A 72089-nucleotide genomic window follows, 5' to 3' on the forward strand; every position below is an offset into this window, starting at 1 on the left:
GAATTGAATTAATAACTTGTTGACACAAAATATTTTTTATTATCAAAGTACGTACTATAGCATATATCAATATCCAAAGCATAAATATCAAACCAAACAAACATAAGTACAGATATGTGTATGGCAGCATGAGACGCGTATGGTAAGCAGGTAGGCATGAGACTAGGCCTGTTCAAAAAATCTATAAAACTGTACTGAACTGTATAACAGAACCGTTCTCTATGATTTCTAAAACAAATCACAATTTATCAAACAATTTAATAAGTGAACCGAACCGTTAGCTGAACCAAACATACCGTAATGAACCACAATTTGAAGGAGTGAAAAAAACTTAGAAGGGGGGATTGAATAAGGGTTGTTTCTTTTTGGCAAATAAAAATAATGAACACAATTATTTTTATCCTGGTTCGTTTGAACTCAAACTACCTCCAGTCCACCCTCACAGGTGATTTACCTCCACTGAGGATTTAATCCACTAATCAAAAACTGATTACAATGGTTCTCCACTTAGATCAACCTCTAAGTCTTCTTGAGTCTACAGATCACAACTTGATCACTCAAGATATTTCTTTTACAAAGATATAATCAACAATACAGAGATAATAATGCTTCTAAAAAGTTGTAATCACTAAGTGATTTTTCTCTTAAGTTTATGATCTAAAACTCACTAAATATACAAAAGTATGTGAGCTTGAAGATGAAGATTGCTTGCTTTGCTCAAGAGCTTTTGCGTGAGGAAAATTCAGAGTGTGTTGTAAGTTGTAACGTAAGCTCTAGCATTTTTCTTGGGCTGACAAGTTCCTTTTATAGGCGTGAGAATGTGACCGTTGAACAGTTCTGCATTTAATGCTTTGCGTGTACAGTACATGCTGCATTTAATGTTACATGCTTTTGTCAACTACCTCGAGCCTTGCTTCAACTTCTTTTTCAGACTTTGCCTTGCGTGTACACACAGACTAGCCTTTATAGCTTTTCATCATTTGCTTTCTTCTGGAATCAGAGTTTGTGATTTGCTTTGTTCATCAGAGTTTCCAGCGTTTGGTGCAAGTTAGAACTTCAGCAATTCAGACTATGGAAGTTCCTTAAAGCGTGATACCTTTAGAGCTTCAGAGCTTGCTTCTAATAGTCATGATCTGATAACTTCAAGACCATGTTCTGATGTCTTCATGATCATGTTCTGATGTAGCCATCCAGAAAATCTGGGTCAGAGCATCTGAAAGATAAGATATTGCATACTCTTTTACACTTTTCTTGAAATGGAAAAAGTAACTTATTAGAGTACCACATTGTCTTATACAAAATTCATTTCTAATGTTATTATCAAAACTAGAAAATATGATCAGAACATTTCATGTTCTAACAATCTCACCCTTTTTGATGATGACAAAAACATATAGAATTGATATGAATTTGTATCCAGAATAAAGATGAAAGTGACAGCAAACAGATATAGCAATGCAAACTAATCAGAATGTATAGAATAATCTCCCCCTGAGATTAACACTCTCCCCCTGAAATTAATACCAAATGAATTTAATATAAAAGGACTTCCCTGAGTATTTTCCATTTCAGAAGAGACTTTAAAGTTGAGCTTTATCTGAAGATGATTCAGAGCTTTCTTTCAAAGCTTCCTTTGGACAGCATCAAGGCTTTGAATTTTCTTTAGAGAGCTAGCGTATCAGAGCATCAAATTTTGTTTGCTTCAGATCTTTGAAATTTCATTCATAGATTTTAAGATCTTCAGAGCATCAAAATACGTTTCTCACTTAAGCAAAATAAAATATGTTTCTCCTCTAATTGAGATCTTCAGAGCATTACATTCCTGCAAAAAACTTTCAAATGTAGAACTTTGCAATTTTTGTTAGAACAAAAATGTTTGAGACTTAAGCCTGACAATTGATATAATAAAATCAATTCAGTAATACGTTTCTCCCCCTTTTTGTCAGACATCAAAAAGAATAATAAAGATTCAGATGAAAACAAATAATGAAAGGGAAAGAAGAAATATTTCATTAATGATCAGAGAGAAAAAGAACAAAACATATGCAGAAACAAAAAAATCCTAAAAACAGAAAGACTAGGAAAGCTTGGAGGCTAAGAGGGATAGCATTTGCTTGATCTCAGATGTATCTTCGGCTTGCTTCTTAGAAGTCTCTTCAGACTTCTACATCCAAGTTCTGATCTCTTGATTGGTGTTTTCTTGTTTTGCCAGACGATCAAACACAACTTCCTGATTCCTCTGGAGTTCCTTCAGAGTATTCCACACTTCAGAACTTGAAGGAACTTCAGATGATGAATGGGCTGAGGCTGATAGAGCAGCTGGTGGAGCAACAGGATTAGACTCAAACCAAGATAAGAGAGTTTCCATGTCTCCTGTCAAAAGAACAAAATCCTTAGGAGCAAAAGGATATTGTTTTGGTCTCCACACCACCATAGGCAGAGGCTGATCAATCTCCATCTCATCAGATTCAAAATTCATCTCATCAGCTTCAGAGGATTCTGCCTGCACAGGCTTCCAATTCCAAACATTCTGAAGTTCCATCAAATTACCAAAGTCTAGAGCCAGGCCAGCAGGAGCAGGAGCTTCAGAAACACAAACATTTTGAAGATCCAGAATATCAGCTTGCAGATCTTTGGAGAAAGCGTTCCAGAGCTTTCCAGCAGCCACATGATCTAGCTTATGATCATAGGCAGCCTTCAGATTTTCCAACCAATTTCGTACCCTATAGTTAAGCAACTGAAAACCTGAATCAATAGAGGGTGGGGTTGAGTTGGGTCTGATGATGGTAATGGGGTCTTGGGGGTTAGAAATAAGGTAAGGTGCAGAAGGTCTGTCAGGAAGGAGAAGTGGAGTGGGTGAGATGGGAGAAGATTCTTCTTCATGATCAGAGTATAATACAATGACTGTTGGATCATATGAAGGTGTTGGGTTGCGAGGGTTGTGAAAGAGAGAATCAGAGGATGATGGAGAGGATGGGTCAGAAAAATCACAGAAGACAGGAATGTCTACTGCTGGTTGGGTTTCAGGTGTTTGAGATGTTGGTTGCGGTTGGGGTGCAGAAGATTGAGATTCAGAGGATGGAGGTTATGTAGTGGAGAAAATGTTTTTAGAGAGTAAGGTTGGGAATATGACAGTTAGAGGGGGAGGGTTGAGAATGATGGGTTCAGAAGGTTGAGCATGTTGTTTTCCTTTGGAAGAGGTGGAGGTAAATGATGGAAATTTAGAAGATTGTTTTTGTTTTGGGGGAAGTTCTAGTTCAAGTTCATATTCTAGAATAGAGTCATTTATTGAATCTATATCATCTATCAGTTTCCTAATGGATTGAGATGACCTAGGTAGTTTCAGGGGGTCTGGGTTATCTGTTGCTACAGCTTCAGAAATATTAACAGGTACAGAATTAGTAATAGAAATACCTGAAGTTTTCTTCTTCTTCTTAGTCTTTGTGGAAGGACCTTCTCCTATTGTCTTTCTCTTCTTAGGAGCTTTCTGAACATTCAGAGAAGGAAGATTTCTGCTATGCAACCATGTTGGATCAAACTCTGTATCATCCTTCAAGCAAGACTCCAGATAATAGAGAATGAATTTAGGATGCTCTTCCTTGAAAAGCATCTGGAAGGCATCAACAGGAATTCTTCTATTCATAATTTCATTTACCACTCTGGGCTGAGAGGTAACACTGGTAATCAGCTTCATCTTCTTCAGAGTGTGAGCAGTCAGAGTACTCCCACACGTAGCTGCCAAATCCTGAACTGCTCCAGCTTCTCTCAGATAATCTATCAACGCAGATTCTGTCAGAATATCTGAGATGAGCCTTCCCAGAGGGATGATGTTCCTCTTGATCTTCTGATTTTTCAACTTTACTTGTTCTCGAGAATCCTTCACATGATTCCGCATATACATGAACAGAAGATAAGGTAGATCAATCCTCTGGCCCTTGCCTATGCAGTACAGAAGGTACTGTTGATCCTGGTTGATGTAGGTGGGAGAAACTGTAGCCTTTCTGTGATGAATACACCCCAGAAGAATCTTAGCCCAGATTTTGTAGGGGGCCTTCAGATCCTTAGTGTTGTTTGAACCTTGCCCTGTTGTAAACACTTCAGAGTAAACTGCATCCCAGTCAGTTCTACCAGCAACTGCTCCTGTAGCACCACTCAAACCTTCAAGATTGAGTAACTTCCTTATAAGGTTTTCAGTAATGGAGACTTCTTGACCTAGAACTAAATAGATGATTGCTCTAGGTGTAAGAGTTGCGTGAATCCAGAATTCCTTCACCGAATCTGGGTAGACTGGCCCAATGAGACGATCAAAGAAGATCTCCCAACCTTGAATCAGCATGTTTGATTTCAAATTAAACTCATGTTCCCGGAGATGATCAAAATCCACCATGAGTTCACATAGAACTTCCAGTTTTGCAATAGGGATGGGACATGTTCTTGCAGGAGGAGTGAACTTGAGTGGTTGTTGTTGCTCTTGCTGAGAAGAAGGTTGCTTTGATGATGAGGAAGCCATTGAAGAGGAAGAACTGGGATGTCTTTTAGGTTTAAGGTTTTGGTAGAGACGAAAGAGAGAAGAAAAATGCATAAACGGAGAAGGAGAGAAAAGAGGGAAAATGAAATTGAAACGAAAATATAAAGAGACGGATTTGAAAGAAAATTCAATAGAATTCTGAATGAGGGACAGTTACAGAATATGAATCAATTTCATTAATGATGAATGAAATTAATGGGGAGTAACATAAGATTTGAAAAGATTTTACACAGTTACCTAGGGCGGTGTCTCATCAACTGCACGCATGCTTGTCCCTTCAGATTAGATAAACATGTGGTCATCATCTTGGGGTAATTGGTGACAGCTGTTTTGCTTTAACAGAAGTTTTGAGTCATACTAGGTGTAAGAACAAGCATACACTCACAAATGAGTTTTTGATTCATGGCAAACATCACAAGCAACCAAATACAAAAGCATAAATGAATGACTCAAGACAATGGAAGATTATGAAGCTCAAATCACTCAGAAAATGGTATTGCATCTGTTAGGTCGACCAAGCAAAGCCCTAGGTCGACTCAAAACTAGAGCAAACTCAGCAAAACTGACAAGGTCACTGTTAGGTCGACCTACCCACACTCCTAGGTCGACCTAAACTGAAGGGATTTACAGATGTCACTGTTAGGTCGACCTACCCACACTCCTAGGTCGACCTAAACTGAAGAAAAGTCACAAAAATGCATTTCAACTGACTTTAGGTCGACCTAAACCTTCAAAAGGTCGACCTAACTGGAAACAACTGCATTTAGGTCGACCTAAACCTCCAACAGGTCAACCTAACTGACTTTAGGTCGACCTAAACCTTCAGCAGGTCAACCTAACAGATTTTAGGCCAACCTAACAGGTCAACCTAACTGGGACAATTTCAACTCTGCTTCTGTTAGGTCGACCTAAGCACTAAAGTAGGTCAACCTATTTGCTGAAAACTTCCCAAATTATGTGTTTTCTCTGCTCCAACATACCAGCAACTATATATATATCATTCCATGTTAATTATTCGACAACACCAACGACTGAAAGATACACAAACGCTTCTCATCTTCGTTCTTCATCATCTCCAACACAATTACACATAATCATTCTTGCGTTGCGGGTTAGTGATGAGTTCGATAACGTCCATGGAACGGAATTGAAGATTCCTAGTGGGTGAAGGTTTGTGGGGTTTGTTGGTGAATAAAATCTGCGGGTTTTGTCCTCCACGACGGGTGGTTCTTGGGGGTTTTTATCAAGAGGCGTTCATTGAGGATTCGGCTGAGTGTAACGATTGAGGAACGGGGAGTTCAAGGAATCAAGACACTGCAGAAGGGAATCAAAGTGAAGCTCTTGGATAACCTTGATCTGGCTCAAGATTAAGGGGGAAGAAGATTCAAAGGATCGACATAATTGGTTTATCGTTTATCGTTTTGTTATCTTCTTTGTATATACTACTTTCAACATTAATGAAAGATTACCCAATTTCAATTTGGAATTGGGGGCAGACGTAGTCGTAGCGAGGACGATCGACGAACTGCCTAAACAAATATCGTGTTCTTGTCGCTTTTACTTTCTCTTTTACTTTCTGTTCATAATTGGTTATAAGTGCAAAATTGATCAACGATTCAAGTGTTAAAATTGTGAATTAAAGTTCTGCACAAACATCACAATTCACCACAACTTGAATCACTATCAATTTGAACGTATCACCAAGTGTTTGTGTTTTTGCTTAATCCAATCTTACTGCATTGCAAATCAAAGTTGTCAATCTAGAAGTTAATTGGTTTTCAGTTGTTAAACGTATTGGTTAGCCATCATATTACTTCACCATCAATTCCACTTACTTTTTGGTTTTGAAACACATACGACCTTTGCAATAGCGGTCCGGAATAGACGCAAGTCGATTCAGAACCGCTTTCGCTCGAGTCAGTAGAAAAATTCGTAAAAACTTAGAGAGATCTATTCACCCCCCCCCCTCTAGATCTTTAGGCCAGCGTCTAACAAGTGGCATCAAGAGCTCTGGTTTATTCCGTGCTACGTGAAACACTTATTGGAAAGATGGCTTCCGGACCTAAAGGGGCTCACAATAGAGCTCCAGTTTTCAACGGTGAAAACTATGGCTATTGGAAGGATTGTATGTGTGTCCACATCAATGCAATTGATAGGAACATCTGGACAGCTATTGTCAATGGTCCCTTTCAGATCACCATGACAAATGCAGCTGGTGCAGTTGTTCCAAAACCAGAAAATACTTGGGATGCTGAAGATGAAAAGAGATATGCATACGATTGGAAAGCGAGAAACATTCTAATCTCAGCTCTAGGAGTTGATGAATACTATCGTTTCCCATTGTAGATCCGCTAAAGCTATGTGGGACACATTGCAAGTTGCCCACGAGGGAACGGATGATGTCAAACTAGCTAGAATCAATACGCTAACTCAAGAATTCGAACTCTTCCACATGGAAGATGGTGAATCCATCAAAAACATGCAGAAGAGATTCGTTCACTTGAAAAATCGTTTAAATTCTCTTGATAGACCTGTTTCCAATGCAGTTGCTACTAACAAAATCTTAAGATGTTTGAACAGGGAATGGCAACCCAAGGTTACAGCAATAAAGGAAGCAAATGATCTAAACACCTTAGACATCACCACTCTCTTTGGTAAACTAGAAGAACATGAACAACATCTTAAATGCCTTGACATGCATGAGAAAAGGGCAAAGAAAGAGAAGAACATGGAGAAAGAGGTAGAGAAGAAGTCAATAGCTCTAAAAGCTTCAAGCTCCAAGACCTCAAGACAAGAGCTAGAGGATAGTGATACAAGTGATGATGAAGACTCCGATGATGAGGAAATGAGACTGTTTGTGCGAAGATACAACAAGTACATAAAGAAAAATAGAGCAAAACACTCCGGCAAAAGCTTGATTAATCATAAGAAGCAATTCGACAAGTTCAAACAAGACGATGATAATAAAAGAAAATCTAAAGGTCCTTGTTTCAATTGCGGCAAAGATGGTCATTATAAACCGGATTGTCCATATCTCAATAAAGAGAAAGACAAGAATCAAAGCAAAAGTCACAACAAGTCTAGAAGAGCTTATATAGCATGGGAAAGTGATTCCTCAAGTGAAAACTCATCAAGCGATGAAGAAGAATCAGCAAACTTATGTCTTACGGCTCATCTACACAAGAAAAAGAAACGTGTAAGTCATCTTAAACCTGAACTTGTAGATAAGGAATCTCATGCTCAATTAAAATTAGCTTTTGAAGAACTACATAGAGATGCAATTGAAGCTTTCAAACTTTTGGCCTCAAATAAGAAAGTTTTTTCATATCTTGAATCAAAAGTTGAGAAGACCGAAAAGGACATGGAAGCTTTAAAACAATCTATGCTAGATATTCAAAAGGAAAAAGTTGAGATAGATCCTACATCATGGTTTGGTTGTGAGACATGTCATATTTGGCAAAAAGAAGTAAGAGATCTGAAGGCCAAGTTAGATAAGGCTCTACAACCAAAAGTGACTTTTGCGGTTGATCCAAATAAGTTCAAAAGATCGTATACTCCTTTATATAGTAAATACACTTTTGTACCAAAAGTATCAACTAGCAAAACAGCATATTCTCATCATATTACGTGTCATTATTTTTGCAAAAAGGGACATACCATTGAAAAATGCAAATTTAGGAGAATTTTAGTTCCTAAAGGAGTATTTCAATGGTTGCCTAAGTGCAACAAATTGTGTACTCACCATCCAGGACCCAATGAAGATTGGGGACCTTCCACTCTAAATTAATTTTGCAGGAAAAGTGTCTTGACATTGCCGAAAGGTTGTGGTTCCTTGATAGCGGATGTTCAAGACACATGACGGGAGACATATCACTCTTTGTTGAGTTCCACGCAAAGAAAAAGGGGTATGTCACCTATGGAGACAACAATCGGGGAGCTATACTTGGTAAAGGAAGTGTAGGTAACCCGTCTACCACAACTATAACTGATGTGTTACTAGTAGAAGGTCTTAAACAAAATCTCCTAAGTATTAGTCAATTGTGCGACAAAGACTTCAAAGTAACTTTTACAAATTCTGGCTGCACAATAGAACATATTAAGAAAAGAGATATCATGTTTAATGGCACATGAGTAAACCACATTTATATGCTAAAACTTGGACGAAGGCATATTTTTTTTGATTACTCTCAATCTAGTAAGGCATATAGGCATATAGGTTCTCTCAATTCAGTTACTACTTATTGTTGAAGAGTCAGTTCATGTGTCCTTTTGATAAATCTTATGCAAAATGTGTCGAGAAAGGTATATCTTTTGATAGTGCAGGCCCATCTATTGAAGACATTGTCAAAGATAAGGAGGACGAAAGTGAAAGTATTGCAAAGGAAGATGCTAAGAAAGAGAAAGATGAGTCTCATGACAGTGTTGAAAAAGAAAGCATCTCAAACAATGAAGAACTTCCTAAGGCCAGGACAAATGTAAAAGATCATCCAATCGACAACATAATAGGGGACATCTCAAAGGGCGTGACAACACGCCTCAAGATAAGTAACTTTTGTTATCATTCTGCTTTTGTTTCACAAGTTGAACCGAAAAACGTGAAGGACGCATTACTTGATGAGCATTGGCTAATGGCCATGCAAGAAGAATTAAACCAATTTAAACGGAATGATGTTTGGGACTTTGTCTCTCATCCGGGAGATCATCAAGTAATCGGTACTAGATGGGTTTTTCGTTATCACTAGAAACAAAGCTAGATTAGTTGCTCAAGGTTACAATCAATAGGAAGGTATTGATTATGAAGAGACATACACTCCTTGTAGTACGTCTCGAAGCTATTCGCCTCTTACTTGCCTATGCTTGTTCAAAAGACTTCAAACTATTCCAAATGGATGATATTATATTTGGGTCGACTAATGCAAAACTTGTCAAAGAATTTTCTAAGCTTATGCAGAGTGAATTTGAGATGAGTCTCATGGAGCTGCTCAAAAGATTTGGAATGAGTGAAGCGAAGGAGATTGACACACCTATGGCAACAAATACTAACCTAGACAAAGATGAGAAAGATATCAATCTTGTCCAAAGGAATCTCACTTAAAAGTTGTCAAAAGAATTCTGCTACATCTACGTGGAACTCCTACATATGGCCTATGGTATCCGAAGGGAAATGAGTGTTATTTGGTAGGATTCTCCGACTCAGATTTTGCTGGCTGCAAATCCGATAGAAAGAGCACCAGTGGAACATGTCATCTATTCTCAAATTCATTGATAAGTTGGCATAGCAAGAAACAAGTATCAGTTGCATTATCTACTACTGAGGCAAAATATGTAGCTGTCGGAAGCTGCTGTGCGCAGATATTATGGCTCAAGCAACAACTTCTTGACTTTGGTATTAAGCTTGATCGTATACCTATCATGTGCGACAACACAAGTGCTATAAACTTGAAGAGCAAGAAGCAACTAGCTGACATCTTCACCAAACCTCTTGCAACGGAGCAGTTCTTCAACATTCATAGGGAATTAGGGATATTAGATATCTCTAATTTTGAGCTAAATGCGTTTGTTTTCTTAATTTTATTCCTTTACTTTATATATATTTTGATTATGCTCAAGCTAACATCTCTCTCAGTATGAAGGTAGTTCATCATCAAATCAAGCATCATTCCACATTGACTAGAGGAATATACTTCATTATACGAAATGATGACGAGATACCTACAATTGAGAAAGTGGTAACATGTTTGTTGTTCACTTCCAAAAATATCATTGATGCTATAATATGCTATCAATTAACATGTTTATAGTGACTTCTTATATGCTTCTCCACCTATCTCATTTACATGTATATGTTGTTCATCATTACTCATAACATATCATGTTTGGACATAAAAATAGTAGAATAAGCATACATCTAACATGTTTGGGCAAACGTTAGCGAGTATTGCATTAGTTAATTTCATTGCATTGCATCTCATTTCTGTCATGTTATTATGTCTTTTATTACTTGAACTTAAGCTTGGTTTGTACCTTTAAATATGTTTGGATATTATGCTCTGTTTCTTTACTATTGTGTTATGTAAGACATTGTTTTGTTTAGATTATTTTGTTATTCTCTTCTACTATTCTCCTGGTTTCTTTCTTTTTGATGTTGACAAAGGGGGAGATGAGTTGAGAGTACGGGGGAGCTTAGTACGGGGGAGCTTACGCATACAAGACCGGGGGAGCTTTCGTCATTTAATCAAATGTTTGCCATCATCAAAAAGGGGGAGTTTGTAAGAACAAGCATACACTCACAAATGAGTTTTTGATTCATGGCAAACATCACAAGCAACCAAATACAAAAGCATAAATGAATGACTCAAGACAATGGAAGATTATGAAGCTCAAATCACTCAGAAAATGGTATTGCATCTGTTAGGTCGACCAAGCAAAGCCCTAGGTCGACTCAAAACTAGAGCAAACTCAGCAAAACTGACAAGGTCACTGTTAGGTCGACCTACCCACACTCCTAGGTCGACCTAAACTGAAGGGATTTACAGATGTCACTGTTAGGTCGACCTACCCACACTCCTAGGTCGACCTAAACTGAAGAAAAGTCACAAAAATGCATTTCAATTGACTTTAGGTCGACCTAAACCTTCAACAGGTCGACCTAACTGGAAACAACTGCATTTAGGTCGACCTAAACCTTCAACAGGTCAACCTAACTGACTTTAGGTCGACCTAAACCTTCAGCAGGTCAACCTAACAGATTTTAGGCCAACCTAACAGGTCAACCTAACTGGGACAATTTCAACTCTGCTTCTGTTAGGTCGACCTAAGCACTAAAGTAGGTCAACCTATTTGCTGAAAACTTCCCAAATTATGTGTTTTCTCTGCTCCAACATACCAGCAACTATATATATATCATTCCATGTTAATTATTCGACAACACCAACGACTGAAAGATACACAAACGCTTCTCATCTTCGTTCTTCATCATCTCCAACACAATTACACATAATCATTCTTGCGTTGCGGGTTAGTGATGAGTTCGATAACGTCCATGGAACGGAATTGAAGATTCCTAGTGGGTGAAGGTTTGTGGGGTTTGTTGGTGAATAAAATCTGCGGGTTTTGTCCTCCACGACGGGTGGTTCTTGGGGGTTTTTATCAAGAGGCGTTCATTGAGGATTCGGCTGAGTGTAACGATTGAGGAACGGGGAGTTCAAGGAATCAAGACACTGCAGAAGGGAATCAAAGTGAAGCTCTTGGATAACCTTGATCTGGCTCAAGATTAAGGGGGAAGAAGATTCAAAGGATCGACATAATTGGTTTATCGTTTATCGTTTTGTTATCTTCTTTGTATATACTACTTTCAACATTAATGAAAGATTACCCAATTTCAATTTGGAATTGGGGGCAGACGTAGTCGTAGCGAGGACGATCGACGAACTGCCTAAACAAATATCGTGTTCTTGTCGCTTTTACTTTCTCTTTTACTTTCTGTTCATAATTGGTTATAAGTGCAAAATTGATCAACGATTCAAGTGTTAAAATTGTGAATTAAAGTTCTGCACAAACATCACAATTCACCACAACTTGAATCACTATCAATTTGAACGTATCACCAAGTGTTTGTGTTTTTGCTTAATCCAATCTTACTGCATTGCAAATCAAAGTTGTCAATCTAGAAGTTAATTGGTTTTCAGTTGTTAAACGTATTGGTTAGCCATCATATTACTTCACCATCAATTCCACTTACTTTTTGGTTTTGAAACACATACGACCTTTGCAATAGCGGTCCGGAATAGACGCAAGTCGATTCAGAACCGCTTTCGCTCGAGTCAGTAGAAAAATTCGTAAAAACTTAGAGAGATCTATTCACCCCCCCCCCCTCTAGATCTTTAGGCCAGCGTCTAACACTAGGCACAATAAACGTTAGTGATAATAATTTCAGAGTGTCCTTATGAACAAACACAATCAGAACATCTGATAAGAAGAAAAAATAAATAAGAACATATTCTTCAAACTGAAAACATATCAGAGCTTCACAAGCACTTCATTCTGGGTATAAATCCATACCAATATTCTTCACAATGAATTTAAATCTATCTTCAGCAATGGGTTTTGTAAATATATCATCCCATTGATGGTCTGTATCTATAAAGTTTAAAGAGAGAACACCCTTCTGAATATAGTCCCTAATAAAATGATGCTTAATCTCTACATGCTTAGCTTTAGAATGTAAAATAGGATTTTTAGAAAGACAGATAGCAGAAGTATTATCACAGAATATAGGAATGCTACTCTCATATATTTGATAGTCTTCTAGCTGACTTTTCATCCAGAGCATTTGTGTACTACATCTAGCAGCAGCTACATATTCTGCTTTAGTTGTAGACAATGCAATTGTGGCTTGTTTCTTGCTGTACCAGGAGATCAGATTTCTTCCCAGAAACTGACAGCTTCCAGAAGTACTTTTCCTTTCAACTCTATCTCCAGCATAGTCAGCATCACAATAACCTACTAAGTTGAATTCTTCAGATCTTCTGTAAGACAAACCAACGTTAGTAGTACCTTTCAGATACCTAAGAATTCTCTTAACAGCAGTTAAGTGAGATTCTCTGGGATCTGATTGGAATCTAGCACACAAATAGACACTAAATAAGATGTCAGGCCTAGAAGCAGTCAGATAGAGAAGAGATCCTATCATACCTTTGTAGGTCTTCTGATCTACTTTCTTACTTACCTCATCCTTACCTAAAATTCTAGTTGGATGCATTGGAGTTTTAGCTTCCTTACAGTTTGATAATTTAAACTTCTTCAGAAGTTCCTTGACATACTTCGTCTGATGTATGTAAGTCCCTTCAGAGGTTTGGTTTATTTGAATGCCTAGAAAGTATTTTAGCTCTCCCATCATGCTCATTTCAAATTCTGCCTGCATAGACTTAGCGAAATTCTTTCCAAGAGAGGCATTAGATGTTCCAAAAATAATATCATCAACATAAATTTGAAAAATTAAAATATCCTTTTTAAATGTTTTACATAAGAGAGTTGTGTCTACTTTTCCTCTTGTGAAACCATTATCTATAAGGAAAGAACTTAATCTTTCATACCAAGCTCTGGGAGCTTGCTTCAGACCATATAATGATTTCTTAAGTTTGAAAACATGTTATGGAGACTTAGAGTCTCCAAAACCAGGAGGTTGGTGAACATAAATTTCTTCATCTGTATAAGCATTTAAAAATGCACTCTTAACATCCATCTGATAAAGAGTGATGTTATTTTGAGTGGAAAATGAAATTAATAATCTTATAGACTCTAACCTGGAAACTGGTGCAAAGGTTTCATTATAATTAATACCTTCTTGTTGACTATAACCTTGAGCAACCAGTCTAGCTTTGTTTCTGATTACTTCACCTTTTTCATTTAGCTTGTTTATGAAAACTCACTTTGTTCCAATAATGTTAAATATTTTAGGTCTTGGAACCAGATCCCACACATCATTTCTTGTAAACTGATTTAACTCTTCTTGCATTGCAATAATCCAATCAGCATCTTCCAGAGCTTCATCAACAGATGTTGGCTCAATCAAAGACACTAATCCAAACAGAGACTATGCGTTGTTCTTTAGAAATGATCTTGTTCTGATGGGATCATCTTTCTTTCCAATAATGACATCCTCTGGATGAGCTGAGTTGATTCTTGAAGATCTTCTAACTGCTGGTTCTTTAAATATTCTTAGATTCTCTAAAGAAGCAGCAACTTGATCTTCTGAATCATTCTTTCCTCTGGGATCTTCATGATCTGGATCAAAGATGTCTATATCTGCAAAGCTTACCATCAAATCTGACATTGATTGATTCCTTAACTATCAGAGTTTCAGTATTGTATACTCTGTAGCCTTAGAGCGTTCAGAATATCCAAGAAGAAAACACTTCTGAGCTTTGGAATCAAACTTGTTCAGATGATCCTTAGTATTCAGAATATAACAAATACATCCAAAAGGATGGAAATATGAAATGTTGGGTTTTTTGTTCTTCCACAATTCATAAGGAGTCTTATTTAGAAAAGGTCTTATGGAGATTCTATTCTGAATATAACATGCTGTGTTAATTGCTTCTGCCCATAAATGTTTAGCCATATTAGTCTCATTGATCATGGTTCTGGCCATTTCTTAAAGAGTCCAATTCTTTCGTTCTACAACTCCATTTTGTTGTGGAGTTCTAGGACAAGAGAAATCATGGGCAATACCATTTTCTTTGAAATAAATTTCAAAGAATTTGTTCTCAAATTCGCCACCATGATCACTTCTGACTTTTATGATTTTACACTCTTTTTCAGATTGAATCTGTTTGCAGAAATCAAAGAACACAAAATGTGACTCATCCTTGTGTTTTAAGAACTTTACCCATGTCCATCTGCTGTAATCATCTACAATGACCAATCCATATTTTTTGCCTCTGATTGATGCTGTTTTGATTGGACCAAACAAATCAATATGCAGAAGTTCTAAAGGCCTTGAAGAAGAAACAACATTTTTAGATTTAAAAGCAGATTTTGAAAACTTCCCTTTCTGACATGCTTCACAAAGAGCATCTGATTTATATTTCTGATTAGGGAGACCTCTGATCAGATTGAGTTTGTTAATCTGAGAAATTTTTCTCATGCTAACATGACCCAATCTTCTATGCCAGACCCACTACTCTCCGTTAACAGAAAGAAGGCAAGTAACCTGCTGGTTTTTAAGATCTGAAAGATCAATCTTATAAATGTTGTTCTTTCTTTTGCCTGTAAATAGGATTGAACCATCCTTTTAACTAACAGCTCTACATGACTCTTGATTAAAGATTATGTCATAACCATTGTCAGTTAATTGATTTATGGACAATAAATTATGAGCTAATCCATCAACTAGCAAAACATTAGTTATAAAGGGAGAATTACCAATACCAATGGTTCCAGAGCCTATGATCTTTCCCTTCTGGTTCCCTCCAAACTTTACGTCTCCTCCAAATCTAACTTCCAGACTTTGGAACATAAACCTTTTTCCTGTCATGTGTCGTGAGCATCCAGAGTCCAGGTACCATGACATGTTTGTCCTTTGTGCTGTTAAGGAGATCTGCAAAATGAATTATTTTATCCTTAGATACCCACATTCTCTTGGGTCCTTTGGGGTTAGTTTTTCTCACGTTCTGATTGAACTGAGGTTTTGCATAAGAAGTATCATAATGTGCAACAGAATATTTCCTAGTGTGCGTGACATGGAAATTCCTAGGATGTGATGTGTATTTAATATCATGTGAATGTCCATACTGAAATTGTTAATACAACGGTTTGTATTCAATAACCATCTTGTCAACAGGTTCCAGTTTATGTGGAACATTGCCCTCATATTCTATACCTATTCTTTTATTTCCACTAACACCATATATCATAGAGGCCATCTGACTTCTATCTATACTTCTAGATAGAAATTTCCTGAAACTCAAATCATATTCTTTAAGAATATTGTTAGTGCTTGGAATAGAAGTATCTGGACTAGAAGATGTTTTTAGAGTTTCAACATCTTTTGTTAGTTTTAAAACTTTTTCTTTGAGTCCAGAATTTTCTATCTCAAGTTTCTTAGTTTCAGATGCAAAAGCCTTTTTGAGACTTTTGTATTTGATACTAAGTTTACTTTTCATTTCAAGAAGTTCTGAAAGACTAGAAACAAGTTCTTCTCTAGTTAGATCAGAAAATACCTCTTCAGAATCTGAGTCAGAGGCAGATTCTTCTTCACCATCTACAGTTGCCATGAATGCTATATTTGCTTGATCATCTTCAGAGTCAAACTCTTGATCAGAGGAATCTGAGTCATCCCAAGTAGCCATCATACCTTTCTTCTTCTCAAATCTTTTTCTGGGTTTTCTCTTTGAAGCTTAGGACATTCATTCTTGAAGTGTCCTGGTTCTTTGCATTCATAACATACTATGCTTTTCTTTCCATATCTTTTGTGTCCAGAAGATTCTCCCTTTTCAGGTTTCTTGAAGCTTTTAAATCTTCTTTGCTTGTTTTTCCAGAGTTGATTTACTCTTTTAGAAAGAAGAGATAACTCATCTTCTTCTTCAGACTCTAAGTCATCAGATCTTTCTTCTTTAGCCTGAAAAGCGTTAGTACAATTTTTATTGTTAGATTTTAAAGCAATATATTTACCTTTCCTTTGAGGATCATTTGCGTCAAGTTCAATTTCATGACTCCTTAGAGCGCTTATTAGCTCTTCAAGGGATACTTTGTTCAGATTCTTAGCTATCTTGAAAGCTGTAACCATTGGTCCCCATCTTCTGGGCAAACTTCTGATTATCTTCTTGACATGATCAGCTTTAGTGTATCCTTTGTCTAGAACTCTCAGTCCAGCTGTCAGATTATGGAATCTAGAAAACATTGCTTCAATATTTTCATCATCTTCCATCTTGAAAGCCTCTTATTTCTAGATGAGAGCCAGAGCAGTTTTTCTTGGGCTGACAAGTTCCTTTTATAGGCGCGAGAATGTGACCATTGAACAGTTATGCATTTAATGCTTTGCGTGTACAGTACATGTTGCATTTAATGTTACATGCTTTTGTCAACTACCTTGAGCCTTGCTTCAACTTCTTTTTCTGACTTTGCCTTTTGTAGCCATGCTTGTAACATTCCTTTTGTCAGATACACAGACTAGCCTGTCTAGCTTTTCCTCATTTTCTTTCTTCCGGAATCAGACTTTGTGATTTGCTTTGTTCATCAGAGTTTCCAGCGATTGGTGCAAGTTATAACTTCAGCGCTTCAGACTATGGAAGTTCCTTAGAGCGTGATAATTTTAGAGCTTCAGAGCTTGCTTCTAATGATCATGATCTGATAACTTCAAGACCATGTTCTGATGTCTTCAAGACCATGTTCTGATGTAGCCATCCAGAACATCTGGGTCAGAGCATCTGAAAGATAAGATATTGCATACTCTTTTACACTTTTCCTGAAATGGAAAAAGTAACTTATTAGAGTAACACATTGTCTTATACAAAATTCATTTCTAATGTTATCATCAAAACTAGAAAATATGATCAGAACATTTCATGTTCTAACACTATTAGCTAACCATATTTATTTTTGTGTAAGCAAGATATTATATAAGGGAGAACTAAGGGTTCTCCAACCTGTTTACACGAGGAACGGGCAAAACCCGACAAAAAAGAAAATTACCATCCAATTAAAACTACGAGTGAAATAATAGTGGATCTTTACTAAACTCGTAAAAAGAATAATTAGAATGAGTAATTTTCCCGCAAAAAAGAAATAATAGCTAATCATATTTATGATGTGGTATTCCTTGGTTATGGTTGAATTTTAATTCAAAGATTTTTTTCAAAATTGACTTTTTAATATTAAAAGTTAATTTTTTTAAAAAATAATTTTTTGAGACTAATAATATTTAATATTAATTTTTTTTATGTGTGATAAGTTTGGTAAAATATAAATTGAACGTAAAAAAAATTACTTTTAACGTGAATATTATTGTTGAATAAATCATCATGTTATCAAAATTACTTTTTAACGTGAATATTACTGTCGAATAGATCATCATGTTATGTTTAGAAAAACATCACAACGATTTGTTTTTATAATCATTAAAAATAATAAAACAAAAGGAGTACTTTAGCAAGTTTGCCAAGTGTCACTCCCTTATGCTTTCTAACAATTTCTTTCCATTCTATTTATAGTAACTTCTAATTACTTCTTTATATTTTAAATTTTTATTTTTTATATTATTAGTTATATTTATTTGTATGATTATTCTGTTTTGGGAATCTAAACTTTAGTTATTATGATACACGAGAAGTATTTACTGCTTGGACAATTGGGAAGCTCAAACGGCAGTTTCATCTCCCCTTCACCCAGAAATAAACTTTCTGTTGGAATCTTTTATTTCTTTTTATACACAAAATTAATTCAGACCTTTGTTTCTTTTTATACACAAAATTAATGTAATTGCTACTCAAGTATATTACCAAGGCTACTACTATCATTAATAATTTACCATCAACTTTTCATATTCTAAAATCTACAAATAGTGTGAAACCTCTAAATCAAAACTAATCTCCCATCGATCTCCAAGCGACTCTCTCTCTCTCTCTCACTCACTCTTTCATTTCCTTTTTCTCTGCTTCACTTTTGCAACAAAAAAAAACAAAACAAAAAACAGAACCATCGATCTCCCATCCCTCTCTCTCGATTTAGTTTTTCAAAGACACATTAACACAATCAAACACCAACAAACACACATACAAAACCAATACCCTCACCCCCACAAACCCAATAATCCCCCATTTCTCATTGTTTTTCAGAGGCTTTACAGAGTACAAGATTTCAAAATGGAAATTGTGAAATATTTGATTACTATATCACAAATGCGAGACGAAATAAGCCTAGGTATGTTTACTTCTGATTCTGCTTCTTCCTCTTCTTATGATCTTCTGCGTTGTAGGTCAGTTGTGTTTTGTGTTGGTGTATGCGTGAGATGTAGGATTCAAATGGCGTGGTTGTATGAATCTGTGCGGTAGTGAGGGTGAAATGTGAGGGGCTTCGTAAAATATGTTGGCTTGAAGTTGTCCTGTGGTTTGTGAGATTTTTGTTTTTTTTTTTATTTTTCACCCGAGGTTTGTATGTATATAAGTATGATAATGCGAGAGGCTTTGAATTGTACGGTGGCTACAAGTTATTTTATGGTTTGTGAGATTTTCATTTTTGTATTTTTCACCTGAAATTTGTATATATTTATTAGTTACAGATTCAAATTTAGCTTCTTTTATTTGGAATTGTTACTCTTTTATATGATTGAGTTGAATTCACATCGTGTAGCATACGAAGATTTAATTGAAATGCAGGGTATGATGTTTTGAGCAATGGTGGTATTAGGACATAAAGTAACTCATTTGGCTTTGAGAGCACTTGGAATCAATCAAGTGGTTTAATCTATTTTGCTTGAAGATGACTTGATCTATAATATTTATTTATGAATTTTTTTTCCAGCACAAAAGTATGTACAATGTGATGGCTATTAATGTGGTTTGTATTGATTTAGTTGTATTTATTTTATTGATTGAGTTTAAGTGGTTGATTGGTTAAGAAAGGAAGCTTATTGTGTTTAGTTGGTTTATTAAAGATTTGATTTTTCTTAGAAAAATCAAGAATTGTAATGTTTATGGCTGATTGTCTCGATGGATTTCATATAATGGATTCCAAAACAAATGTCTTTGTTGTAATTTATTTTTTTCTCATGCCATATCATATAATTCAGTTCATTAAATTTAATCAATTATTATCAATTTTAGTTTTGTTCTTAAATCATTTACATTTAATGTAATTATAGTATGTTATATTTTCTAATTTTTGTTAATAAATTAAACAATTAATTTTAATTTCAATATTATATGATTTTTGTAAATTTATTAATTTTACAAAACTGTGATTTTAATAATTGTCACCTTAACAATTCTTATTTAGAAGTGATTATTTAATTGAAATATTAGGTATACAATTATTTTTTTTGTATTTATAACAAATGTTTTGTTTTAAATTTTAAATTTAGATCAATTCTAATTTTTTTATAACTCATTACAATACATCATATATCTAAGTCATATATTTTTTTTAATTTCAACATAAAGAAAAACCCAAAGACACGTGCATACATATCAAAATTTATTAACATTTTACAAAAGAAAATATTAACATTAAAACAAAAAAATAATAACAAAAATATAATTTTTCAAGATCTTGCAAAGAAAATTTATTAATTTTAAAAACTATTGTGTATTTCTCATTTTACTTATGGTGTATTTCATGTTGTCTGAATTAGAAGAACTCAAATATTTCAAATATGTTGTTTGTGTTGTTTTTTATTTTCTCTTTTTTCTGATTTTTTCTATTAAATCCTCTTGGAATAAGAGGAAATAATTTAAATAAATGAATTAGAAAGTATTTTTTTAACATACAAAATTTTAACTCGTGCCACGCACGGGTATACACACTAGTGCTATCATACAATAGAAAAAGTAAGATGAGTACTTTGGCAAGTTTGCCACTTGGCATTCTCTCATGCTTTCTTCTATATTTTATTATTTTTATAAAAGGAAAGTTTGAATTAATTAAATATTATTATTTAATTAATTATTTTACTATTTTGTTAATACTAATAATAACCAGATTCACCTAGGACAATTCAATAGTCATATTTGAGAGATTTTTATATCGAGAAGCAAATTAACTTGGGAGAAGCAAATAAAAACCGAATAATTAACGTGGGAGAAGCAAATAAATGGTTCAGTTTTTTTTTTGTTATCTATACAATTACAATGGATCAAGACCATTCATGCTTCAGACCATTCATTTCTTCATGCCTCTTCTCTCTTATTTCTTCAGACCACACAATTTTAGAACTCTTTATCTTCCTTAAAACCCTTTCATAATAAAATTTGTGTATTTTGATTACTCGATCTCGCTAGGGAATATGGTGATTTTTTACCTTCTTCTTCCCCCTCCACCAACAACCGCGACACTCCTTCCGCTGTCGTAGAAGTAAAGTAGATGACAAAAGGGTTTCTACACCGGTGAGATTGTTTCCCGCAGATTCCGAGAAAATCATTTGCAATCTAACATCGTGATGACATTCAATGGTTTCTGATCTAAAATGATTTTCGGCAATATCTCTTTTTTATTCAATTTTTTTCCAGATTATGATGTAATTGAATATAATACTGAATGGAAAAACTTGACAGGTAAAAAATTTCTCCTAATTTGTTTGTTTAAACATCAAACAATGGTTTTATATTTTGTAATTTTGTTTCTCTGGTATTTGAGATTTAGGGCCTTTGTATACACGATCCGGTTTCAGTTTTGGATTTTTACTCTTACGAGTTCCAATAGCCAAGGAATACAACTTTCCTCTTTGTTAATCAAATCAAATTCATCCTCCTCGTTGATCCTTGAGTTGTCATTTACTATTTTTTTATAGGAATTTTTAGAATGCTTTTGAAAATATACTTGGTGAAATAACTAATGTATATTTTGTGATAAGCTGCAGATGGTGTGCGTGTAGGATTCAAGGCAATTGGTATATGATGTGTGGTTGTCTACTGTAAATAGTAACTTCTTATATCCTTAACAATTTCTATCTTGTTTTGAAATGTTTTTGTCTATTTTTAATGTTGCAAATTTCACATATGGTTGTAGTTCGTATGATTGCTGTTGCAGTTGTTGCATTACAACCATTGCGGTTACGGCATTATAAGCATTGTGGTTACGACATTAGAATTGTGTTTGCTTATGTTGCAGTGTTTCAATTGGCTCATTTCACTTCTGCAGTAACATCAAAAGCAATTCTATTTATACATCATAGTTTATTTGATGTTATTTGTACAAATTCGGTTTCATTCTCACTTCATATTATGCCTAATATTATGTTTTGTATTTATCATGTTTTTTGTCAACATATAGACTATAGTTCTTAACTGCTTAATATGATCTCTTTGTACGGGTGTTTTTTTCTTCGAATAATATTTGATCTCTTTGTACAGGTGCTTTTTTGATTGGCTCATTTCACTTCTGCAGTAACATCAAAAGCAATTCTATTTGTACATCATAGTTTATTTGATGTTATTTGTACAAATTCGGTTTCATTCTCACTTCATGTTATGCCTAATATTATGTTTTGTTTTTATCATGTTTTTTGTCAACATATAGACTATAGTTCTTAACTGCTTAATATGATCTCTTTGTACGAGTGTTTTTTTCTTCGAATAATATTTGATCTCTTTGTACAGGTGCTTTTTTGAATGCACATCCAAAGTCACGCAACCTATAAATTTCAAAGATGATGAATTGCGCCTAGATCTCTATAGCGGGTTGTCATTAGTGTCGATTACGCAAGTTTGGTGAATTAATCGGTTTGGGTTGTTGTGGAGTTTCACCATCAACTGTTGTAATTTTGTTACTGGTTATATGTTTCAACCGCTATTTGTTTCAAGGATGTTTGTTAAATATATATGATGCAATACTGCTACTGAGAGTAATCGATGGGTTTTGCAAGTCCGATAAGGTCGGTAAAGCATACAAACTCTTAGAGGAAATGAAGACAAAGAGTCTACAACCCACTGTTGTAAATTATGGTTCTATTGTTGATGGACTAGCTAAAATTGAAAGGTTGAGGAAGCATACATGTTGTTTGAAGAAGCAAAATTAATAGGTGTTGATTTAATTGTAGTTCTCTACACTAGTCTTATTAATGGAAAATTTAGACAATTACAACAAATAAAATGTTTGTGTCATAAATTTGCTTCTACATCCCTAGAATATGGTCTTTGCCCATAGCACATATAGTTCAAGCAATACATAAAGCAATAAAGTTGTGATATGCTTTCTAATTTTGACAAATGAATTGTTTGTGCAAGGCTGGTTTTATATATATATATATATATATATATATATATATATATATATATATATATATATATATATATGGAGACAAGGACTTAACAGAGAAAAGGTATTGATTTTTCATTTTATAAGCAATTTGCAGGTAATTAAATGACCTCTTTCTTATCATCTTTTTGGTCCAGCAAACCATTTTTACTTCCTTGATTTTGTAAATGATACTATAAAAATTATATTGATATTTTTATAATTTTTGACTTTGTGTTTGTTTGGTAGTATTAATTTAAGTTTTGTAGATGTCAGATAATGAATGTATAACAAATAATAAACATTGTGAAGAATAACTCTGGGGGAACATAAAACTTTTATTTTGGTGTTCATGCACTTAACATGTGTGTCTTACAAATTCTACAGCAAGTAAGTGGGATTTTCAGCAGAAATAAATTGACTCATACTCTTCGTGCCAACATAGAATCATTCTAATTATAATGTTCTTACAAACTACTCCTATTAGCAATGTTTGTTTTCATTCCACATTGTATAAATATTACATTTTAAAGATTCATTTGCATAACTTTGTATTTAATACTTGGGTTAATAAACTTTTTGGTCCCTCAAAATATTGCAGATTTCGTTTTTAGTCCCTCCAAAATTTTCTTTTAAGAAATCGTCCCTTCAAAATTTTTCGTCTAAACTATTGGTCCCTAACGTCAAATTTGCTAGAGATTAGCTACGACTTTAGCCACTGATTAGCTACGAATTTTGACGTTAGGGACCAATAGTTCGGAAGAAAAATTTTGAAGGGACGATTTCTAGAAGGAAAATTTTGGAGGGACTAAAAACGAAATTTGAAATATTTAAAAGGACGAAAAAGTTCATTAACCCTTAATACTTTATTATGTATTAAAGATATATAAATATGAGCTTGAAACTTGAAACTCTAAAAGTGAGTCAAATATTAAAACTTGAAACTTTAAAGTTAATTTTAAAATTTCTCTTTTTTATCTGAACCACTTATTCTCTTTCTCTTTTCAATAAATGATTTTATTATTAATTATAATTATAAATTATAATTAATGGTGAACCATTCTCAAGGAGCAATTTTATATTCCCTTCTTTATCTCAACCACTTATACTCTTTTTCTTTTAAATAAATGCGATTTAATATATTTTTTGAAATATTTTTTCAACTCAATCAATATTTGTTTTCTTTAACCCACATTCACTTTTTCCTTGGTTGCCTAAAAAATTGGCATATCAATTCATTATTATTTAATTCATTAATTGATTAGTAAATAAATTATAAATCCCATTAAATTATAAAAATATATTTAATCAATTTAATTTATCTATTTATCATATTATTATTTTTTATTATTCCCTTTTGAGATTAATTACTATGCACTGTCAGTGTAAAATTCTTTACAGAGTCAGTGCATCATAACTATTCATAAATATTATTTTATAAATAATTAAAATAAAGTTTAAATTTCAATAAATATTTAACAGCCATGATTCACTGACGGTGTAAAACTGTTTTACACTGTAAGTGCACACCAATTAAATTCTTCCCTTTTTTATCACAACCACTTATACTCTTTCTCTTTCCAAAAAATGTGATTTAATTATTATTTTTTAAATATTTTTTCAACTCAATCAATTTTTTCTTCTTTAACCCACGTTCAAATCAAGAGTGCTTTTCCTTTGTTGTCTAAAAAATTGTTACTAATTCATTATTATTAATTGGTTATTAAAAAAATTATTCATCCAATTAAATTATAACAATTAAAATTCTATTTCATCAATTTAATTTATATATTTATTGTATTATTATTGATTGTGTATCTATTATCATTATTTTAATGATTCCACACGAAATTAAGATATTCTATAATTTTATAATTATATTGTGTTTCTTTTTATTTTATAAACTATATGATTATATGAAATTATAATATATGGGGATTGTTGTACCCCAAATTTTGACCACTGAGATCCCACAATATTCCCAAATTGTAGGATCATTATCATTGTCATCATGCATACATCATTTGCTAATCAAATAATACAAAAAAATTGTTGTTTGTTGCTTGTGTCCTAAGACAGGAGACTGATCAAGAGGAGACTGAACAAATTAGGGTTTTGAAGCCCACAAAGAAGTTCAAACATTCTCCAATGTTCAAAGTGTTCTCTCATCAAAATCGAAGCCCAAGGATGGCCTAATTCAAAATCAACAACTTTCAAACTCACCTGATGCCCAAATTAAGATTTTGACCTCATTCATCTAGAGGGTTGACTTTTAATCAGGACATGGTTCCATGGCTCAAACTATGATTCAAGGGCCTCCAAATCAACATTACAATCCATTAATATCATTCATTTGAAGAGGAGAGCTTGATTCATGTAGAATCCACATAATTGTAGTTCAGTTGGAAAAAGTCAACTGTGTGAGTCAACCTTTGACTTTTGAGAAAATTAGTCAACCATGAAAATTTGAGGATCAAAATCATCAACATATTATTAATGAATTCATTTGACCAAAGAAAATAAAAAAAATTCATCAAGTATCAAAAAGTCAACAAAAGTCAAAATTAGGGTTTTTAAGTGATTTGAGCTTATTTTGGTAAATTTAAATTTCACCTACAAACTCAAAAATCTCCCAACATGAAAGTTGTAGATCTTAATAAAATAAACAACTTTGTCACTTATAACATTTCATCAAAAAATGATTAATTTGAGAGATATTGAATTAAGAAGTTTATGTACAAACAACAGAGAAATTTTAAGTGTTTTCACTTGAATTTCTTCTAACTTTGTGGCCATTTTTCACAATGATCCAACAAGACTTTGAGAAAACTTTTAACAAGAGGATTTAATTATGCAGCAAGGGATTTCTAAAGAGACTATTAGCATGGAATTTCATTACTTGAGCTAGGAGATATGATTTTGAAACGAGAGCTCCATGGCACTTGAAATTGAAGTATGAACATGAAGAACAAGGTTTGAATTTGATTCAAATATGAAGGAATCTTCAAAGAACAAGCCCTATAACTTGTTCAAAACACCAAACTCAGTTGATTTCACTAACTTTTGAGCTATGATCCAATTGATTTAAGCATTGTTCGAGTTAGAATTCCATTAATGGCACAATGTGTCATACCCCAAAATTTGCCCTATCATTTTAGACATTTGATTATTCTAGTTAAAGCATGTTACGGCTTTTTCTATTTTATTGTTATTGTTTTATTACAATTTCTTTTTAATGCGTAGCGGGGTCGTACTAAAAAGGGGTGTTTGGAAAATAAACATATGAGCTTAACATACAAATTGTTTAGCCCATTCTTGAAAACCCCATTAATTCATAAGTGGGGGTGTACCTTCCTTTAGAAAATCATGTTGGGTTCAATTAAACTATGGCCCATTAAAAACCTTAAAGCTTTGTCTATTAGAAATAGTTAGAAATTTTATAGTCTAATTAAAATTATTTAGTTGGTTAAAATTTTAATTGGTTAGTACATTTATGTGTAATATATATTTGAGTTATATTTAACTAATTTTTTATTTCATTGGTGTCTCTATTTCTTTGTTAATTGTTATTAAAAATACATAAATATCTAAAAAAATAGGGAAAGTTGAGAGAATAAAGGGGCAACCCTCATGCTAGCTTTTTAAATTGGTCTATTAATCATAAAATTATAGTAGGATAATATTGTTAGTTTTAATTAATAATATTGTCTAATTAGGATAGTGTTTTAATTTTTATGTTTTTATATCATCTTAGTTTATTCAGTTTTTTTTTTATGTAAAAAAACCAAACACATGTTCCATTTATTTAATTAGCTTAGTTATTATTAAAAACATATATTTTATTTAATTAGCCTATGTATTTAATATAATATATATTTTTTGTTTTATCACGTTTTTTTGTTACATATATGTTTCTACTAAAGAAAAACAGAATATATATTTTACATGAAAATGCTAGATACACCCCCAAATACCAAATACAATAGGATGCTCATTGCACAAGGACCAAAACCGGCCCACCTGCATTTGGCATTGGCCGCGCCCGCGGTGGGAGTGGCCGCGCCCGCGGTGACGCAACGGTCACCCAACGGCTAGCTGCTCGAAAATCCCCCCATTTATCACCTTTTTCAACCTTCAACCACATTTTCTTCCATTCTTAACCCCCATAACTCCCATTATAATCCATAACTCACCCACTACATTAATTCTCACCATTAATACTCATCAACCACTGAAACAACTGGTTTGAAATCATCAAGATGAAATCAATGAAGTCGCCATCGATTGTTTATTTATCCTGAAAATGGGAATGGAAAACATCGAGTAAAATCCTAAAGGGAAACAAGCAAAGGTCTTAAGACCTAGAGAAATAGGTAAGGGTGTCGGTTACGCAAGGAGAAGGGGTTAGCACTCCTCACGTCTGTCGTACTCGACGGGATCCGCTCTTGTTAGTCTAAATCTAAGGGTGTTATCTAAAAACTAAACCTAAAAGCTAAAGGGAAACGCACGAAGAAAGAAGGGAAAAGAAACACAGGGAAAAGAAAGAAAATATATACAATATTGTGCTCGTTCAGGCTGTCATACCCCAAAATTTGCTCGCCTTTAAATTCTTTCTAATTATGGTTTTATAAGTTTTTATTCAATTTTACTAATATTTTAACAGTAATTTTTATTTAATATATATATATATATATATATATATATATATATATATATATATATATATATATATATATATTCTAAATAAATATTCTTTAACACCTCACATATTTTCAAATGCATTTTATGTTGAATAAATTAAATAGTATAATTGGTAAGAGAGTATGTTTAAGGATTTACTAGTGTCCAAGGTCTTGAGTTCAAATCCCACCGATGACATTTTTTTTTATTATGGTAAGTTTTCATTCTTGCTTTGCCTATAAGTTACTTTTATGATATTATTTTGATTGGATTTCTCTATTTTTAATTAAAAAAAATCAAAACAAATTAATATTTAATTTTAATCATGTTAATGACCATAATATCAAATTACTTATTTCTATATATGTTAACCTAATGTTTCTAATATAAATAGATAGTATTTTCTAACACTGCGGAGGCAATTTTTACGAACACGGTAAATACATTCACTTTGAGTCTGTTTTACAGATAAAGGAAAGAAGAAGAGCAAGAACGGAAAATCAACACCCAGCAGTACCGGTCTCGATCTCTCTCTTTAATCTGTTACAGGTACTTTTCATTTTTTTCCTCTGATATTATCTTGTTAATACTTTGTGGAGTAGCCGCCTATTTATCGTTTCAATTTTAAGAGCTACTGTGTGGTTTTTATACCTATTTTATTAGCTATGTCATAGCCTGTTTCACACCTCTATGTAGAGGCCACATGATAGTTTTAATTTTCTATATCAGGTTTATTATTAATTCGTTCTGGTAAAAGTGTATATGTGTATGTAAACAATATTTTGACAAAGTATTTTCGATTCGGCCATATAATTAATATCCTGTATTTCAATTAGGAACTTGACTAACCTATATATTTCAAAGACATCACGTTACCATAAGTTACATAAGCTAGTTTTTTTTGTTGAATTTATTACTAAAAAAATGGGGTTAACATTATACCAAAGTGTTAAAAAAATAATAGTGTTAATTTTATTCTATTTGAAAATTACAAAGAATATATTACAAAGAAACCCTAGAGATAGGTTTATCAATGCATTAGGGTTTGCCCAATCCCACTGGTCCCTTGACCAAAGTTTTAGGATTTAATTTATTCTAGATCTATTGGTCGCAATGGTTAATAATCAATTAATTAATTAAATCCAAAATACATTTATTTTGCTAAATGGTTTTAACCAAATCTATTGGTTACGATGATTAGCATACTCAATTCGTTATCATGTAATAATCAAATCTAATGATTATGAGAGGTAACGATAAAATCAATAATTTTAATTATATAAAACTAAAATACACTTTATTTGTTGTTCGTGATGATCGAATCTATCGGTCAGAATGGTCAGCAATCCCTATCTAATCCGTTAACTATGGTGATCAAACCTATTGATCATCACAGCTAACGGTTACATATTAAAACCAGGGTTGTACGCCAAACTTAAAACACTCAAAATTCGTCTCTTCAATACTGCGATTTTCAAAACTACTATAAGGTAATTCAAAATACCTTGCGAACTTCGCATTTCAAAACTACGATAAGGTAACTCAAAATACCTTCAAACACCTTCATATCAAATTCTAAGGCGTACAACCCTGTGCCCCGAACTACGTTGACTCTGATTCTCCCTAAGGAGATACGTAGGCACTTGGTAACAAGGCGAGTCCCCTTCCTCAAAATTCTAATCAGGTTCAAATCTTACCGTTCACCTTTTTTATTTCTTTAGCTATTAACCTTAATAATTCTAGCCATAAAACCTTTGCCTTAAACACAAAACCTTAGGAAAGGGTTAAGGGTGCCTAACACCTTCCCTTGACCTGAATATAATATCTTACCCGAATCTCTTAACTGCGTAAGGTTTCCTATTCGCCCTGGTAGAATAGGTGGCGACTCTAAATTTAATTTTTAGGGCAGGTTGCTACAGCTGGCGACACTGTTGGGGACCACTATAATTGTTAATTATTATGCTCCTATAGGTTTTGGCAGGGTTTAGGTTTTTGGCGAATTTTTTTTAGGGTTTTAGGGTTTTGCTAATTTGCCAAAATTAGGGTTTAGGATTTATTTTTATAAATATTTAATTTTTTTATTTATTTATTTATTTACAATCTCATTTGTACAGCAAATTAAATAAATACTTGTTTATTTAAATATTTGTTTTTTTCGAATATTTGTTTATTTGAATATTGGGGTTAGGTTTTATTTAAATATTTAAATATTTATTTATTTATTTATCTACATCTTTATTTATTTACAGTAATTTTTTTACAGTAATTTAAATAAATATTGCTTTAAATTGCTTAGTTATTTTTATTGCTTTTTGATATAAATTGCTGGTTTTATATTTTCGGGATATTATAAATTGCGTTAAAACATAAGTGTGGGAATTATCCTCAAGACCAGGGGGGACTTGAATCGCCTATGAGTCTTATTGATAATTCTACTCAGAGTGGGTTGAATATCCGGAAATTTCCGATACGAGGCTTGACTTTGTTGAGGGCAGGACTTGGTATTTGGCTAATCTCTCTGGGAACCTACCCCAAAAACTCGAACCTCATGGATAAATGAGTTGTTCTAAAATCCAAAGAGACAAAAAGTCTCGGAGGATACGAACGACCCCATGAGACCTTCTAGAACACACCAATGGGAAGGGTAGACACCCTAAGCCGATACGTCGAACCTATGAACCTAGGGCTTATGTGCTTATGTGTTTATTATACGTGTGCAATTTATATACTGCGAATGTCTTGCGTTTTAATTTTGCAGATATCCATACGTATTCCCTGGCCTGCAGGGACTCTATTTCCAAGATCATGTCCTTCCCACGAAGGACATCTCCATTAATGCACGTCGATTGGCCTCTCGATGGCCATGTGATCTGGTGAGTGTCTTGAACGGTCACCATGTGTCCGCTTCTACGCACTCCCTAGTCTGTAGGGATTTCCTATATTGTGTCGTAGTCCCTAGTCTGTAGGGATTTCCATCTATCTATCATTATCCGCAGCCCTTAAGGGGTTTCCCTGTGTTCATCCCTTAAAAGGTGTGGGGCATCCTTATGGTAGTCCCCACTCTATGCCACATTGCATTGTATGTCCATGAAAATTGTAGCATCCTAAAAAATAATATATATATTTGTATACCATTGCATTAAGCATCATATGAGTTTATCATTCATACTTGGCATGCATGTCTGTCTACAAGGATCTCATTCGCATCTTAACTTGTATTTGGAATCAGAGACCGCAAAATTGATTTACGACATTCGAGGTTTATCATGGAACAAATTCAGACAGACATGACAGAGATTAGGGCCCAGATAGGGACTAATATGGGTAAATTTTTGGAAGCTATCCAAACCGTTACCAATGGACAAGGAGAGGTAAGGCAGCCTGTTCAGAGGCCGGATGTTACTGTCGATCCAAGTGACGTTCATCGAAAAGGTGTCAACCTTACCCAAGAGGTTTCTTTGAATCAGAATGTTAGAAACACTATTCAAGTTCCCGTCAACGGGGCTCTGCACCTTGAGAATCTTTCTATTTCGTCATATGATACCTTTAAGTTTCCAATGGATGAAGATGAGGGTAAGCTTCATCTTTTGGATAAGAGATTGAAAGCTGTTGAGGATCGTGATTGCCTTGGTTTGGATGCTGCTAGTTTATGCCTGTTGCCCGGTATCAAGATTCCTCCTAAGTTCAAAGTCCCCAACTTTGAGAAGTTTAAGGGTACCACTTGCCCAATGACACACATCAAGGCATTTTGCAACAAGATGGCTCCTTATGCAGAGAATGACAAGCATTTAATGCACTTATTTCAGGATAGTCTAAGTGGATCGTCTCTTGAATGGTATACCCAGCTTGAAAGGACCAACATTCGAACTTGGAAAGATCTAGCCAAAGCATTTTTCAAGCATTACAAGCATAACAGTGATTTGGCTCCTACTAGAATTCACATTCAGGGCTTGACTCAGAAGGTCGACGAGTCTTTCAGAGAGTATGCACAAAGATGGAGAGAGCTAGCTGCCAGAGTTCAACCTCCCCTTTTGGAACGAGAACTTGTAGACATGTTCATGGACACTTTACAAGACCCCTATCTTAATCGGATGGTTGGATGTGCCGTTTCTGAATTCTCAGCTTTGGTCGTCGTGGGAGAAATAATTGAGCACGGTCTTAAGACTGGTAAGATCCAAGATGTTGCCACTACTTTTGAATTCCCAGAGCAGGATGATAAAGAAACAAGTACAATTTCCGAAGTTGAAGAGAAAGATCATACTTATTCTCTAGCTCAGATCCCTTGCTATCAGATGACAGAAATGATTCCTAATCACGATACTCTACAAATCTGTGCTGCAACTATTAGCCAGCCACCAGTTCAATTTGTGCAACAAAAGCCTGTTCCATATGATCAATCAGCTAAGTACGCTCCGCAACAACAGCAGAGATATAGACAAAATCGTCGACCACAAGATGGGCAGAATCTGAGAAGGCCAAGAAGGGTACATGAACCAATTCCAATGCCTCATAGTCAATTGCTCTCTCATCTACTCCGAAATTCTTTAGTGAAATTAAAACAGCTTGGGCCTCCTCCTTTTCTTTATCCTGAAGGATATGATCCCAACGCCTACTGTGAGTTCCATTCCGGGGCACCTGGCCATTCGATTGAAGGTTGCAATGTATTCAAAGGCACAGTTCAAAACCTCATTGATTCCCAGGCAATCTGCTTCACGCCAAACGGTCTGCGCATAAATTGAATTTTCCACGCCTAAGTAGAGGTCGAGACTGCAAGATGTACCTTCTGAAGCAATAAGTCCAGACGGAGTCAAGTCTCTTCAATGTTGGCAAGTTGTGTTTCATTCTGCATTCTTATTTGTAATTTTCTTGTTTTGTTCAGTACTTTCTCATATGCAATACTTGTTTGTTTTTTAATAATAATCATAATACATTGAATATTTTTGTCTTGAAACAATCCATTCGCTTTTATTTTCTTGATTGTGATACTCAACTCTTGTAAAAAAAAAAGAAAAGGAAGAAAAAGAGCAAGTAACTCTGGAGGGAGGATGATGAGCGTGATACTAAGAATTTCAAACGGTGCGCTTTTGAATAAAACCTTGCTAATGATGTACAGACATTGTGTCAAATCCCCAAGCACCGGAGATATAAGGGAGATAGACCCTCGTTAACCCCTTTGAGCCTTGAAGTAGAAGTTTCGTTTCTATTTAGAGAAACTTTCATTTTTAACCCTGGGGCAGGGTAGTGTTCGGTTAATCTGACCGAGTGTTCAAAACTCATCAAGGGTGTGCATCTAAGGATACAACAATGGTTATCTGTCAAAAAGGTTGAGGAATGTCAAAACTACAATGTTTATCCTTCATTCGTCAAGAGGTCAAAGATGACGATGCCACAATGGTAATTCTCCGTCAATCATGGAATGAGGCAGTCACAATCACTTCCAACAAATCAAAGACAATGCAAAGTCACACGACTTGTAAAAAAAATATAGAAAAAAGGAGAGGGAAAATGATGAAAAATGGTGGAAAAAAAAGGGAAAGGCAAAGAAAAAAATAATGATAAAATTGCCAGGCAAGGACAAAGTCGTGTGACTACAAGTTTAAAGAAGAAAAGGTGAGCGGATGCCATGTCCGAAAAGCCTCATTGATTCCTCAACCATGCCAAAATTCCTTCGGAGGGATGAACACTCATGTCAAGTTAATTGAACTTAGGAGTGGAGAACATCACGGAGAATGGGTGGGCACCAAATATTTTTGAGCCTTAAGTCTTTTTTTCTTAAACCGCGAACCACGGCCACATTACAACCTTCAAAAGTCCTAATTGAAGTAGGATTTATTCGAAAGCATACTAAACGAGAGTACGGTAATCTGACTCCTACGAGGCTTGCTGAAACTTTTGAGTTGGCATCATACCACCTTTCATAAAAATAAAAAAAATCGATGTTACGACATCATTTCAAAAAAAAATTTTTTTTTTAAATTTCAAGACAAACATAAACTTTGCATTAGAATTATCATTCTCATAATAAACATCCTTGGCATATGAACGAGTGCGTGACATCCAAGAAGCTTCCATAATGAATTTTTGATGAAAAGGTGTATCTCCGCGAAGGACAAGTTGTCTTCATAACTCCGTCAAGTTGGGGGCAAGAATATCTCAAAGTGGATTACCCTAAGGGGCAGAGAAGCAGTTGAATACTCCGTTGAGTAAGAATGCAGTTAATATGGAGGCTATCATTTCTAATAAAGACTCTTGAATGGGGGAACCACGTCCAGGGGGTTCTCCTAACCAGGGGCAAAATCCCAATGATCACAGGGGTATACAAAGATCCTATTAACTAGGGGCATCCACCCTAAGATCCAATTGACTTGGGTCACATCTCGAAGCAATAACACACCGGGGCATATCTTTTACAAATCCAAAAACGGGGGCAATTACTCGAGGTTCTAGGAACGTCTCAAAGTATTAAGTAATCAGGGGCTGTTACTCGAGCATGGTTGAAGCCATCTCTAACTTTGATTAATCAGGGGCACTACTCCATAGTTCATGACACTGGGGTATTCTATCTCGAGGGCACAGATCTCCGAAAATCCTCTCGAGGCGATCTCTTCAAAAGCCCTGCAGACTGGTGCTAGACAGTAGGCAGGGGCACCTCCTCCTCTTCAACTATTTGATCTAGTTAAGTTCAGGCCCAGGCTAAACAACATGTGTATACGAATAAAATGTCAGGAAGTCATGATCTTTATCCTCAGCAAGAGTCGGGATTTAAATCCAGATGGTTGGCATTCCTCAACAATCAGAAGACTTCATCCTTTGAGCTCCTGATAGATATCATTGCATATCGCATCGCATCCTCCAAAATGCGTAGCATTTCCACTAAGGTGGAGCATTACGTTTAGTTTTTTTTCAAACCTGCATCGAAGCATAAGCCAGACTCGAATTTTTATCAAGCACCCTTTACATCCCCGGTTAGGCCAGTGTAACTTCTCCAGAATAACTCTTTATTCCTCAGCTATCGCGAGTGGTATTCCCCCACAAGGTCTTCCTCAAATCATTTATTCTTATTGGTGCTTTCTGCAAGCTTTCTCGACCTTATGCTATTCTATCCCCTCAAATACAAATCTTTTCCAAAAACCAATACCAGTACCATATTGTCCGTCTGCTTCCCGGTAACCTTACCGTTGTTAGTAATCTCACTGATTGTTCATTCCCTAAACCGTACAATTTGGAGTTTTCCGGTAACCATACCGTTGTCAGTAACTTTATTGTTTGTCTCGTTCCAATCACCCGATTGAAGTCTTCCGATACCCTTACCGTTGTCCATAATCTTATCATTATCAAAATACTCTTGTTGTTACTCGATAACTTTACTGATGTTCGTAACCAGAAGATGTTAACCTTTTCCAATCACCCGATTGTGACTCCCGGTGACCCCACCAACGTTAGCAACCTTGCTACCTTTCTTTTTCACCCAATTATCACTTTCCAGTAACCTTACCGTTGCTAGCAACCTTGCTATCCCTTTTTCCCAATCACCCGATTGATGTGTTCTGATAATCTTGCTGTCTGCCAGATTATTCTTGCCATCTCCCGATTGATGTATATTCTAAATAAATATTCTTTAACACCTCACATATTTTCAAATGCATTTTATGTTGAATAAATTAAATAGTATAATTGGCAAGAGAGTATGTTTAAGGATTTACTAGTGTCCAAGGTCTTGAGTTCAAACCCCACTATTGACATTTTTTTTATTAATTGTTTTTGTTTTCCTTTTTTTACTTACAATATTAAAAAAAAAATCACAAAATTACTTTTTTAATAATTTAATATTAATTTTCGTATTTTAATTTAATCATTTTTTAAAAAATATTATTATTTTCATTTTTCACCTTTTTATTCAAAAAATAACCCAAAAAAAAAACATAAAAAATTATTATGGTAAGTGTTCATTCTTGCTTTGCCTATAAGTTACTTTTATGATATTATTTTGATTGGATTTCTCTATTTTTAATTAAAAAAAATCAAAACAAATTAATATCTAATTTTAATCATGTTAATGACCATAATATCAAATTACTTATTTCTATATATGTTAACCTAATGTTTCTAATTTAAATAGATAGTATTTTCTAACACTGCGGAGGCAATTTTTACGAACACGGTAAATACATTCACTTTGAGTCTGTTTTACAGATAAAGGAAAGAAGAAGAGCAAGAACGGAAAATCAACACCCAGCAGTACCGGTCTCGATCTCTCTCTTTAATCTGTTACAGATACTTTTCATTTTTTTCTCTGATAATATCTTGTTAATACTTTGTGGGGTAGCCGCCTATTTACCGTTTCAATTTTAAGAGCTACTGTGTGGTTTTTATACCTATTTTATTAGCTATGTCATAGCCTGTTTCACACCTCTATGTAGAGGCCACATGATAGTTTTAATTTTCTATATTAGGTTTATTATTAATTCGTTCTGGTAAAAGTGTATATGTGTATGTAAACAAATATTTTGACAAAGTATTTTCGATTCGGCCATATAATTAATATGCTGTATTTCAATTAGAAACTTGACTAACCTATATATTTCAAAGACATCACGTTACCATAAGTTACATGGGCTAGTTTTTTTGTTGAATTTATTACTAAAAAAATGGGGTTAACATTATGCCAAAGTGTTAAAAAAATAATAGTGTTAATTTTATTCTATTTGAAAATTACAAAGAATATATTACAAAGAAACCCTGGAGATAGGTTTATCAATGCATTAGAGTTTGCCCAATCCCACTGGTCCCTTGACCAAAGTTTTAGGATTTAATTTATTATTCGTTCCGACTAGATCTATTGGTCGCAATGGTTAATAATTAATTAATTAAATAAATCCAAAATACATTTATTTTGCTAAATGGTTTTAACCAAATCTATTGGTTACGATGATTAGCATACTCAATTCGTTATCATGTAATAATCATATCTATTGATTATGTGAGGTAACGATAAAATCAATAATTTTAATTATATAAAACTAAAATACACCTTATTTACTGTTCGTGATGATCGAATCTATCGGTCAGAACGGTCAGCAATCCCTATCTAATCCGTTAACTATGGTGATCAAACCTATTGATCATCACAGCTAACGGTAACATATTAAAACCAGGGTTGTACGCCAAACTTAAAACACTCAAAATTTGTCTCTTAAATACTGCGATTTTCAAAACTACTATAAGGTAATTCAAAATACCTTGCGAACTTCGCATTTCAAAACTACGATAAGGTAACTCAAAATACCTTCAAACACCTTCATATCAAATTCTAAGGCGTACAACCCTGTGCCCCGAACTACGTTGACTCTGATTCTCCCTAAGGAGATACGTAGGCACTTGGTAACAAGGTGAGTCCCCTTCCTCAAAATTCTAATCAAGTTCAAATCTTACCGTTCACCCTTTTCATTTCTTTAGCTATTAACCTTAATAATTCTAGCCATAAAACCTTTGCCTTAAACACAAAACCTTAGGAAAGGGTTAAGGGTGCCTAACACCTTCCCTTGACCTGAATATAATATCTTACCCGAATCTCTTAACTGCGTAGGGTTTCCTATTCGCCCTAGTAGAATAGGTGGCGACTCTAAATTTAATTTTTAGGGCAGGTTGCTACACAGGCCCCGCGACCTAATGCCTACGTATCCCGATTAAGGAATCAGAACAGTCGTAGTTCGGCTTAAAAGATTTTGTGTGTGTGTGATGTTAAACGTCGCATTCCACTGTTGCTCGACCTTTGGAGACTTACACAATTGTCGTGAAACGGAGTTAACATGTGCTTAAAAAGAAAAGAAAAGAAAATTGAACAAAACATTCTAAAAGGAAAAGAAAATATAAAAGATGAATATATACAAATAAGCTAAAAAGAAAATTAACAAAGAAACATATTAAATCAACATTTAACTAATTGACTAAAAGTTTAAATTGTAAAATAAAATCAAACAAAAGGATTGAAAAAGGCTAATTAAAATATTTTTGTATTTTTGATATGAAAATAAAATCAAAATTTAAAGCATATTTTTAGTATTTTTGTATAAGAAAATAAAACAATTATTAGAATAAAACTAAAGATGAAAACTATTAAAATAAGGTGGGCTGAAAAAACAGAAGTAAAATGTGAGTGCAAAGAGAAATCAGAACTGGGCTTCAAACATCCAGGCCCAAGACAAATCAAACAAAACAACAAACAAAAAGGGGTGATGGATCGCATAGGGGTGTGAAAAGGAACAACGCATGGGCTGTATAACATGGAAGGGGTCGGGCTACAAAAAAAACACACCAGTTTGGCCCAAATACCCAAATGCTTACCCACAAAAACCCTAGCCACTAAAAACATCACACAAGCCGTCCCCACGATAAAACCTCTGCTCACCATCTTCTGTTCCATCGCTCTCAGTCTCATCTCTGCTCCATGCTTCCAATCAAATGAAACAACAGCAACGGCAAAAACGTTTATCTCATCCGATCTCCCACCTCTCAATTGGCTTACTCACTCTCATCAACTATGCTTCTACGAGCAACAAAAACAAAAATCCTCACCTCTCTCGAGATCTCTCACACGCTCAATCTCTCTCAGTCGGTTCATGCTCTCACGGCCAACAAACAACCAAACATCACAACATTAACAACTAATTTCAGCAATAAACAAATATGGCAAAGCTCTAGCACAATGATACAGCAAGATTTTTCACAACAATTATCACAGTAATCGAAAAATTACAACAACACTCAGATTCAAGGCTTCATCAATATAGCTCAGATTTCACACAACATCAACAATCAACTAAACTACATGATATTATGCAAAGAGAATGGAACCTGGATTTACCTTGATGAAATGAAATTTAGAAAACCAGAGATGAGATAATAAAACTTCTTCGAGATATCCGAACGAATCTGCTCAGGTACGTTTAACTTTGCTCTTCCTTCGTCTCTGATTGTTACTGTTAATATTGAGTCAACGGGAGATTGTTGCAACTCTGCATGTTGTTCAGTTGCTACTGATGATGATGTCGGACGTTGAAGTAATGATGATGGATATGAGGTTATTACCTGACCGTTGATGCAAGTTGATGATGATGTATGAAGTAGTTGAATCTGGAATTGGGGATAATGAAGGTTCGTTGTTATGTTGAATCGGAGGAAGGATGCGAAAGCTATGCCGTTGGATCTTTGATGGATTATTGATGATGAAGATTGTATGAAGGTTTTGGATCAGTGATGAGGCTTGCGATGGTTTGGTTATGGTGATATTCGAAACTGTTTGTTGAAAAACGGTGAGGTAACAAACTTTGGAGGAGAGTCTTCTGATTTCAATTTGGCAGCATATCGCTAATTATTTCTCCTCCTCCATTCTGTGTAATCTGAACCTGTATATATAGGATGAAGTTTGGTGAAAATGGTGTGACAAATTGGAGGGAGAATTGGAGGAAATTGTGAGTCACGATTTCTGGCTTGGATCAGGCATTGTGAGGAGAAGCCACGTGAACTTGTAGGAAGAATCTGAGCCTTTGATTATGTGAAATGGATGGTCGAGATTGAGAGAATTTGGGAGAGGCTTGTCATGAAGAAAGTGTGAGCTCAGATTAAAAAATTCGTGGAATTGGATTTGCCTCAACTCTGAAAACGTGACTCCCTTGGCTGGTAAAGAAAATGGCACCTTGAATAGCCTGTGTGGGACCCCATCCTTTGCCAATTTATTTCTTATTTGACATAAAACAAAAATAAAATATAAACTATTAAAAAAAGAAATAATTTTTACATTAACCATTAATCTTAATTTCGCTAATAATTCAAATTAGAGAAAACATTTCAATTTTGAATTAAAGTTAAAATTAAGACTAAAAGTTAATATAAAATCAAGGTGATTATATTTTTTAGAATTTTTGAATAAGAACTAAAACTATGAAACTTAAAAAAGAAGATAAAGGAACCTTAAACCTCAAATTGGGATGGAATAGAAATATCAACTTTTACGTCGACTACTTCGCATCGTCCTGCAAAATCTCGATTCAGTCCCTGTCTAACAAAAACAAAAGAAAAAGACATATTTTTTGCAATTTTGATTAAGGGTTAGTAAACATATGATAAAAAACAATGATGCAAATGAACGAGAATCGTAGGGTAAAAATCAGGGTGCAACAGCTGCCCCTATTTAAGTTTCTTCTATCCGGAGATAGGAGATACTTAAATACAAACAAAGCCCGATTTTTAGCCTAAGATGCCCCCAGGATGATATGAATGTATGGATTTTCTTTTTTGAATGATATGACATGAGACTGACTCGAATCTCTATGGGGAATATAGCGCCACGAGAAACAAACTGTAAATGGAATGAGGAAAAGACTTGATGAAACAGATAGCTAAAGGAAGGTATCACAACATCCAGGAATGGATCTGAATGAGGTGAGAAAGTATCTGAGGTATTCAAGATAAAACATGAATGAAACCACATCAACAGACAATCAAGATAAAACAAGATTGGGATAACCAAGATAAAACATGGTCGAATGAAGACCAAGATAAAGCATGGTCGTAAAGGGAACCAAGATAAAACATGGTTGTAAAGGGAACCAAGATAAAACATGGTTGTAAAGGGAACCAAGATAAAACATGGCTGTTAGGGGAACCTAGATAAAGCATGGTTGAAAGGAACACATCAAGAATAATCATCGGATAAACGGAGATAAATGAACCAAAGGGAAAAATCTGTATTGGATAAATGCCAAGTGAGTTGAACTTTGATCTCAAGGTAAGAATGTTGGTTGCATCAAGACCTCAGAAAATGGAAATGAATATGAATTTGTTTCTATGCATGATATTTAATTTTTCTATGAATGATATGAATGATCAACGCAATGCATTTATTTGTGACAACTGAGAGAGACTCCTTTGTGCGGCAAAAAGGGATATCTGATTCCCCAACACATGGAACATTGCCCCAAAGCTCTTCAATCACACTTGCGAATTGTACTGAACTGATCCTTTGAGAGGGAATGATAAATTGCTTGGAGATTCTTTTGAAGAAGATTGCCCCAGTTTGACTGATTAATGTAGACAAACTGATCATGGTTTCAGCTTGAATAATCTGGAAATGACAGCTTTACTGGGCATTTGGAAACACTTGCCTCAACATTAATCTTGAAAGAGATATGATAAACCAAATCTGAGAATAGCTTGCACTGAGATAAACCTTGAACAGGACCGTGAAGTGAAATGCCCCTGATGAGATCACGGACCAATTTCTCAATTGTTTGAAATTCCTTGAGGAGTAATGCTGTTTACAGGCAAAAATGTTTGTTTGAAACTGGTAATCTAAATGCAAAGAGCATGCAAGTTTTTTTTTTGAAATCAACAGGAATAGAATTGTAAAGCAACAGAGAAAGGCAAAGAAACATGGCATTTGAAATGAAAGGTAAAGCAAAAAGATCAAAACAAATGATTGGCACAACTTTTAAGAGTCAGGTTAATGCAACCTTGCTGTAGTATGCTTTCAAAATAAAACTGGCTTCAATTAGGACTTTTGAAGGTTGTAACGTGGCCTGGTTCACGGTTTCAGAAACAAAGGATATAAGGCTCGAAATTTATGTGTACCTACCCCTTCTTCGTGATGAACTTCCATCCTATATTCAGTTAATTCAACCTATGCATTCGGGCTTCAAGAGAATTTGGAATTGCAGCACAACACTTGTATAACAATGATGATTCGAAGGCCAAGGAATATACTTCGAGATGGCAGTCACTTCTTTTCTACAACATTTTTTTGTTTTCGAATTTATTGACTTCTCTCCTTTTTTTTTCTTTTGATTTCCTTAACTTTTGCCTGAACTGTTTTATTTTGAGATTACAGTCAGCGGGATGCCCCAGTTTTATTTTGCCTAAGTCTCCTTCGAAGGTTTCGACTTAGCGGGCTTTTCTTGAACTTTTTTTTATTCATCATTATTTTTAAAGATAGTAACTGCCTTGCTGAACAATTGCGGAGAACCATCATCATCACTTTTGATTTGAGGAACATCTTCAACACTTCTTGGATGTGTGTGAAGGAAAGCTTGAGATTGCGACCTTATTGAAAGGTATCTTGAATGAAACTCTCGTATTTGAATGCACATATGAATAAACTGAAAACTACCCATCCCCAGGTTAAAATTGCAGGTTTTTTCGCTTAAAAAGAAACTCCAACTTCGAAGGCTCAGAGGGGTTGACAAGGGACTAACTTCCTTATTTCTCCAGTGTTTGGGATTTGAAACAAGGCCTGTACATCATCAACAAATTTTTATTCGAAAGCACACTAGCAGCAATTATGGGTATCTTGTTTTCATCGTCCTCCCTCCAATCTTTGCATAAATAACATGGTAAAGAAAGCAAATAAGAGAAACATATCTTTGTTTTTTTAAAAGAAATAAAGTAGTAAATGAGAATAATTGAATCAAAACATGCAATGCTCATTTCATTTAAAATTAACAGTAAGAAACAAACAAGTTTGAAATTAAACACACATTACAATTGAAAGAAATGCAAACAGTAAAGAACACAAGGCCTAGTGACTAATCAGCAATGAGGATGAGCTGTTCTGTCTGAAACACTTGGCTTTAGGGGATAATCTGACTTTGATTGAAGCTTCACTTGTCATTCTCTGATTTTGAACCATAAAACTCCATTCTAACTTCTAAATTGTGCTTCTCTTGGTTTGCCATTCTTTGTCTGACGGCAGCTCTAGTTCTGTAGCGGTGTTGAGGAAACAACTTGACGATCAACAGTTAACTGGGAGAAAGAACAGCTGGAAATAAGATATCGGGCAACCTGGATGAATGCGAGAACTATGCAATGACATGCAATGCAAGATGAAATGCCATATGCAAACAAGTAACCAGCAGAACCATAGTAACCAATAGAATCAGACCCCAATCACCATCAAACAGAGACAGAACCACTCGAACAAAAACCATAGTCACCAACAATGTACCTGTAAAAATAATTGATTCCCACCCCACTCACGGGTGCAATATAGGTCAGGGTAAGGTCGAGAAATGCAGCATACGGTCCACCCGAAGGTAAGCATCGTCACAGCGCGGATGCGGGTGACGATAATACCTCCGTTTGAAACCACTACTCTGCTCGTAGTCACATAATCCATCCCGAGGCGTACACCTCGAGACAAACCATGCTCCCACTCTATCCTAGTGTTCCTATGGTTCAAACATATCCTGGGTATTGGGCATTTTACATCATAGTAACATCCCACCCACCAGAAAAAACAACAGATCCAGAATAGTATATATACAAAACAGTAGATAACCAGAATATAACAGCAAATAAAGCAATATATACAAATATACAAATAAAACATAAAGCAAGTAAACACCCAAAGACAAAAACAAACAAGAGCTAGGACTGACACTTAGGATGGGCCTAGCAAAGGTCAATTTGTCCCCAGTGAAGTCGCCAGCTGAAACAACTGGATCGAAATCATCAAGATGAAATCAATGAAGTCGCCATCGATTGTTTATTTATCCCGAAAATGGGAAAGGAAAACATCGAGTAAAAACCTAAAGGGAAACAAGGAAAGGTCTTACGACCCAGAGAAATAGGTAAGGGTGTCGGTTACGCAAGGAGAAGGGGTCAGAACTCCTCACGTCCGTCGTACTCGACGGGATCCGCTCCAGTTAGTCTAAATCTAAGGGTGTTATCTAATAACTAAACCTAAAAGCTAAAGGGAAACGCGCGAAGAAAGAAGGGAAAAGAAACACGGGAAAAAGAAAGAAAATATATATAACATTGTGCTCGTTCAGGCCCCGCGACCTAATGCCTACGTATCCCGATTAAGGAATCAGAGCAGTCGTAGTTCGGCTTAAAAGATTTTGTGTGTGTGTGATGTTAAACGTCGCATTCCACTGTTGCTCGACCTTTGGAGACTTACACAGTTGTCGTGGAACGGAATTAACATGTGCTTCAAAAGAAAAGAAAATTGAACAAAACATTCTAAAAGGAAAAGAAAATATAAAAGATGAATATATACAAATAAGCTAAAAAGAAAATTAAAAAAGAAACATATTAGATCAAAATTTAACTAATTGACTAAAAATTTAAATTGTAAAATAAAATCAAACAAAAGGATTAAAAAAGGCTAATTAAAATATTTTTGTATTTTTGATATGAAAATAAAATCTAAATCTAAAGCATATTTTTAGTATTTTTGTATAAGAAAATAAAACAATTATTAGAATAAAACTAAGATGAAAACTAATAAAATAAGGTGGGCTGAAAAAACAGAAGTAAAATGTGAGTGCAAAGAGAAATCAGAACTGGGTTTTAAACATCCAGGCCCAAGACAAATCAAACAAAGCAACAAACAAAAAGGGGTGATGGATTGCATAGGGGTGTGAAGAGGAACAACGCATGGGCTGTATAACATGGAACAGATCGGGCTACAAAAAAACACACCAGTTTGGCCCAAATACCCAAATGCTTACCCACAAAAACCCTAGCCACTAAAAACATCACACAAGCCGTCCCCACCTTCTCCAAATGCTGATGTTTCAATCTCCTCTTTCTTAAACCTTCCACGATAAAACCTCTGCTCACTATCTTCTATTCCATCGCTCTTAGTCTCATCTCTGCTCCATGCTTCCAATCAAATGAAACAACAACGGCAAAAACGTTTATCTCATCCGATCTCTCACCTCTTAATCGGCTTACTCACTCTCATCTACTACGCTTCTGCGAGCAACAAAAACAAAAATCCTCACCTCTCTCGGGATCTCTCACACGCTCAATCTCTCTCAGTCGGTTCATGCTCTCACGGCCAACAAACAACCAAACATCACAACATTAACAACTAATTTCAGCAACAAACAAATATGGTAAAGCTATAGCACAACGATACAGCAAGATTTTTCAGCAACAATTATCACAGTAAACGAAAAATTACAACAACACTCATAGATTCAAGGCTTCATCGATATAGCTCAGATTTCACACAACATCAACAATCAACTAAACCACATGATATTATGCAAAGAGAATGGAACCTGGATTTAGCTTGATGAAATGAAATTTAGAAAACCAGAGATGAGATAATAAAACTTCTTCGAGATATCCGAACGAATCTGCTCAGGTACGTTTAACTTTGCTCTTCCTTCGTCTCTGATTGTTGCTGTTAATATTGAGTCAACGGGAGATTGTTGCAACTCTGCATGTTGTTCAGTCGCTACTGATGATGATGCGGATGTTGAAGTAATGATGATGGATATGAGGTTATTACCTGACCTTTGATGCAAGTTGATGATGATGTATGAAGTAGTTGAATCTGGAATTGGGGATAATGAAGGTTGGTTGTTATGTTGAAACGGAGGAAGGATGCGAATGCTATGCCGTTGGATCTTTGATGGATTATTGATGATGAAGATTGTATGAAGGTTTTGGATCAGTGGTGAGGCTTGCGAAGGTTTGGTTATGGTGATATTCGAAACTGTTTGTTGAAAAACGATGAGGTAACAAACTTTGGAGGAGAGTCTTCTGATTTCAATTTGGTAGCATAACGCTAATTATTTCCCCTCCTCCACTCTGTGTAATCTGAACCTGTATATATAGGATGAAGTTTGGTGAAAATGGTGTGACAAATTGGAGGGAGAATTGGAGGAAATTGTGAGTCACGATTTATGGCTTGGATCAGGAATTGTGAGGAGAATCCACGTGAACCTGTAGGAAGAATCTGAGCCTTTGATTGTGTGAAATGGATGGTCGAGATTGGGAGAATTTGGGAGAGGCTTGTCATGAAGAAAGTGTGAGCTCAGATTAAAAAATTCGTGGAATTGGATTTGCCTCAACTCTGAAAACTTGACTCCCTTGGCTGGTAAGGAAAATGGCACCTTGAATAGCCTGTGTGGGACCCCATCCTTTGCCAATTTACTTCTTATTTGACATAAAACAAAAACAAAAATACTAATAGTAATAAAAGTAGAAACTAAAAGAAAAGGTTAATAACAAAATAAAATATAAACTATTAAAAAAAATAATTTTTACATTAACCATTAATCTTAATTTCGCTAATAATTCAAATTAGAGAAAACATTTCAATTTTGAATTAAAGTTAAGATTAAGACTAAAAGTTAAAATAAAATCAAGGGGATTATATTTTTTAGAATTTTTGAATAAGAACTAAAACTATGAAACTTAAAAAAGAAGATAAAGGAACCTTAAACCTCAAATTGGGATGGAATTGAAATATCAACTTTTACGCCGACTACTTCGCATCATCTTGCAAAATCTTGATTCAGTCCCTCTCTAACAAAAACAAAAGAAAAAGACATATTTTTTTCAATTTTGACTAAGGGTTAGTAAACATATGATAAAACACAATGATGCAAATGAACGAGAATCGTAGGGTAAAAATCAGGGTGCAACAACCACCACTTTCTTCCAGTCTCTATAAATACCTCCACCATTCCACTTTCTTTTTCACACTTTCACTACTTCTACCACTCAAATTTCTTTATTCCTTTCTATTGATCAAACAAAAAGATCATTATGGAGTTCGATGGTTACACACTGCGACAAAGCAAACCAGGAACAAGGCAACGCCAACTGATCGAGAAGTTGCAGTCTACACAAATTCATCCAACCAGGTACATTGACGAAGACTGTCTCTATACCTTAGGATTGTATGATAGTGTTTTCTCTCTTCTTGATAAATTAGGTCTGCATGATATCTTTGCTACTAAAGCACCTACCTACCCTAGGCTGACAATAGAATTTTTAAGTTCTTTAATTTATAATGTCACGCCTAACACTGCTAGTGCCGTAGGTGGAGTTAAATTTAGAATGTTTAATGTTGAATACGAATACTCCACCGATGGTCTAGCCGAATTGTTAGGGATGCCTTTTGGGGATGGTGCTATTTGGGAAGCACCTTTGGATTCGGATTGGGATTTCGAAGCTTTTTGGGCCAGACTATCCAAATTAAATGCAAACTCTTTTGATGGCCTACTTGCTTCGCATATCCACAATCCCGCCATTCGTGTCTTTCGATTTCTTTTTGCTTGCACCATTTTTGCTCGGGAAAACCCGAACAAGGTGAATGCTAAAGAACTTCTAATCATGCAGAGTTTCCTAACCAACACCAAAACAAACCCGGTGCCTTTTATGATTGCCCATATGATCTATGTTTTAAGAAAGGGGACACCGATTTCTTTTGGTGGCCTAGTTACTACTATCGCTCGTGCCCTTGGATTGGACACCAAGCTTGCCACTTTAGAGTCACTTCCTCCTCGTATTGTAAGCTTAAAGTTTTTGAAAGATATGCAACTATGCAAGACGAGGAAGGAAGGTGGCTATCACCTTATGGGGGAGGTGTTATTGTCGAAAGTGTTGTCCTCCCTTGCACCCGCCGTACTAACATAAGATTTGAGCGTAACTGGACCTATGATTTAAGCGCATCCGCTTTCACTAGTCCGTTACCCCCAAATGTTCCTTTAGAGGAGGGCAACAACACGGATGATGAGTTTAACTTTCAAACGGAGTCACCTCCTCATTTCACACCATCACACACTGCACCATCTTCTTCTCAACCTTCTGCAGGTACCACTCCTAGCTTCCATGTTACTGAAGACATGTGGAGAGAGCATATGGCTCAGGAGGAGAGGCGTGATACCCTCCTCTCTACCATCCAGCCACAGGTTGCCGACAACATGGCATTCATGCAAGCATCTCAAGTTTAGAATGCCCGCTCCTTGAGTACCATTATGGAAAGTCAATTGGCTTTCCAAAACCAGCAGCATCTTCAGCAGACCAGTTTCGCTACTCACTTCCAATTAATGGAGGCCACCCAGGGCACATTGATCGGTAGGACTAGGGAACTACAAGCTGCAAATGCTGCTCTCACTGAGTGTATGGAGCAGTTTACCCTTGAGAGAGATAACCGCCGCTGAAGTCGTAGCCGCCGTTCCGGACGTACACCTTAGGATGGCGAGGGGACTAGTGGACCTCACTAGTTTGGTCAGGTATCTCCTACCTAGATTTACTTTGGAACATTGGGGATAATGTCCAATTTAAGTGTGGGAGGAGCATTTTATCGCTTTTATTTCCTTTCCGTTATTTTCCTTTCAGTGCTTTATTTTTAGTTGCAGTTTTATTTCCTTTATTTCCTTCTAGTATTTTAGCTGTCTAATAAAATACATGTGATTGACGAGTCATTTTGCGTAGTGTATCCTTAAGTTTTTCCCACTTTTCACCTTACCAAAATTTTTGTGCTAAAAGCATACAATATGTTTTAAGATTTTGAGCCATGAGTTTTAGGTTTAGGATAGGGTGTGTTTAGTCTTGGGTACCCTTTTTAAAAAATCGATATCGTCTTTACACCATAAACCTTGTAAATATTAGAGTTATTTTCGTCTTCTCCCCATGCTATGATTTGAATTTTACAAATAGGTCCTTAAGTAGTTTATTTTCGTAGTCGGCTCCGGCCTAAACATGCTCTACGCGTAGGATCGATGAAAATAAGTGAATGATCTCTTCTTTCGTCTCAAAGAAAAAAATATATATATATATATAAAAAATATATGCATGATTACGACCTTGAGCTAGGTGTTCCTCACACGGTCATTTAGTTCGACTTGTTGTAAACATCCAGAAAAACAAAAGGAAAAAAGAAACAAAAAGGCACTATCCATTATAACTGGTTCAGAGGTATCTGGTGCTGAACTCGGTAGGGCGGATTACGATCCGATCCCCCACAGTTGTAATTGGGTAAATAAAAGGGGTTACCAAATCTTGTACCAGAACCCCATTTCTTGAGATCAGAGTCACTAACCGGTCACTACACTATGAGTATGTAAGGATAACGGGCTTAATGTGATTACACCTGAATGAAAAAGGACCTCACCTAAAAGAAATGTTTTAGCATAGCGGAGTAATAGGAATTGATTTATGTAGGAATAAGGTTTACGTCCGTATTTTAATATAAGTGTCATTTCGATATCCTTGGTTCAAATAGTTGGTACCCGACAACATATTCTCACTTTAACCTTTCTACTTTGGCTTGATTACTAAAAAACATTTGTATCTCTTCATCTACTTCTGAGAGTTTTGCTTGAGGACAAGCAAAGGTTTAAGTGTGGGAGAATTTGATGACACCGAATCGCACTATGTTTTTGACTCGAATATCACATGTTTTCCTTAGTTTTTATTATTTTTTTCTATCATTATGCCCTTGTTTCCTTTGTTTTCATATCACATGTCCTTTCAGAGCCTTCAGTGAAGAAACAAGCAAAAACGCCAGAAAAATAGGGTTTTCTAGACAAAATACACACATGGTGTCCAGCTCCGCGCCGACTACAGGAAACGTGATGACGTGGCCCACTTTCACCCAGTGGCCAACTGCCACGTTCCCACGATCTTCATCTTCACACACACCGCGCCCGCGGTGAGGTTGCCGCGCCCGCGGTCTTCACAAACAATTTCCTGCTCAGAAGAAGTTGAGGGGCATGCTGGTCTTTACATGGCTTCAAGGACCTCTATAAATAGCAAGTTCATTTCATTTTCGTTTTCCATCCAAGCTTAGTACTTCTTAAGCCATATACTATCAGTATCTGTAAAGTGATAAGCTCTTCACATCGGGGAGTTATTACGGTGTAGATTTAGTTTGTAATCTAGTTTGGAGCACTATGGTTGAAGTTCATCATACCATCCTTTACTTTGTATCAGATTCAAATCTCCGATTGGAGTAAGGTTCTATTTAATCGCTTTATTTATTTTATTGCTCTTACCATAGTCTACACGTTTTATAGACTTTAAATGCTCTTACTATAGTCTACACGTTTTATAGACTTTAAATGCTCTTACCATAGTCTACACGTTTTATAGACTCGTACCTTTTACTTTCCGCTCTTACCATAGCCTACATGTTTTATAGGCTCGCATTTATTTCCATGTCTGGCTAAATTTATAAGGATTAGAATGTAAGGATCGTATCACGATAGTGTTCCAATGTTTTATTAATATAAGAAACTACTGAGGATGTTTTAACCTTTAATACTAGTTTACTGTATTTAATGTTTATGGGTAAGATCGAAAGCCGTCCATACTTAAGATCAAACTAGGTTAGTTCTTAACCAAACGGAAAGAGCGAAAGCCATTCGTTTGGTTAACTAGAGTTTTTTAACATATTTTTAGAAAATGATTTCAAAACTATTTTCGGACGCGTTTGTGGGTTTGAAATCCGATCTTTGGCTAAACACTAAAAATCTCTTTAAGTTAAATTTCTCAAGTTAAAATCACTTTTCTACTAAGATAAGTAATTGATTTCTTAAAAATAGGTTCACTGCTTTAACGCAATGCGCACTTTTCATTACGTGACAAATGAAGAGATAGACTTAAAGGGTAAACTCGGTTCTAGTACGCGAAGTGACAAGTTCCCGTTAAATCATTACTTTCTATAAGTAGGAAATATTGTAACACCCGTATAATTTTAATTTTTTAATTTAATTTGAATATTAGATTAATAATTATTATTATTATGGATTTTATGAAAATAATGGGAAAATGATGGTTGATGGCATTTGGGCCATGTGTGAGATTAGTAAGAAGAAGGGGGTGTGGTGTAGTAAAGCCCTTACTAATTTAATATTATTTTTCATAAAATAATCAGAATTGGGAATTGGGGAAAGAAAGAAAGAACGTGAAAGAACGGAATTGGGAACAAGGAACGTGAAGGAGAACTGTAGAGGGAGAGACCAAGAACCAAGACTTTTATCTGAGGTAAGGGGAGACTCTCCATTTAATCTCTTTTATCGTATTATAGGTGATAGTATGGATTAGGAGTATGGTTGGATCCATTGATTCTATATTCTGAAATTGTGTATGTGTTCATCATTGAAATTTGGACTGTGAATCCCTAATAACTGATAGATTTAGGGTATGATGAATGAAATTGATTATAGAATCATATACTGTGGTTGTGGATGAATTCGTATGCTGTTTAGATGTGAATTTTTATGGTTTTTAGACTCAAAATCGTGGATTGGTATGAGTAAAAACGAATGGGGTTTTGGACTGTTACGAAGTTGCAGGTTCTGGCCAATTTTTCTGGTGTTTCGCGTATGAAACAGTGCCATACGCGTATGGGATGAGGTCATACGCGTATGGGGGACACTCCCAAGGGGCTATACGCGTATGATACGCAGCTGCCCTGTCCCAAACACCCTGTGCTGGTGATTTGCGTATGAGGAACGTATGAGGATGCTCATACGCGTATGAGAATTTTGAAAGAGGAAAATTATTCTGGTGATACGCGTATGGCAGGACTGGTACGCGTATGAGATTGCTTTTAGGCAAAAATCCGATCCTGTTGAAAAGCGTATGATACGCGTATGGGACATAGTGATACGCGTATGGATGCGTATGGGCATCATGATACGCGTATGGACGCTGTGTGTACAAATTTCTGTTTTGTGATTTTTCTGGAAAGTTCAATGATGTGTAACTTTCGATCTGTAGGCCTGTTTTGTGTGCCGTTTGAGGATGAGTGAACCTTATAGTGTGATAGTTGGTTTACTGATGGTTTAATTGTATTTGAATGATGTGAATGTATATATGAACATGCTTAATAATGATGATGATGATGATGAAATGAGTATAGATGATGCTACTCATAGTATGATGATGAAAGTATGTTATATACATGTTACATGCATTCATAAACATTGATGAGGATTGAATCCTAGATGATGAGAGGATTTCAGTGAATGGCAGAATTCCCATTGTGTGGAATTTGTGCTGGCAGGGCCTTATCTGGATGATGATAGATCGGTCGGTGGATGATTTCCACTGGTGATGTTGGTACCACATGCATAGTGTCAGTTTCATACATGTGCATGACTTGTTTTAATATGATGATATATGTTATATGACGACTTGTCTGTTTATCTGTGGATGTGTGAATGACGTTTGGTCTGGATATGAAACAATTGGGTGAATGATATAACTATGAAATGTTATTATTTATGATGCAATAACATTGGTTAACTGTGATGAGACTCACCCTTACTTGTTGTCATTTTCAGATTGAGGATAGCGGCGTGACTTGGTGAGGATTAGCTCATAAGTCGGTTTTTAGTATTGTGTCGGTGTCATGCTCTGATAGATGTAACACTGGGAACGCTTTGTTTTTAGAGTTCTGATTATAACTCTATTTGTATTTGTTTATGATGTTTGAAGTCTGATACATTATTGATGAATGTTGACTTGATGGATTAATTCCGCTGTGTAAACATGTTTTGCTTAATGAGTTATAATTACAGATGTTTTCAGTGGATGCATGATATGTACCGACGTGTGTTTTCTTCATTTTATGAATTGTGACACCTCTTGCATGTTTACTCTGATTAATAATTATTTAATTGCCGCGGGTTATTAGAGGGGTGTTACAAATATTGCCTCAGAAGTAGCTCTATACATGTATAACTGGAACATTGCCTGATTCACGTGATTTACATTCGATCTTGTTTGTCTTTATCTATTTAATTTAATTACTTTTATTTCCTTGTACTACACCCATTTCCTTATATTGATCTGCCTTAGATAAACACCTTAACAATTAAGTCGATAGATTGACGATTGGTCTCTGTGGTTCGATAATCTTATATATTACTTTGATAGGCTGTGCACTTGCAGTTTTAAATTTAGACTATACCTAAACACCCCATCATACATCTTTTTGGCAGGTCCAACTCCAATGTTCTCTCTCTTTTAAGGATCCCACAGATCACACAAAGTTTCTCCCCCTTAAAAGTTGCTCTTCAGAGATAACATAACATAACCACTTCTCCCCCTTTTTAGCCATAATAAGACAAAGGCTTTGTGGAAGGAGAACTCACTATATCATAGGAAACATAACATCAAAGATATCACCTTCATAAAGAAGGAGAAAACTGAGGCCATAATGCACATGAGGAAGAAAATACTAAATGCTCCCCCTCAAACTGAGAACTATGCTACGACACAAATTGACACAACATCCTCTTTTAGAGCATAAGAGGATACTCACAAATAGAAATTTAAACACTTGGATTATCCATTTATAGACATAGAGAACCAGACCTCTATATTGGATAATTCAGAACACAAGACAGTCAGTGTTCATGACTTTAGAATGATTCAATAACTTGGACTATCCATATAGACAACAGACCTCTATAGAATGACTTAGAACACAAGAAACAATTTGTGTTCATGACTCGAAACAAGACTCTCAAATTGAAAAAAAAATCTTTACAAAACAACTGTAAAGAATGACCTCAGACTTAACAATGTCTGAACACTACCCGTATTCCCTATGCTTGTCACAATTTGACAAACATAACCTAGACTCTAGACTTTACTCATATCCGAAAGAAGAAGATGAGAGACACAAAAGAAATGAAGAGAAAAGGACTCTAGAAACCTGATCAATTTAAACAACATACCTGGACTTTAACAAATGTCTTAATCAAGAGATGTTATTTGAAACAGAACTGCATCAGGTGGACTTGTGCAATGGTTGGAACATGCACTAAATCAGAACAAGTGATATACACCATCAATACATGTTTTAGATGATAATCCAAAGAATGATCCTTGCTGGTTTTCAAGGACAAAACATGTATTGAGTTATGTTCTGACATCTTGTATGACATCGTTCTTCTGGCTTCCAGATTAGTCTTTGAGAGAATTTCCATTTGATTAGAAGCAGAATAACATTGTCCTTGCCGATCTTCATACTCTCTTACTCCCCCTGAGTTATACAAATTTAGGACATCTTTAATGTTCGTCCTTGAAGCATCCTCTATTTGGAATTTGTCATAGTTTCCAAATTTAGAATCTTCAGTTTGCTTGCTACACAAGATTCAGATTGCCACACTCTGCAACTTGAAGTAGAAGAAATTATAAGTGTATAACCATAAATCAATCTTCAGCAGATAAGTCTAAACCTTATCTCTCTGGTGTCTTCAACAGTAGTGATGATGTATTTTCATGTAGATATTTTTCCTTCATCACATACTTCTTTTCTTCATACAGATATTACAAATATCCAGCTCCCATCAAAATATTTAACATAATCAGTATGCTTCACCAGATACCATTGCCAAACTTCCTGAACTTGTGAGGATAACAGTGAACAATAACATTTAGTTCACACTAGACCTTGAATACACACTGGAAGGGCTTCTCATCTAATAGGTACTAAGTCTCCCGTCAAAGTACTCATTAGTTACTCAGTAAGATTTACTACTCACACTAGTTTATCTTGACTGATTTCTTCTCCACAGTCTTGCATCCAGGTTCTACACCTAATAAGTACTAAGTCTCCCGTCAAAGTACTTATCAGTTAGTCAGTTAGAATTTACTACTCACACTAGAATATTCTGACTGATTACCTCCTTGCTTACTCTTCGCAATAAACACAAAATAAAACAACTGAAGATCTTGAGATGATGTTGTAACATCTGATATGACATCATCCTTCATGGTTCTTGGTTAACATATTTAACATCGAATTCATAGCACTTGGGGTGGCACCAAAAGAGAGTAATTATCAGCAACATCCAGACATATCAAGGAATAGAATAGCCAATATCTCAATAAGCTTTTCTTCAGACTTTCATTCTGATTTTGAGATGATGGATGCCATAGTCTGTACCTATAGAGGAAATTCCCTCATTTAGGTTTCTGGAACAGACTCAGTTATGGAATAACACTGAATTAGTCAGATTCTTCTGAGCCATCTAACTTCCTTGATCCAAAAATACAACCCCTTCTGGATAACAAATCGGGCAGTCAGCATTTGTGACCATATTTCACTGTGGTTGAGACTCATTATTCAGCTCCAACAACTGCTCTATGGTTATGAATGACAATTCATATATTTGGTTCCTTTGATTAGAGGAAAATACCAGATGTAAGCTCATCTTGATTTAAACATAAAGGATCAGAAAGGAATACCTTCATGAGTTTTCTTTGGTACTGAGCTTTTACATCAAAACTCCCATAAATTAAGATTTGGAGTAGAAGTACATGTTGATCGTGTCCTGATCAACTTATAATCAGATGTCTCCTCTTCTAGACCAGGAATATGTTCCAAACCAATGTTCTCACACTACGTTAGTTTAGCACTAGAACATCTGTTCTTCAGCTGGTAGCTGCATACCACTACTAATGTCCCAACATCCGGTAGGACATCTGTTCCTCCTTCTAGGAACACTCCATCCTTGAAATTCTTCAAGGTTCACACTTGCAGATGATTTTGAATATCATTGATCAGTTGACATTCATCAGCTCTCATAAACAATGCCATTATGAGTGGACTTGAGAGATTACTCAAGTATCTTTGACACTTTAATTACAATTGTAAGATTCTGCCATACTTTCTGTTGAATATAAATAACCCTAGAATCTTTCTTTTACAATAGGGGTTGCACTAGAGGCTATGCAGCGGAAAATAGCCATACTTCAACAGAATTCACACACTGCTTACTCCATATTTTAATTGTAAGCATGACATCCACGGATTGAAAGTAAATCAACCCTACAATATGCTTGCTTCTTCAATAAGCTACATTCTAGACCTTACTCCAAACAAAACATCCTGATCATAATCCTTAATTACAGAGATTACCTTATCAGAGTCTTCACTACCGCATGAAGCTTTTGATGATACTATTCTCTGTGTATAGTGATAGAACAAAATAATCCAAAGTCTTCACTCCCGCATGAAGTTTCTGAATTTAATCTTCTTATCCAAGCATCCTTATCTTCTTTTATTAAGAAGGTACAACGACTCTGGTTAGGTTGGTATAGTCTTGCACAAATAGGTCCATCCTCCACTTCAAAGGACCATACAATATGAACACTCCTTGTTCAAACAATCTTCTACCTTGTTCACAACCAGAAAGTATCCCCCATGGATCTCATCCAGAAATAGTTAGGATGCCTACTCTGATACCAATTGAAATTCTGGTAAGACAGAACTCAGATGTCATATATGGATGTCGTGACATCTGATCTGACTTTATAAAACAGACAGGGTAGGAAAAATAAAACAGTGCAGAAAATTAAAGAACACAACAAAATTGTTCACCCAGTTCGATATACAACAATACCTACTCTGGGGGCTACCAAGCCAGGCATGAAGTCCACTATTAGCAGTATCAATTCAAAGCTAAACTCTCCCATTTACAACTTCTCACTTAATCACTACCCAATGACCCTTCTACCTAGGTCCTCTCTAGATATGGAATATCTCCATTCCACTCCCAATCATTACAATGATGTCTAGCAGTTAACACCTCAGCCACTGCTGTAGCAACCTGCCCTAAAAATTAAATATTTAGAGTCGCCACCTATTCTGAAGGGCGAATAGGAAACCCTACGCAGTTAAGAGATCGGGGTAAGATTATTATAATCAGGTCGAGGGAAGGTGTTAGGCACCCTCAACCCTTTCCTAAGGTTTGTATCTAAGGTTAAGGCTTATGGCTAAAATATTTAGGATAATAGCTAAAGAAGTGAAAAGGGCAAAATTGAGATTTTAAGTGAATTGAGATTTTAGGGAGGGGGACTCGCCTTGGTTATCCAAGTGCCTACGTATCTTCTTAGGGAGAATCAGAGTCAACGTAGTTCGGGCACAGGGTTGTACGCCTTAGAATTGAAATGGAATGGTTTGAAGGCTTTTTGAATGGCCTATCGTAGTTGTTGAATTTGATTTGAAAGGCATTTTGAGTTGCCTGAAAAAGGATGAAAATCCGTAGTATCGTGGTTTAGTGTGTTTTGAATGTTTTAAGTTTTGGGCGTACAACCCTGATTTAATATGTCACCGTTAGAAGCGATGGTCAATAGATTTGTTCAGTATAGCTAACGGATTAATGGGGCATTGCTGGTTACTCAGATCGATAGATTCGATTGTCGCGGGCAGCAAATTAAACGTATTTTAAATTATATATTTTTTATCTCTTGTCTAATGCGACTAATAGCTTTAGTCGGATCGAGGAGAGAATTATTCAAGAATTAATTAAATTATTATTATCAAATAAATTAGATTAAATGAATTGATTTAAATGAATTTCATTCCTCGCCAATGCGACTAATAGGTATAGTCGAATCGGGGAGAAGATTATATAAACTATAAAAAAAACAAAACAATTAAACAATTATTAAAATTATAAAAATTAGATTAATTAATTTTATTTTTAATTTATTCAAGGGGGGTGTATTATTGTTCTTGCTGGTAAACTGACGGTGTGTGGATAGCAAATGGGCTAAGCCCATCAATGTTTTGGGTCCGATGGATCCAATGTAGCGAGGGTGTATGGTTCTCGGTGGAACTCAGCAACTAGGACCATCGATCTGGATCAAAGGGGGCAGCGTGTGAGGCTAGCGAAGGAACACGGTAAGAGACCCATAATGGATCACCGCTTGATGGACCAATCACGTGGCCCGTAAGTGGCCACGTGTCGCGCTACGGTTGGCTATGAAGAGATAACCCTATCTTTTTCTTTTGTCCTTTCCAAGAGTGAGATTTCCTATGAAAGATTCTTTTTTCACTTATTTCCATTAGTCCTTTTTCGGTCCCTCCCTTGGTTAAACGAAAAGAGAAAAAACAAAAGATAAAACTCATTCCCTCTCTTCGGATCTCTCTCTCTCTCTCTCTTTGCTCTCATCCCCTTCGTTCCCTTTCTTCTTCCCCAAACACACCGAAAAAGAAGAACCCCAATGGCCTCCGGCCACCGTCGGCCGCCCTCCCCACCCTAAACGCCCATAAACTTAAACAAAAGAACCTCACTCCTTATTAATCTATAACCCCACAAACCTCCAGGCAAACAATGACCTTCAAAACGCGTAGAGCATACAAGGCGTAATCGTAAAGTTCTAAGCTAAGTCCGAATGGTGTTTACCTTGCGTTCTTGAGTTCTAGAACATGTTAGCTCCAATTTGCCTTGCTAATCCCCTTCTCTTCTCCGCTTGCAGGTTGAAGGCGCGAGTTTGAAGACCAAAGGTTCTTTCGATTTCGCCTCTTTGCTTTGGAATTTTCGTCGCCGATTCTTCTTGCTCTCCAATCTTCCCCCTCCTTCTTTTAGGTTTAGGATTTTCTTTTATAGCATTAGGTTAGATTAAGTTAGGAAAGATTAGATTAAGATTTGAATCAGTTTTGATTTCGTTTGTTAATTGTAATTGATTCAGATTTCTCTTGAAATAAAATCTTTGATTTCCTTTAAGTTTAATTCAGATTTTGATTTTATTGTTTGGATGCATTTCTGTTAATTGATTTTGAGTTCATGGGCCTTGGCAAGTTGATGGTGGTGAGGAGCTGCGCTAGGGTTTCGTTGGGGGCTTGCAGCGGCGCAAGAGGATGGGGAGGATGAACAATGGCCGGGTCGGGTATGGCCCGATCCACTTTCTTGATCCACACGTGGCCCATATTGAACACTGTACCCGGCCCATTTGCTTCATTCACCTTAATTAATTACTTTATCTTAATTAATAAATTAACAATAATCTTAATACTTATACTAGTTGGTAATATTCAAATGATTCTAATAATTACACTTAACACCAATTAACAATACTAATGATATTAATACTTAATAATCCTAATCTTAATTAATAGTTAGAACTAACACTAATAATCTTAGTAGTTAACACTAATAATTAACGACAACCAACAATAGTAAAAAAACTTAACCTCCATGATAATAATATATAATTTTGAACCCATGGTTAATTAATAACTACAGAAGTTATATAATGACCTCACTTGATCAAAATAAATTATCAATGGTATTTATCAAGTGATAATAGAAACGAGTAAATGATGAGAAACAAATGGGCCCAAAACAAATTGGATCTCAAATATTTGCTATTTACCCCTCCATTTTATTTTAACCAATTTATAAAGGAATTTTATAAGAGATCGATTTTAATAATAGATATATTAAACCCTATGACTCTTAATTTTTAACACCCTTAATAAATTAAAACGGGAATTGTATCGGGTAAATTTTGGGGTATGACAGCTGCCCCTATTTATTTACCTTGGATTGAATGGTGCGAGAGTATGCAGTTTTCGGACGTTCGAATCAAAGGGTTATTAAATACCGGAAGACCCCAAAATTTGACCAGAAGCTTGGGATTAAATGATAGCTTCCAAACGGGAATTGGAACATTACCAGACGAGAACTGGTTACCGAACGAGAATCGGATTTAATGTAACAGTCAGACGGGAACTGACTACCAAACGCGAATTGGATTTTCATGTACCGGTCAGACAAGAACTGACTACCAAACGATAATTGGATTTAATGTAATAGTCAGACAAGAACTGACTACCAAACGAGAATTGGTTTTTCATGTACCGGTCAAACGGGAACTGACTACCAAACGAGAATTGGATTTAATGTAACAGTCAGATGGGTACTGACTACCAAACGAGAATTGGATTTAATGTAACAGTCAGACGGGAACTGACTACCAAACGAGAATTGGATTTTGATTGTTTACCAGGCAGGAACTGGGTTTTGTTGTGATCGGCCAGGATGAGAACTAGGCTTTGATGTGACTTTTTAGGGCAAGAACTGCACTTTGAAATGATTTTCCAGGACGGGAACTGGACGTTTAAATGACTTGCCAGGACAAGAACTGGACTTTGAAATGATTTAGATTGAAAATGGGACCTCTGTAATATGTAGTATGTGAATGCCCCAGGTGATATGCGTGGTTTGATGCTGGAGTGAAGTGACATGATTAATGCATGACAATGATTTATGATGACTCGGATGCTTTGATTGATGTCCCAATGTTGGGTGGTGAAGGCGTGGCAAGATTGCTTATGCGACAAGGTTACTTGCCACACGATGGTAGGATGTTATGCTGTCATGATTTCCCAATACTTGTTTTGAACTCGAAGATTGCAGATGTAGGAGAGACTTATTGGGGAATGTAAAAATATGAGGATAGCTTTCCCCTTCGCAGTATGTCTTGCCCCAATTTGTTAGATTTTTGTAGAGATTTTGTCTTGATATGAACTTGGACGTAGTTTTGTTGTAGTATGCGCTTGAGATGGCTAGCCTCACTAATTTGAATTCACAACATGATGCCCCATGTTTAAACGAATCTTGGAATGATTTCAATCCGATTATCTATTTTGAATCAACTCCTTTTGGTCGGGCCTCGTAGTGATGGCCTCAACATTTGAAATTTTGAAAGACGTGCCCTTTAATCTGAAGGAAGTATCCTTCGAGGGAACTCGAATTTTACCATGTCATGATACGAACTTGATATGCACTGCCCCAATGTTTGATAGTTGAAAGGTCTGCCTTGAATCTCCAGGATATGGAGGGCTAACCATGGTGTGATATCAATTCGATATGAATTGCCCCAATATTTTGAATTCTTGAAAGATATGCCCCTGATTGTTATTGCTTCGATATGTGACCCAAGTTGATTGAATCTTAGAAGAATGCCCCTAGACAATAGGATCTTTTGATTATATGCCCCTCTAATCCTTGAAATTCTGCCCCTGTTTAGGAGAACCCTCTAGATATGGTTCACCCATTCGGGAGTCTTTATCAGAAATGATTACTTTTGATTAAACCAATTTTAGGATCTCCTTGATGCCAAGTATTTAAATGTAAAGTTGTACCCTTTGAAAAGTAATTCAAACGTGATGCACATGCAAGTTTTGAAATTGAAGTTTTTTACAAGGACGTGGATGATTAGAGATGGAATATGCGAAGAAGCGATATGGATATTCATTAAGAAACAATAGGAGTCAGTTTAACCAAATTATGCCAAGTATGCTTTCGTATTTGACCAAGCTTCAATTAGGACTTTTAAGGGTTGTAACGTGGCCATGGTTCGTGGTTTAAAATACAAATGGTATAAGGCTCAAATCTTATATAAACCTACCCCTTTCTCCTTGATGTTCTCCAAATCCTAAAAATCGCCTAATCCAATGAATGTGCTTTGTTTGCAAGAGAATCGTTTCACTTCTTTTGATGTTGAGCAGAAGCCTTGGTAAAGATCCAAGCACCAGTGAAAAATGTTGTAAATATCCAAGCATTGATGTGAAGCTTTGATGGTTTAGCAGTCACAAGATTATCCTTTGTATTTTGCCTTTGTATCCCTTATTTTTGCATGAACCAATTCTTTTGAATTTGGTCCATCGGGATGCCCTGATTTTTGCCTAAGTCATTTTGTTTTCTTTTCATGGAATTTCCCATTTTGACTTAGCGGGCGCTTTTCTCCTTTTTTTTTGAATGCTCCTTTTGATCCTTGGATATGGACTGTTGTGACTGCCATGTCGACTTTGATTTGTAAGCTTCGACTTTGATACTTCCTTGATCTTGAATGATGTGTTGAGGAAGAAGATTGTTGTGAATGTTATCTCCATTGCTCCCTCATTCTTGGATGAACGCGAGGAAGAAGATATGCTTGAACCTTTGCTTTGCTTGATCCTTTGCTTTGAATCCTTGCTTGGATTGACTGATTCTCTTGACAACCAAAATACACCATTGACTTAACCAAAATCAACCCTACCCCTGGTTGAAATCAAGGTTTATTTGAAAAGTAGAAACAAACTCCAACTCCTGGCTCGAGGGGGTGACGAGGGATTAACATCCTTATATCTCCACTGTTTAGGAATTGAAACAATGCCTGTACATCATCAGCTCGGTTTTGCATTGAAAGCATACGTTAGCAAAATTCGATTAATTTTAATTACATCATTCTCCCTCGAAGTTTGTTAAATGTGAGAAATAGAAAAAGGATCAAATGGATTGACTTTTTTTGTTCCATTTTTAGAAAGAGTAAATACGAATGAATTGGCTTCAAAAACAAGCATGCTCGTTTTATTAATATTAGTCGAAGAGTACAACTTTAAGAAACAAACAAAACTTAGCAATAACAAAATTTCAAGTGGAAACTAACAAAGCCTAATGATCTTAAGGACGAGCTTCCTTGTCTTTTAAGAGATGCTGCTTTCCATTTTTGTATTCTTCAAAGTAAGGGGTGACCATTTATCAACAATTTTCCTTCTTGAAAGGTTAAGTACCTCATGTCAATCAACTGTTGAACTTTGGCTTTAAAAGCGTTGCAATCCTCAGTCGAGTACCCTACTGATCCAGCATGATATTCACATTGCACATTGGGGTCATACTTAGGAGGGAATGACTTTGGTGGCTTAAGAAACTTGGGAACCACCAATGAGCTTTGTACCAGATGTGGCAGGAGTTGACTGTAGGTCATAGGGATTGGATCTAGGGGAGCATTCCTTCTTTCTAGATTATTTCGGGGCCTTTGCTGATTCTTCCCACCTTGTGGTCGACGATTTTGTTTATATCTTTGCTGTTGTTGCGGAGCATACTTAACTGATTGATTATATAGAACAGGCTCTTGTTGCACAAATTGAACTGGTGGCTGGCTAATAGTTGTAGCACAGATTTGTGGAGCATCCTGATCAGGAATAATTTCTGTCATCTGATAGCAAGGGATCTGAACTGGAGAATAAGCATGATCTTTCTCTCCAACTTCAGAAATTGTACTTGTTTCTTCACCATCCTGTTTTGGGAATTCAAAATTAGTAGCAGCATTCTGAATCTTACCAGTCATAAGACCATGCTCAATTCTTTCTCCTATGACAACCAAAGTTGAGAATTCAGAAGCGGCACATCCAACCATCCGATTCAGATAGGGTTCTTGCAAAGTGTCCATGAACATGTCTATAAGTTCTCGTTCCAAAAGGGGAGGTTGAACTTTGGCAGCTAGCTCCCTCCATCTTTGTGCATACTCTCTAAAGGATTCGTCGACCTTCTGAGTCAAACCCCGAAGTTGAATTCTGGTAGGAACCATATCACTGTTATGTTTGTAATGCTTGAAAAAGGCTTTGGCTAGATCTTTCCAAGTTCGGATGTTGGTCCTTTCAAGCTGGGTATACCATTCAAGAGATGCCCCACTAAGACTATCCTAAAATAAGTGCATTAGAAGTTTATCATTTTCTGCATAAGGAGCCATCTTGTTGCAAAATGCCTTATTGTGTGTTATTGGGCAAGTGGTACCCTTGTACTTCTCAAAGTTGGGGACTTTGAACTTCGGAGGAATCTTGATATCAGGCACCAAGCATAAACTAGCAGCATCCAAACCAAGGCAATCACGATCCTCAACAGCTTTCAATCTCTTATCCAAAAGACGAAGCTTACCCTCATCTTCATCCATTGGAAACTTAAAAGTATCATATGACGAAACAGAAAGATTCTCACGGTGCGGAGCCTCGTTGACGGGAACTCGCATAGTGTTTCTAACATCCTGATTCAAAGGGACCTCTTAGGTAGGATTGACGACTTTTTGATGAACGCCACTTGGATCAACAGTAACATCCGGCCTCTGAACAAGCTGCCTTAACTCTCCTTGTCCACGGGTAACGGTTTGGATAACTTCCAAAAATTGACCCATAGTAGTCCCTATCTGAGCCCTAATCTTTGCCATGTCTATTTGAATTTGTTCCATGATCGACTTCGACTGTCGGGAAATCAATTTTGCAGTCTCTGATTCCAAATACAAGTAAAGATGCGAATGAGCTCCTTGTAGAAATGCATGTCGTGTATGAATGATAAACTCCTATGATGCAATGGTATACGAATATATTTTATTTTATATTTTTTTCATGCAATGCAATGTGGCATAGAGTGGGGGTTACAATAAGGATGCCCCACACATTTTAAGGGATAAACCCAAGGAAACCCCTTAAGGGCTGGGATAATGATAGATAGATGGCAATCCCTACAGGCTAGAGACCATGACACAATATAGGAAATCCCTACAAGCTAGGGAACGCGTAGGAGCGGGCACATGATGACCGTTCAAGACAGTCACCAGATCTCATGGCCATCGAGAGGCCAATCAACGTGCATAAATGTAGATGTCCTTTGTGGGAAGGACGTGGTCTTGGAAATAGGATCCCTATAGGCTAGGGAATACGTAGATGTAAGCATGGGGTAACTGTTCATGACAGTCACTAAGTCTCATGGCCATCGAGAGGCCAATCAACGTGCATAAGTGGAGGTGTCCTTCGTGGGAAGGACATGGTCTTAGAAATGGGGTCCCTGCAGGCCAGGGAACGCGTAGGAATACCTGCAAAAATTAAAACGCAAGACGATTGCAGTATACAAATTGTAAACATAATAAGCATATAAGCACATAAGCCCTAGGTTCATAGGTTCGACGTAACGACTTAGGGTGCCTACCCTTCCCACTGGTATGTTCTAGAAGGTCTCATGGGGTCGTTCGTAGCCGCCAAGACTTTTTGTCTCTTTGGATTTTAGAACAACTCATTTTATCCACGAGGTTCGAATTTTAGGGGTAGGTTCCCAGAGAGATCAGCCAAATACCAAGTCCTGCCCTCAACAAAGTCAAGCTTCGTATCAGACATTTCCGGATATTCAACCCACTCTGAGTGGAATTATGATAAGACTCATAGGCGATGTAATTCCCCTCTGGTCTTAAATATAATTCCCTTACTTAGGTTTTACAACAGTTTTATAATCCCAACAGTGCAAATATATTAATATAACATTTAAATATTTAATGCAAATATATTAACATAAACAATTAACATTAATGCAAATGATAAAAATTAAACAAATAAATAAAACAGAAATCAAATATTTATTAAAAAACCATAACCCTAAACCAAACCCTAAAATGGCGAATTAGCCAAACCCTAAAATTTCGCCAAAACCTAAATAATTTGCCAAAACCTAAACCCTCTCAAACCTTAGAAGCATAATAATTAACCAAAAGTTTTGTCCCCAGCAGAGTCGTCAGTTGTAGCAACCTGCCCTAAAAATTAAATATTTAGAGTCGCCACCTATTCTGAAGGGCGAATAGGAAACTCTACGTAGTTAAGAGATCGGGGTAAGATTATTATAATCAGGTCGAGGGAAGGTGTTAGGCACCCTCAACCCTTTCCTAAGGTTTGTATCTAAGGTTAAGGCTTATGGCTAAAATATTTAGGATAATAGCTAAAGAAGTGAAAAGGGCAAAATTGAGATTTTAAGTGAATTGAGATTTTAGGGAGGGGGACTCGCCTTGGTTATCCAAGTGCCTACGTATCTCCTTAGGGAGAACCAGAGTCAACGTAGTTCGGGCACAGGGTTGTACGCCTTAGAATTGAAATGGAATGGTTTGAAGGCTTTTTGAATGGCCTATCGTAGTTGTTGAATTTGATTTGAAAGGCATCTTGAGTTGCCTGAAAAAGGATGAAAATCCGTAGTATCGTGGTTTAGTGTGTTTTGAATGTTTTAAGTTTTGGGCGTACAACCCTGATTTAATATGTCACTGTTAGATGCGATGATCAATAGATTTAATCAGTATAGCTAACGGATTAATGGGGCATTGCTGGTTACTCAGATCGATATATTTGATTGTCGCGGGCAGCAAATTAAACGTATTTTAAATTATATATTTTTTATCTCTCGTCTAATGCGACTAATAGCTTTAGTCGGGTCGAGGAGAGAATTATTCAAGAATTAATTAAATTATTATTATCAAATAAATTAGATTAAATGAATTGATTTAGATGAATTTCATTCCTCGCCAATGCGACTAATAGGTATAGTCGAATCGGGGAGAAGATTATATAAACCATAAAAAAAAACAAACAATTAAACAATTATTAAAATTATAAAAATTAGATTAATTAATTTTATTTTTAATTTATTCAAGGGGGTTGTATTATTGTTCTTGCTGGTAAACTGACGGTGTGTGGATAGCAAATGGGCTAAGCCCATCAATGTTTTGGGTCCGATGGATCCAATGTAGCGAGGGTGTATGGTTCTCGGTGGAACTCAGCAACTAAGACCATCAATCTGGATCAAAGGGGGCAGCGTGTGAGGCTAGCGAAGGATCACGGTAAGAGACCCACAATGGATCACTTCTTGATGGACCAATCACGTGGCCCGTAAGTGGCCACGTGTCGCGCTACGGTTGGCTACGAAGAGATAACCCTATCTTTTTCTTTTGTCCTTTCCAAGAGTGAGATTTCCTATGAAAGATTCTTTTTTCACTTATTTCCATTAGTCCTTTTTCGGTCCCTCCCTTGGTTAAACGAAAAGAGAAAAAACAAAAGATAAAACTCATTCGCTCTCTTCGGATCTCTCTCTCTCTCTCTTTGCTCTCATCCCCTTCGTTCCCTTTCTTCTTCCCTAAACACACCGAAAAAGAAGAATCCCAACGGCCTCCGGCCACCGTCGGCCGCCCTCCCCACCCTAAACGCCCATAAACTTAAACAAAAGAACCTCACTCCTTATTGATCTATAACCCCATAAACCTCTAGACAAACAATGACCTTCAAAACGCGTAGAGCATACAAGGCGTAATCGTATAGTTCTAAGCTAGGTCCGAATTGTGTTTACCTTGCGTTCTTGAGTTCTGGAACGTGTTAGCTCCAATTTGCCTTGCTAATCCCCTTCTCTTCTCCGCTTGCAGGTTGAAGGCGCGAGTTTGAAGACCAAAGGTTCTTCCGATTTCGCCTCTTTGCTTTGGAATTTTCGTCGCCGATTCTTCTTGCTCTCCAATCTTCCCCCTCCTTCTTTTAGGTTTAGGATTTTCTTTTATAGCATTAGGTTAGATTAAGTTAGGAAAGATTAGATTAAGATTTGAATCAGTTTTGATTTCGTTTGTTAATTGTAATTGATTCAGATTTCTCTTGAAATAAAATCTTTGATTTCCTTTAAGTTTAATTCAGATTTTGATTTTATTGTTTGGATGCATTTCTGTTAATTGATTTTGAGTTCATGGGCCTGGGCAAGTTGATGGTGGTGAGGAGCTGCGCTAGGGTTTCGTGGGGGGTTTGCAGCGGCGCAAGAGGATGGGGAGGATGAATAATGGCCGGGTCGGGTATGGACCGATCCACTTTCTTGATCCACACGTGGCCCATATTGAACACTGTACTCGGCCCATTTGCTTCATTCACCTTAATTAATTACTTTATCTTAATTAATAAATTAACAATAATCTTAATACTTATACTAGTTGGTAATATTCAAATGATTCTAATAATTACACTTAACACCAATTAACAATACTAATGATATTAATACTTAATAATCCTAATCTTAACTAATAGTTAGAACTAACACTAATAATCTTTGTAGTTAACACTAATAATTAACGACAACCAACAATAGTAAAAAAACTTAACCTCCATGATAATAATATATAATTTTGAACCCATGGTTAATTAATAACTACAGAAGTTATATAATGACCTCACTTGATCAAAATAAATTATCAATGGTATTTATCAAGTGATAATAGAAACGAGTAAATGATGAGAAACAAATGGGCCCAAAACAAATTGGATCTCAAATATTTGCTATTTACCCCTCCATTTTATTTTAACCAATTTATAAAGGAATTTTATAAGAGATCGAGTTTAATAATAGATATATTAAACCCTATGGCTATTAATTTTTAACACCCTTAATAAATTAAAACGGGAATTGTATCGGGTCAATTTTGGGGTATGACTACTGCATCGACGACCTAATTTCCAACATTCTAAGCACTCAAATAAATACAACTTGGAGTTGCTTCAAAGCTTCCTCCAAGAACAAAAATGCACTCATTGCTTCACAGCTTCTGAGTGAGTAAAACAAACCTCTTACCTACAGGCTTCGAGGCACAAATCAGCGACCATCCCACAAATTGGGTGGTTCACTTACACGGCTAACCCTAAAAACTACATCTTGTCAATAATCGGCTAGCTTCCAAACTAAGTCACAAAGCTTCCTATTTATAACCTATTCCCAACTGGACTTGGGCCTTAAATCACAACTTTATTTGCTGTTACAAATCAGTAGAATTCTTCTGCTAAAAGAAAGGTCTTCAATCACAAGTTTCCTAATTTATCTCCTAAATTAGAAACTGTTGAATCTTCAATATTCCGTCTTGATTCTTTTGATCTTTAAATCGTAACAAACTGACATAACAAATTGTTGCTAAAATTGCTCCACAATATAAGCTCCAAGATATTCTCCACAAATATCTCTAAGATATTCTCCACAAATATCTCCAAGATATTCTCCACAAATATCTCCAAGATATTTACCATAAATATCTCCATAAAATATGATCCAAATAACAACAATAAGTTGTTACACTTTTGCAACAGATTCTCCTATAAAATCTTTCCACATTTAGTTTCCTAAATGTTCTACTTAGATATAACTCCACATAGGATTCAATGTTTTAGGAATATTCTGTTCTGTTATAACAGAATCCAAACTGTCAGCTCAAACACGATGTCACGACATCTTCTTCGACATCCATAATGTTAGCTCAAACACGATGTCATGACATCTTCTTCGACATGTTGCTCCAGATGTTGAAACATTTCAACACAACATGTCTCTCCATTAAATAGAACTTCTACCCGCTTTCTCTTACAAGTTATAATTCTATTTATGCTATTGCTGCTAAATTATTTTTACCAAACATAAAGCCAATCCTCAAAAGCACTAACAGTTTGTGTTTCCATATTCCCAGCAACCACCTCTCATCCACTACTTGCTTAACACTTGCTCCAATAGTTGTCTTCTTTGATTTCACCTTTTCAGGCGCTACATCTTGGAAATCCTCTTTGCCCTTGAGATAAATAACAAAAAGGGACCCAAGAATTTATGGATTCCAAAGAAGCAAACAACCTATATTGCAAATTTCCTTAAAAGCTTAGTTGAAGCACCTCTCATGGTTCCTAGACTCTTGCCATCTGTTACACATGACAAGAAAAAGGCGTGTGCTCCAAAGCAAGGAACCTAACTCAAAGATTGTTGTAGGAATTCAAAAATGACCATAAGTGAAAAATCATAGCCTCCAAAACAGCTGAACTTGAGCGTCATAAGAAAGGAAATTGATAGAGAAAATATTGAAACTAATAGTTCAGAAGATACTAATGCACTGACATTTATCTGAAACCATATCTAAATTCATGCTTCTAAACAATGTTTGGAAGGAGTGTGATATCTGTATACAATCTTATTTTGTGAACAACCTTTTATTGGTAATCTATTTTCCTTTATGCTCCTTAAGCTTCTAGGATATGTTGCTTTATAAAAGTGAAGTTATCATCTATTAAAAGTCCTCAAATGGTCAAAATATTCTCTTGAGAATTGGTTTGTTATTTTAAAACTAAAAAGTCCAATTCATTAAATAAGGTGAATAGTGGGTGATTCAAACTAAAGGAAATTGCCCTCTCTAAACCACGCCTTAACCCTTGATGTGATACATTGGGAAACAAGAATATCTTCGGATTAAATATTAAATCAATGCCTTATCTCTTGTCAGATTATTTTACTATTCGAAATCATTTTCTTTATTTCATAAATTATTTAAAACCCACTCACGCCTCTTCACTCTCTTCCCCACTCATTTCTCTCTTATCGTTCAAAATTCCAAACTTTCTCATAACCCTAAATATCCCTGTTCCGAATCGGTGTTTATATCTATTCATCTTCTTCAAATGGCCGCTCAACTAAAATCTGCTAAAGCTTCTCTCCATAATCAAGATACTCATAAAGAACAAGTGTCAAATATATACTTATCCACTCTTGTCAAAGATTTAAAATGTTCTCTTTGAAGCCCTGGTAAATTTTAGAAACCATGCTGCAAATAGATGCGATCTCCTCGACGTTGTTACATTTCAAGGAAGGGCAATTTACTTTGATTGTCTGATTTGACCAATTTTTATTGATCTGGTTAAGGATTTTGGATACATGCATATGTATCTTTTAATGGACATGTCTGCTCAAGTGTCTTTTGGAAGAATAACTTCATCACTAAAGAAGGCATTGTCAAGTTATACTATCATGATGGAACTAGCTTTATACCAATTAATTTTACTACTGACAGTTTTAACAATTCTGAAAAATCGGAGATTATCTTCAAAGAAGGTTTTGAGGATCAGAAATCTAAATTTCCTCAAGATAAGCTTAGGGATTGATTTAGAATATTTTTGGGAAGCATAGGTCATCATTGTCCCATGAACTCAGCGGACTATATCAACACAGATCAAAAGCATCTCCTGTATGCTATCGCCACCAACAAAAAAATAAACCTTTCAAGGGTTTTATTCAATAATTTGAAGAACACTATCATTGATTCTTGAATGAGGATCAAAGAAGAAGAAACACATAACTTTCAGAAGGCTCATCTCTGATATTCTCCTGAAGAGAAAGTTATATAATAGTCTCAATCTAGAAAAGATGAATGTAACTGTCGAATCCCCTTTAAATTTAAGAACTATGAGAAATATTGGAGTTATGCACAAAGATATATGTGGAACCAACGGAACCTGATGCTTCTGTGATCATGAATCGAAGAATTCCTGTTAAACATTTCCCTGAGTTTATTCTTGACATAACTTCAGTGATCAATCCCAAACCTTGCTGCTTTGCATCTCCCTCCAAGAAGAAAAGAAAAACATCCAAATTTCCTAAAAATGAAGGAGCTCTCGCAAACATTAGGAAGGCCAACATGGCTAAAAGATAACTGGTAATTTCTGAAGATTCTGATGATTCTAGATCCTCCAAGGTTGCTTGAACATTTGTGGTTGCTGCCTCTTCTGAAGCTAGAACATCTCTTGAGTGCCCTATCAAGATTGTTTCCTGTCAGAACTTTTTTGCTGATGTTTTACCTATCCTAACCGCCTATCCATCCACCTTTGCTACACCATCACCTACTCGTGTATGTGCTTCATCATTTGAAACAATTTCATCTCCCACTTTCAAAAATCCAAATGATCCTTCCTCACCAAACACCTTAATCATTCCTTTTTCATCTTAAATGCTACTGGAACTCTATCTTCCAGCTCCAGCGGTTCTTAAACTTGCGCAATATGATCCTATCACCTCTGATACCTTATCAACCACTGTTGATGCTTCTCATTCTCCTATGGTATTATCTGAAGGTCAAAATTCTGGTTCTAAGGGCAAAGAAGCTACGGTAACTGAAGGCCATCCTGTTGGGCTGAAGGCTTTTTGGAAAAATAGCAAGAAGAAAATCGTCGCATCTATCAATGATTGGATAAGAAGGATGAAACAATTATTGCTCAGGGTGCTGAACTTAAGAATATGTCTGATTTGCTGAAGGAGTTCATGGCTAAGTTGGAAAAGAAGGATACTTAGATCTTATCCCTTTGCAGGGCCGGCCCAATCAATCCAGAGACCCTGTTCAAAGTTTAAAAAAGTGGCCTAAATTATAAAAATATAATTTATATATTAATTTCTAAAATAAATTATTAAATTAGTATCATGTAATTAATAATGAATTTTTTTTAATGCCAGAGTTGCAATAACACCATGTGATGGAGTTAATACTTAATACTACTATCCTACAATTATATTATCAATATTACTAACAGAGTAACATTATGGGATGAAATTGATTTTATTGTTTTTTTTTAATAAATAAAATGTATTAATAATGCACATGGGGTGTAACCCGGATACCTCCATTACAACACAGGAAAACAAACACAAGCTAATAAAGTAAAGAGACACACAAAAACAAAACAAACAGCAGAAGAAGAAAAACACCAGCTACCAACTATTATGCAGACAATCTAAGATATCAAGAATCTAATTGGACAAATGGGAGCAGTGTTTTCTTTGCAATTTGTGATAAATCAATCTCATGATATGTTAAACAATCTCAATTCTGATTTGAAGATGAACAATAAAAACAGATGAACATTAAAACATTCACACTACAGCAAATGAAAAGTTTTAATTTGAAAAAACTTATCGATTGCTCCGCGCCGCAGTTATGTGGTATGTCGTTTTGTTTCGTTTCTCGTCGCCGTTATGTGGTGTCTTCTTTTCTTTCGTTCAGTCGCCGGCTGGGTGTTTTGTTTCGTTTCTATTTGTTTTTTATGATGAACAATGAAGAAGAACCTGTGTAACAGATGGTGCTTTCGTTTTGGAATAATGAAGAAGAAAGAGAGCGCCGTTTGGAAGAGAAAGAGAGTGCCATTTCATTTTGGTTTTGGGAGCGTATTTAATTTTTATTCTATTTTGTAATTAAAAAAAAAGTGGGCCCCCCAAATTATGAGGCCCAGCGCTGTGTAGCCTGCTGCACCGGTAAATGGCCGGCCCTGTCCCTTTGTATTAGAACTTAAGAATATTTTTCTTTTGTTTCTGAAACAATTGTATCTTTGTCCCTTCTTTTTAAATTAAAACTTTTACTTTCTTTGTCTAAAAGTCTTTTTAATAATGATAAAGGGGGAGAAAAAGTAGTGATTTTGATAATATCTTATCTCATGCTCAAAGCCTAAACATGTCAAACATGATATAAAATGCTTTACTACTAACCCATGTTTGAT

The 72089-nt window shown here is 35.7% G+C and overlaps 1 protein-coding gene and 1 long non-coding RNA gene across 2 annotated transcripts; one reads left to right on the forward strand and one right to left on the reverse strand.

Annotated features, from left to right (window-relative positions):
* Positions 1-30924: 30924 nt before the first annotated feature.
* On the forward strand, positions 30925-32397 carry LOC131659234 (uncharacterized). Its single transcript, XM_058928447.1, has 2 exons — positions 30925-31573; positions 31781-32397. Exons 1-2 carry the CDS (start codon positions 30925-30927, stop codon positions 32395-32397), a joined length of 1266 nt encoding a protein of 421 aa, XP_058784430.1.
* Positions 32398-42114: 9717 nt separating this feature from the next.
* Positions 42115-45526, reverse strand: LOC131662533 (uncharacterized). The gene is made up of 2 exons (XR_009301646.1): positions 44722-45526; positions 42115-42454 (listed from the first exon to the last, which is right to left on the reverse strand). It is a non-coding gene; the product is annotated as an uncharacterized LOC131662533 (long non-coding RNA).
* Positions 45527-72089: the final 26563 nt, after the last annotated feature.

The sequence above is a fragment of the Vicia villosa genome, linkage group LG3 (genome assembly GCF_029867415.1).
Source record: "Vicia villosa cultivar HV-30 ecotype Madison, WI linkage group LG3, Vvil1.0, whole genome shotgun sequence".
Taxonomy (NCBI): domain Eukaryota; kingdom Viridiplantae; phylum Streptophyta; class Magnoliopsida; order Fabales; family Fabaceae; genus Vicia; species Vicia villosa.

Bases quoted from the DNA above. Each gene is read 5' to 3' on its own strand.
- LOC131659234 (XM_058928447.1), top strand. From the start codon at position 30,925: ATGGAACAAATTCAGACAGACATGACAGAGATTAGGGCCCAGATAGGG. The intron at 31,574-31,780 runs GTGATTTGGCTC...CTGAATTCTCAG, and splicing joins CAAGCATTACAAGCATAACA to CTTTGGTCGTCGTGGGAGAA.